Below are 63,166 nucleotides of genomic sequence, written 5' to 3' on the forward strand. Positions count from 1 at the left end.
TTTCCTGGAAGTCATTTAGAACTGCAGGGTTGACTGTTCCAGGTGCTAAAGAACTGCTATTAACACATTCTAGGTCAGCACCTTTCAGTAGGTGCTGACAGTAGGTGACAGAGTGATCATCCTTGGCACAAGCAGCCCCTCCTAGGCCACAGTGAAGCTGGGACTCAGCTCCCCACCTCTGCACTCTGGTGGGATGACCCGGGCCAACAGCCAAGCACACACACCCCTGCTCACCTCCCTTTCTCCCTCTTACTGAGGGACACAGAGGGGGAAATAGAGAAAGCCTTGATGCTGTGCAGCCACTGCTCAGCAACAGCCCAAACACTGTTAGCACTCCCCTGCTCACAAATCCAAAACACAGGACCATAAGGGCAGTTATGATGAGAATTACCCACGTCCCAGACTGACACAGCACAAGCATGAAAAACATTCTAATGGTATTTTGATAAATTCTTAACACAGGATAATTGGTGAGCATAAAACTAGATTTCTGTGGAAAGTATAAAACCTATAATACTAGCAACAACAAAAAATAAAGAAAAATAGAGAAGAATTTAAATTATGTAACCTGGACAGCAGGAAAAAATGAAAACTGCTAAACAAACTGAATCTTTGTGCAAAGAAAAAATAAAATATAGATACATACTTTAGAAACATCTTATAACCTTTAGCTCTCAGCCAGCAAGTACTCTGAAAATATACTCATTAAAATTGACATAATTCTGGGACACAACTGAAAAGCAAAACAGCCCTTCCACCATTGCTCAAATGCTGCAGCTTCCTAAGGAGAGGTCATAAAACTTCCCAACCTTAAAGAATGCTGATACTTTGCATTCTTTTCATGTAAGAAGAAAGAGGACTAGAGAGATAACAGGAGAAAAAATGTGTTAGCCTTATACCCTTGAGCTGTGATGAAATACCAGTCTACTTACATTTAATTATGTTCAGTTTATAACAAAGCATTCAGCAGAAAACATCAATAAGAATGTTGACACACTGAGACTCCTTCTAATAAGAGTGAAGAATTATAGTTGGAAATCTGGCATCTAGAATTCAACTGAAAAGGGATTTTGCTATTTAGCAATTAGTTCTCTCTGAAGTTCTCTCTGAATGAAGTACCATTTCCAAAGGAAAATTATTGGATAGATTTACAATTGAGGAATGAGTTTAGATCAGTTCAAAGATTAAAAAATCACTACATTGCTCTAGACAAAGATACATTTGGACTAAAAATATACACCACCATATATAATTTCTTGTTGTATATTACTTCATGTTCTCTGGAAGCAACATAAATAAATAATGCAGAGTGTAAAGACCAGAACTTTGCAATTGATATGTTTGCTGCAAAGTTCAGAGAAATCTTAGGTCTGAAACCAAGGCACTAAGGCACTTCCAGGAGAAGAAGTGTCTTTTAAAATAGGTCTGGCTGTATCAGAAGGATAAAGCAGAGCCAGGCAAAGCCTGTGTCAGGTATTGGTGCTGTGGGACACTGGGTACCAACTTCAGTCCTGCCTTAGGAGTGGCTGTTTGTATCTAAGTTAAAAGACATCACACTGTCAGGTACTGAAAGGTGCTGACCTTTGATGAGGTTGTGCTAATGGCAGCTCTTCAGCACCTGTAGCAGTCAAACTTACAGTCTTAAGAAGTTATTTCCTTAGCAGCAACTTACTTGTGTACATACAAAACTCCCTCTGAAGCCAACAAAGTTGCTGTGAAAGATTACAAAGAAACTGAAGATACTGAAATGAACAGAGTTTGATGTTATTTTTCATGGTATCTGACTTTGAATATGAAATATGGACAGTAAACAACCATCAGTTCTGTGCTGAACGCTTACTGCAAGGCTTGCAGTTAGCCAGGTTCTCAGTTTCCATCACAACCACAAAACCCCCACACTCTGATGTTAACTGTTTTCAGAAATAAAATGCAGAAAAAACCCCACCAAATCCAATGTGTTTGTAAACACTAAGAAATTAAATCAGCTTAACTTTTTTAATTTTCACTTTTGAACCAACATTAATTCTTTCATTTTTTTGAAAAAGCACAGCTTGCACAGGTCCAGATCAAGTAAGACAGAATAGGGATGGGAAAGAAAGGAAGAGAGGAGTGGGTAAGACCCACTTGCCGACTGCAGCATCTAATTCTCTTGAGCCTCATTTGATATGAACACCAGTAATTCCCAGGAGCAATCACAGCCCCCACCCACAATGATCCTGAGGCTGTGATAAAAGTCCAAAACTGCAAGAGGCTCTACCCATACATCTCAAATGGAGGGAAGCCTTGTTGTCTACAGAGCTAGATGAACAGGACCCACTCTATCTGGGCAGCACTAATGTGCCCATTTTCCATCATGATAAAATACACTGATCCTTCAGTAAGTCCCAGACTAATGAGATAATGGAGAGAGAACTGTGCCCCAAGGGGCCTGGCTACTGTTTTCATCTCTGCCACTAGTTCAGCCTTGGCAACTTAATTTTTTGTACTTCTGCTTACCCATTCTAAGGCAGTGGGTAATGAAAATTATGGCGTTGATGCAGAACATAGGTCTCTTTGGATAAAAAAACCTCCAAAAGATAAAATTTACTTTCTTTATTGAAGCAGACATATCACTCGCTACATTCCTTCTTTTTTTTTCCTCTTCCCCTCTCTCTTTCCTCTTTCCTCTTCCTCCTCCCCCCTTTCTACCTTTCTTCCATTGAAGCTTTAAATTGCTTTGTTAGTATCCCATATCAAAATACTTCTGTGGTAGTATCACCATAAGTAGTGTTTGCACTGCACTGCACAGTATTGGAGGAAGAATTAATATTTTGCAAGGCAAAGCCTTTTGAAACTCACAGACATTTATTCTCTTTATTTTCCTTTTAGTATATAGTGGTAAAGCTATTTTTATATATTTTATTTTCATTTAATGAAAATAAATACATTTTAGCCTAATGTAAGGATGTATTGTGATAGCAGTTTCCTTTTGGGTTTTCCTTAAAGGCAGATTTCTCATGTGAATTCAATATAAATTTTTACTTCAGGTGTATGGCAAACAGCAACCTGTTGTTGAAAGAAAAGAAACCTACAACAAATTACATCACTCTAACATGCACCATGTCTAAAACTTAACGGCTAAAATAATATTGTAGAGTGGGGAGGAGCAAATGTAAAAAGCATTGTAGCTAAGGTAACAGAGTAACAGACTGCTTTTGTGAAAAAGGCATATAGAACAATTTCTTAATTTGCTACAAGTCCCCTGAATTTGATTCATATCTCAGTAGTAATCCATCATATGGAGAAATTGCTTTTCATGCTGATTTAATATTTGATAACAGCTCAGAAGTCTGAACTTCATGACAATATAATATGAGTGGCAATATAACATTGCAATGTTTCTTTCTGAAAACATCATCATTCTACCTTTCTCATGAGGTAGACTTGCAGTATACTTTTTCTCAGAAATATTTCCATGGAAATCCAATAAAACACTAAAAAAAAAAAAAAAAAAAAAAGGAGCATTTGAGTCTTACAATTACACTGTGATTCAATTCAGAAACTTTTAACACTTAACAAATTTATGTTTGACCCAATGGGAACTTACCCTCATTTTAAAAAAGAAAAAAAACCCAACTTATATAGGTTTTCCTGTAAATCTGAATTTGTAAGTCAAGCAAGCATATAAATTCGAGTTCTTGGTCACAATAACAGTACGATTAGAGTAACAATATGGAATTAATCAGATCATCAAGATACAGAGAAACCAGCAAACACTGGAACCCAAGTGACTTTAATGAGTCAATGCAATGACAATAGGTAAAGGAAGGGTAGAAAATTATTACTAAAGCAAATTGCTCTTGTCTCAAATTTATTTGCCTGTTCTGTTACACAAACTATTTTCCAGGTCTGAGGATTATAATAAAATCATCTTTTTGGGTGTCAGACCACACAATCTCTGAACATTTCCTAACAAACCATAGTCCTAAACCCAGCAACCTTTTCTCAGTCTGTCATAGAAGTGACACAAAACTAAAATGATATTATTTGACTTTTGCTAAAAGCTTTATATATTTCCATGCAAGTAAAAAAGGAAGGAATTTTCCCAACTGGCTGTATCAGACTAAGCCCATTCTTTTAAGTAGTGGGTGGCAACACATACAAATAAAGATCTGCAAACAAAAAAAAAAAAAAACAAAGGTGAAGGACCAAATTCCTAAGTAAACTCTTTGGTTTGTTTTTTATTTTCTCAGAAATTATGGCACCCTAAAAATGCCACAAAGGATTAGAAGAACTATGTGGATAACTGATAATGTTACTAGCTGGTAAGGGGAAAAAAAAGAAAAATAAGAAGATAAAAAGAGAAAATAATTCCATTTCCCTTTGTTTTTTAATTTTTACAACAGCAAAATTTTAAAACATATTGTTGAAATAAAACAACCAAAACTTCAAAACAGCCACCTGCTTTCAGGCAAAACTATCCTGGATACATTATCAAAATCAGCTTAGTTTTCATTGACTTGATGCTTGTCTATAAATTGGGCAAAGCCCTGTTGACTGAATGAGTTTTGCCTACCCTGCAGCTAAACAGAGCAGATTATTGTACTTCCCAGGATTTACAGCATGCATGTGCATATGTGTGCTAGAAATGACAGCAGAAGTCATGCAGCAAAGCATGAGTTAGCTGCCTTGTAAATGCTCGCTGACCCTAGGTTGCACTATTACAATTTCCCCTTGACTTGAACCCAAAAATTGCTTTTCTATGTGTGTCATTATTTTCAGAAAGAACACAAAATCTTGCTGCAGGCCCCAAGTGAAAGCACCAAAACTACAGCCATCTGTTTAGTACTGGTGAGCATTTTCAAAACTGACAAAAATTGTGTCCTAATCACAGTTCAACAGACTAAAATAAGAACCTGGTATTACTGTCAAAAGTGCTGTGAATGTCTGACTGCCACTGAAATCAGCTGTTACATGTATGCTTTTGCCTACTTTCCCAACTATTCTCTTCACATTGTTGTTTCAACTTAGCCTTTGGGATTTGTAAAGGGCTTTTTCCTATTTTTGGTTGGCTTTTTTTTTTTTTTTTTTTGCCTGCACCATCACCATGAAAGACATAGCTTCTTTCTGCTTGCTATTTTAGTTAAAATTAGTAGTAGCTGGAGCGTTCTCTTTCTTCGTTGTGCTGGATAATGTCACAGAGACTTAAGATGTCTATTACCAGCTCTTACCCATGAACTGAAGAAGTATGTGGTGGAATCCTCCACAAAAATACTCATATTCTAAAACATCAAGCAGTCTTCAAAACACGTTAAAACATGAAATATTCTAAACAACATGTTTTATTTACTCTTCCCTCAGTGTGCTGCTACATTTAAGTGCCCTGTGATGCTGTCATTCACTCGTTTTCCAGTAGGAACTTGCCTTTGCTACAATCTCTGGGGAAAGTGTGTCAGCACCAGGCGTGGCTGAATTGGCAAAGGAAGTGACTCCACAGCCAACTTTTTGTAAAAACTCTGCCTGTTTCCCGATGAAATTTCCCACTGTTGCTGCCATTTGTGTGTGCTGGTACAAATAACTGCCCTGCTGGAAATGACTTCATGGCTGAAAAACCATGGCATTTCACTGGCTGTCCATAAAAACGCCTCCCTGTTTCTTGTACATTTGCATTATTGAGCAGGACATTGTTTAGCCTGGGCAAAAGGAGGCAGACCTTACTGCTCTCTACAAGCACCAGTGTAAAGAGGTTGCAGCCAGGTGGGTGCCAGTCTCTTCTCCCAGGCAACAAGGAACGGGATGAGAGAAAATGGCCTCAAGTTCTGCCAGGGGGTGTTTACATTGGATATTAGGAAAAATGTCTTCGTGGAAGGGGTTGTAAAGGATTTGAACAGATTGCCCAGGGCGAGCTATTAAACCATGTCCTCAAGTGCCATATCCACACATTTTTGAACATTTCCATGGGCAGTGCTAACTTGGTGGTTGGACTTGATGATCTTAAGGGTCTTTTCCATCCTTAATGATTCTCTGATGTTGTGATTGTTACTTATATTATGGCATTGCCCCTAGCTGGAAAAATGCATATTGCCTTGCATTTGCCAAAGAAACCATCACATCATTTCACAAAACTGAAGGACCACTTATAAACTTTACAGCATCTTCTCATTTAGGTGCTTGATTCCACAAATCTCAGTTTATTTACTTATCCATTTATTTTAATTTTGGATTTTTGTCTTCCTTTTGCTTTTCTTGCAACAATTTAAAAACAGTATCTGTAAATTAAATTCTATCCTATGGTATCATACTGACACCTATGTAATTGTTCTGCAAGCATAGAAACTCAGCATTGGCACATGCCCCTGTCTCTTGAGGAAAGCAGTAACTATGTGCACTGACAACTATAGAGAGGTCGGTCTACTATTGGTAGAGAAGGTCAGTAGAGAAGCTCCAGATATGGAAAGCAGCAAAGATCCTTCCCTCTCACTTCCACAAGCCTGATGCTCTGTGTGCTTGCTCCTGCCTGACCTACCCTCACTCCTCTGTCCCTTCTCCCTGGGGTCCTCACCCTCATCTCACTCAACCACTTGTGGCTTCTACTTCATTGTTTGAGGAACAACGTTTCTTTCCTTCTGCCATGGTATTTGCCCTGCTTCACAATTCTCGTGTTACGTCTCCATCACTAAGGCCAAGTCCTCCTGTTCCCCATTTTTTTTCTTGCTCCTTCTGCTCTAGTATGGTACGCCTTGAGATACCAGCTTCCAAAACAATGCACAGCTGTGCTTTCAGAAAATTTCAGCCATGTGTATCTGAGAAATACTCAAGGTGGATGTTGCATTACAGCTGTGAAGGTACAGCAAGCCATCATACAAATACCTGTGTTAATGGCAACATGCAAATTCCGATAACGCGTTCTTGCTGGCTGAGTAAGAACAGCCAAAGTACATCTTTGATGTAATACTTCCAGTGCATCATCAGGTACTAAAACTTTGTGCTTAAATAGGATATTATTATATTAAACTGTTTCCTAGAGAAAACCCATTTATTGCAGGCTTTTTAGTGTCTATAGCACATTTTTAAAATTTCTATAACAGCTGGTTTAGATTAAACCTGCAACGGCAACAATCTCTATCAACTTCGGTAACCAGCACAGGGAAATCCAAAGCAAACTAACCTTGTAAAAAGTGAAAATGTTTTAATTCAAATTCAGAGGACAGTAGACAAAAAAAGCATTAAAATCTTGTAATACTATTCTAGAAAAAAATTATAATCTGGATAGACTTTGACAGAGACTAGAAAGGGAATTGGAGTAATTTGTGTTAGGCTACACAGAAGGTGACAGAGCTGAAAATACAATCTGAGACTCTAACATGCTGCATGAGTAAGAAATTGAAATAACCCAGCAGCAAAATACTAGAACTTAGTTACAATATTTTTACAACATTTGCTCATTCAAGCTGCTAAGGATACTATGACACAATTATTTTTTGGACTGTTGCAAAAAGTAATAGACAAACCCAAAATGTGTATTTACACATCACCCCTATTTTTGTAGTGGCAATATACTTGTTACATAGTGCTATATATTTTTACGTCAATTTCGGTAAAACATATGATGAATTATTTCTATGTCACTTGGGAGGCAGGGAGGGCCAACTTTTAAACATCATACTCATCTTTTGGGATATTTGCTTTATTATTTCAAAGTGTACAAGAAAATCAGACTGGCCTGCACGGTTTGCACTTTGCTGCTAATAGAATCCATTCAGATACTACGCCCTGTGCCTTTCCACATGACTTGGAAAAGCTAACTCAAGTGTTTGAAAATTTTCTTAAAGCGATGTATATCGGCTCTGTAATTTCAAACAGCAGGGAAATGAGGTCTGAAGCAAAGGCAAGGTGGGCACGTAATGCCCCGAGTTATCAACAGGGTCTCCTGCACAATTCCAAAACACGGCTCGCGAAAAAAATTAACTCCACCCCAGCCAAAATTCGCACAGCGCTTTACGCCGCCTCACTCACAGGCGGTTTGGCAGAAGACAGCAGAGCGCAAGGCGCGGGCTGCCGATCAGCCGCTAATTACAAGTATTGTTTGAAGCGCACACGCAGCCACTACAAACCACGCAGCTCACTGCCCGGGCCGTTTCGCCCGGCACATTACACGCCGACAGGGCGGAGCAGGCGGCAGGAGCTGCCGCCACGCCGCGCTCCCGGCCCGGCGCAGGCCGCCCGTGGCGGGCCCGCGTCCCCGCCCGCCCGGCGCGGCACCGCCCCCCCGGCGGCCACGTTGACAGGCCGGGCGTGGGCCGCGTTCGCCGGGCGCTGGCGGGGTGCGGGTACGCGGTGCGGGAGCGGGGCCGCTGACACTGTAAAAATGTCTTCGCCTCCCAAAGAGAAAGCAGAGACGCGGGCCGGACACCCTCCTGCTGGTACGGCCGCCGGTTCCCGTCTCTCCGCTCTTTCTCTTGCCACGCCGGGGGACGGGCCGGGGGGGCCGGGGCGGCCGCGGGCCGGCGGGGCCGGGCGCCGCTTCCCCGCCAGGTCCCCTGCTGTGCGCGCCGGGGCGGAGGAGGAGGAGGAGGGCGGCCTCGGGCGGGTCCCGCCGCTGCCGGGGATGCGAGCCCGGGGGTGTGAGCCCCGGTGGGTTCGAGCCCCGGGGATGCGAGCCCCGGTGGGTTTCCTCGCTCTCCACCGCTCGGGGCGGTGCGGACGGTGCGCTGGGTCCCCGGCGGAGCCCGGGTGCCCGCGGCGCTCCCTGCCCTCCGGCTGCCTCTCCCGGTGACGGGCGATGCTCCCTGCCCTGCCTCTCCCCGAGGACAGCTCTGGTCGCGGCCAAGCCCTCATCGGGTGTGTGCAGCTGGGCACCGCCAGGCTCCCACCCGCAGGCAGACAGCGCTGTCTCCCCCGGCATCCCGCCCTGGTCTCCGCAGCCCCGCCGGGGGCTGGGGGAGGTGGGATGGGAGCGGAGCGGTCTCGGCCCCACGCAGCCTGCGGGGCTGCTCCAGCAGAGTGTGCGCTGAGTGTGAGCAGACACTGCCGACACTGTGCATCCATTTTGCCTGTGGGCGTCACGGTGCGAGCTCCTGGCCGCGATTCGGGAGCCCGGCAGGGTAGGAAACAGGTCGAGCTGCTTGAGAAGTGCCCCGCAGAGGAGCTCCATCGCCTTCCGTCGTGCTGCTGTGCGCTAGTGGGCTGTCAGGGTGGGAGCTGTGTGTCACCTCCCGAGGGACACATCTGCCAGGGTCCATAGACGGTAGCTCCTCTCTGTGCACAGGTGGGGTTCGGATCCTCACAGTATCGAAGCTGTGTTCCTTCACGTGCTGTTAGTTTTGCTTCTAACAGTTTTCTTTAAAAAGGGAACTTTGGTCCCTACATCAGCAACTTTACATATGTCATATAATGCTTCCCTGTGGAGCAGTTGGTGAGTTGTTTTTTTAAGTGTTCAATAAAAAATCCCAAGTTGGCTAGTTTTATAATAATATCAATTGATGAGATGTAAAGCTAAATTTGTGAACAGCTGTTGAACTATAATCGAATTCTGTGTTCTTTATAATGAGAACCTGAAATTCCTCTAAATAAGAGTGAGAAATAGTGGCTTTGCTTTGCATGGCAGATACAGTTCAGAAGTGCAGGTGAGTCAGTCTCTTATGGCTGAACAGTCACTCCAGTCCTGCAGCCTCCCTTTTCATGGCATTAACTCTTACCTGGCTTCTTGCTGATCTGCTTCATGGAACAAACCAGAGCATCATTTTCCAATGTTGACAGCTTTTGTTGCCCTAGCTCCTCCAGCTGGCTTGAGGTACGTGTCAGTTTCAGAGTGGAGGGATCATTAAGATTTTACGTTGGTTTAGCTCTGTCTTCCAGCTACACTGTTGATGAAACAAATACGCCTTGTAACTGTATTTTCTGCTGTTGCTCCATGTTTGAGAGTTTTGCTTCAAAACCTGTCTTTGAAACTGGTGAAAATTTTTAAAAGACCTAAAGTGAGCCTCTCTAGGCCACATGAGAAACTAGCAATGTAAAGTGTAAAAGCTGGAGTACAGTACAGGTTTCCTTTGCTGTCAGAATATTTCAGTTTGAGTCTTTTTCTTTGTAAAATGTGGGCCCACATATGAACTGAAGAACACCTTCAACTATGTGGCATTTAAGATCATTGGCATCCCTGTTTTGATTTTTTTTTCTATTTTTTTTTTTTGTGAACATGCACACAAGGTTTATCTTTGGAAGGAGGGTGATCACAGAGGCTGTCTTTGAGGCCAGAAAAAAAACTAATGCTTTACCATATCTTCAAGTCACTTTGGGAAGAGGATTTTTCTGAAAAATCCACAAGAAGTATCACGACTAGCAAGAGCATATTAACTCTAGTGGCTGAAGATAGGTTTTAATTCTCTATCTCAAGCTTGTTTAGATCCCTGAATATTAGAATGATGCAATAGATCGCTCTACAAACAAGTTTCAATAAAATGAAAGTAAGAAATTCTTAACAAAAAATAGTGCAAGTGGAATTTTATTCATAAATAACTAGGCAAATTGGTATCAAAAAAGGTGCGTATAGGGAATCTCTTTTGATAAATAGCTTAAAAACCCAGGTTTTGCTGCATACAGTTCTATAAAGAGCACTAACTGTAATTACAGATGTTTCTTACACCACTGTGTATGTTGGAATGTAAGTTAGGAAGTATTTGGGTCATCAAATTAAAGGGAAAAATTGACAAATCTGTTGTTTTTCAAATGCACTCTTGGCCCTTGCTTACTGACTGCACTGCATTGGTCTTTCACATTGGGGGAAAAAGCACTTGAAAAGACAAAGTGTAATGAAATGGAAAGAAAGCTCAGGACCTCAGTGCAGGAAGTGACTTTGACCTCTCCTCTGAAATTTAAGAGAGCCCTAACTTAATCTTGATTAAATATGTGCCTATCAGTGAGATCAAGTGTGCCCTACTCATTGTTGAGTAGGTTTGTACAGTTCCTCTGAAGACATCCGTGTAATTATGGTTTAGCTGTTCATCTAGTACATACTGTGGGGGGGGGGGGTAAAGGAAGGTGATGGTGTTAATAGTGTATTTATTAAGTTTTATGATAAGTTTGTGAAAATAGTTATGTGCTTTTTCCTACATTTTAAAAAAACAGCTCTGACACAAGATTTCTCTGAAATGAAGGTATATAATAACTCCTTTCTTTGTTGAATACTAATGTGTGCTCCCTTAATCTTGTACAATGGCATACTTTTGTTTCCCTTTTCATGCATTTTACCATTGTAATGGAATCTGTCATTACACAGTACATAAGAATAAAATTTTTGTGTTAATATTGAATACCTACTCAAGAAAAAGGAAAGCTGCTAAGACTCTTGGTTGTACATTGGATTTGTAGACATTCCTGTCCGGTTGCCATGACCAGCAGGTGATTTGGGTGTACCTGGAAGGTTTCCCTGGGAGGGACTGTCTCAGGTCTGCACCCTGAGCGAGCTGGAGCCAGGGTGTCCCTGACCTGTGGTGCTTCTCCAGGCACTTGGTACTCACTCAACTCAGTGGGGTTTGTTTCAGAATTCAGTCTCAGAAACAGAGAGGAGTCCAGCAGTGGGGGCAGGGAGGAAAAAGTAGAATGCTTCCTGACTCCAGATCAGCTTGAGTGGTAATTGATTAACATAGTTGTTTAATGCATTTCCAGAAGGAGTAGTCATGCCCTTACGAGGAACACAGGCTGACATTCACAGGACTGACAAGGTGTAGTCCTGTCTGCCTCTTGAGAGGAAGATATGTCATATGATAATTAAAATCCAAAACTTGTATTGAGTAGTGAGAGCAGATAGCTCTTCTGAGTGCTGCAAACAATCCCTTCTTTATTTCATGCTTTAGTAAAGGCTTAGAGCCACTTGGCTGTCACCACTCCAGGGAGCCGTTCCCTGTCCTCCCCTGCCCTAGCACCTGAGCCCTGCACTTGCTCCATAGCACAGGAGCTGCTTTCTTCCTAATCCTAACACAGGGTCATTGACATCATCCACTTGTGGACACTACTTTCTGAAGGTGGTTTATCAGTTGTTTAAATCCTCTGTTTGCAGCATAAAGAAATCTGAGCTCTTTTAAAGATGACTTTTAAGTTACAAAAATCACCATGGTAAGCATCTGTCAAATTACATAGTAAATGCTAGGCAAGTAAGAAATAGATGATTCTTCATAATTCCTGAGAAAATCTCACAAATTTTGAGGGGATCTTTCATTAGCATTGTGGATGTAATAATTTCTTCTTGTCACACCCTGAGGTAATGTAGTTTAGCTGATACCTTTTGAAAAAGAGGGTGAGTTCTCCTGGAAGGGTATTTATCGTCTTAAGATAAATCTCCTGAAACTGGATTGAGTATGAGCATGCTGTCTCATGGATGCCAGATATGTACAGAGTGCTATCTAATTATTTCACTTCTGGTCTCACAAATGCACATGATTATTGCAACTGCTTGCTGGTTCCTTCTGCACAGTAACCTTGGATTGCTAAATATAATTCAATTATGCACCAAAGTATTTTAAGGTATTTATTCTATATCTGATGATACTAGTTTAAAAAAAATAACATTTAAAATTCCAAGTTGTTGCATTAGTCACTATTATGCCTTTTTAGTTGTCTTGTTATTGGCTTTTAAGTCCCCACTTTTTAATTTTGCAAACAGGCAAATCTGAATATGTTAGCTGTGTTTTTTTTCCAGTGACACATAAAGAGAAAAAGAGTGGCTGATGGCCTGATGATACACAATGTGAGAGGAGAGAAATTTTAGATCTAAATTCACACTAAACCTTCAGTTAACATTTTCTCTAGTTTTCTGTTAGATGTTGAAGGACATGGAGGTGTGTGTATTGTTCAGAACTGCTGTTGGTAACCCTGGCAAGTGTTGCTGTGGAGACAGCATCTTCCACAAAAAGTAATTTGAAATAAATAAGTAAAAGGTCCTGATTGTGCAATGATGTTAAATTTAGAAATTAATTAAAATAAATAAATAATTTATAAATAAATGTAAATAAAGCATAACATTACTTTGATTAACTGAGATGTTAAAACAAGACTGCACTTGACAGAGCTCAGTGTTTACTTTCGCAAACAAACTTACATTTCTAAAGAGCTTGAGTCAAGAAAAATTAATTGGAATTTTAATTTTTGCTTCACTTCAGGCAACAAAGAAATGCAGTTTTTAAAACTGTTTTTATTTCCTTGTCCCATGTGAAACATTTCTCACCAATTAAAGTTTTATGCTGGAGAGAGAGAACACAAAATAGTTAGTGATTTGGGTTTGGAGGTTTTTTTTTTAGTGCATGATAAGAGGACACAGTTTTCATATGTTTAAAAGATATTTCTTTGAGTCTGTCTGTTGACTGCCTGTCTTTAGTTAATGACCATTATTGAATTTGAAGTTTATCATTCAAATAGCACTCAGAACTTAAAATCTATTTTTAAAAGATGGGGCCAAAGACCTTTCTTCTGGTGCAGGTCACTTTCTCCTTCTTGCTTTCCTTCACACAGGCTGTAAAATTTATGCACAGCAGTGACGTTCCCATTGCTGTCCTGGTTAGGAATTGGGAATTAGACCTGTGTCTAGGTTTCTGGGATGAGCACTGAGCAGCTGTGAGGTGCTGTGCTCCCTCTGTGGCAGGGCACAGGGGGCTGTCAGAAGCCCTGCCAGCTTCAGCTTCTCCCGAGTGCTGCTCTGGCTGTGACACCTCTGCCGAGGCTCACCACAGGCACTGAGTCAAGCGCTGTAAGCACAACCCAGCGTGTCTCTAAGTGCTTTATTGACTCCTGGCTGCTAGCATGGTTTGCTGATGTGGCTGCTGATGGCACCGTAACCCATCCAATTAAGCTGACGACATGCATCGCCTTATCCTGTCCTGTAGCATGTGTAGCAATTGTTGAAGAAAAAGAAAAGTGCACTATTGAACCAGAGAGCAGATCAAGAGCAACCTGTTGGTTGCTCTGCTTAGTAACTGCAGTGCTAAGCCTGGCTTGGTTTCTGTTTTAGATTGCACTTTGGAGTGGATAAGTGATGCACATAAGTGGATTTGCTTTCACTTCTGGTTTTGTGTTTCAGAGGGCTGCTTTCATGTTTGCATCGTTTCTAAAACTTAAGTGATGCAAGGATTTAAAAAGTTGTAAATGCTCATATGTTTTACAAAACAAAGTTCTGTTCTAAATGCAAGTTAACGGTCCTTTTAAATTTTGCTTATTACACTTTTTGAAGTGCTTCTTTGTATAAATATTGTTATTATAGGTGTGGTTTTGAACATGAAATCACAAGTTAGTTTCTTTGGTTTGTGCCTTTTGTGTAGTGTTATGCAAGCCATTGCCTCAGTTTCTTCTGACTGCTGCAAGTTAGTATGGGATGGAGGGGGAATTAGAATAGAATGGAATTTTCTAAAATGGCATTGGAAGCAGGTGATAAAAAAAGCTGCAGCTTCTCAGGATAAGCAAACATTCCATCATGTGAAAGAGAATGGCAGATGTGGTCTTGAAGTAGCTGTTCTTTAGGCTTGCCACTTTTTAACACTTTTTCAAACTGTGATTACTATTAAATTACTATGCAAAGTATCAGGAGGGAAGCAGGGTGGGTCATCTTTAAAATATTCTTCACTTAATGCTGATTTGACTGTGGTTTGTTGCTATCTATTTAATTTTCATTCCAGTGAAAGCTGGTGGGATGCGGATTGTGCAGAAACACCCACACAATTCAGATGCCAAAGAAGAAAAAGATAAGGATGACCAAGTCTGGGAAACCAGCAGGTGAGCACTTTGATTTGGTGTGCATGTACTACAGTGAATTTCCATGACCTTGAACCTTATCACCAGTTTGTTTTTCTTGTGACTAGCAGACCAAAGGTGCAGTTGTTTTTGTATCATAAAGCAGTAGCTAGTTAGATGCTCCTTCAGGAGAACTGAGGAATTTGAGAATTTTCATATTGCTGAGCCTTTTTTAAAATTATCCTGTCATGTAAGAGAATGCCAGAGGAAAAAAATGCAATAGAAGTAAAACCTCAGCTTTCCTGAAATGTCTCAGTTCAGACTGTGCAGAAGCATAGAGGCTAAACATATTTAGACACAAGTATTAGGCTGGCAGGCCATATGCAAGGTGGTCTTTCTGTGTGCTGGTTGTTTCCTTTTGGTAGGACCCTTTGGCCTCTAATCCTGTGTCTGTGAGGTGTTTGACAAGATGGTGCTTTTGAAAAAACAAGTAAAAATATTTGGTATTAATATTACCTGCTTTTGTTTTTGCATGGGAATCTATCACTTTTAGTGGTGGAGGATACTAAGACTGCAGTTCCTTAGCACTTTTAACTAGATTTATCACATTACTGCTGTTTAGAAATGAAAGCAGGGAGGTTCAATGGACTGTCATTGTTTTTCTGTACTTATAAAAGCCACCTGGTTTTGTGCTGCTTTTCTCAGCTAGCTGTTTTTCCTTCCAGCCAAGACTATATTTACCTGAAATGTTTATCTACTAACTTAGGGCATGGGTTTGTCCTTGCTATTTGCTCAAGTTAAAAAAACAAACCAAAGAACCATTCCTGTGTTTTGGTAAGTAGACTTACTAAGATGATACTTACTTTATATGTGAAATAATGGTAGTAAATAAGCATTGTGAAAATGTCTAGAAATAAACCCAAGTTTATTTACTTGAATAGGAAACACCTTTCTGAGAAGGGAAAAGTAATTTTAATTAATAAATTCAAATACAAGGCAGGAGAATTAAAATTTATGTCCTTTCTTCCTTAACCAGGTTGGTCATCTTGTAATTCTGCATTGTAGCACATAAGTTGAAAGAGTTGGTATTGCAGCCAAGTTTTGTCTAAAGTAAGAGATTGTATCTTGGGGTCAATTTAAACTTTGTGTATGGATAAATCCTTTTATTTGAGGTGTGTTGACCTTGGCTGGACAGCTAGTGTCCACCAAGCTGTTCTATTACTCCCCTACTCAGCAGGATGAGGAGAGAAAGTAAGATGAAATACTCATGTGTCAAGATAAGGACAGTTTAATAAAGCAAAAGCAAAGGCCATGCATGGAAGCAAAGGAAAATAAAATATGTATCCACTATGTCCCATCAGCAGATGATGTACATCACTTTCTGGGAAGTAGGTCTTCAGTATGTATTAGTAATTGCTCTGGAAGACAAACATAGTAATGAATTCTCCCTGCCTCCTCCTCCTTTCTCCTAGCTTTTATTGCTGAGCAGATGGTATGGAATATTCCCTTGGTCAGTTGGGGCCAGCTGTCCTGGCTGTGTCCCCTCCAAGATCTTGCCTGCAAGGTGAGAGGATAATGTTGGAGAAGCAGCTTAGGTTCTGTGGAAGTGTTGCTCAGCAGTAGCCAAAACTGGTGTGTTATAAGTTCCATGGTGTTTCTAGCTGCCAGTACAAAGCACAGCATTGTGAGGGCTGCTGTGGGGAGAATTCACCACCTCAGCCAGGCCCAGCACAGCATTACATACCTGCTTATCTTTCCTTGACATGCCAGCCTCATGCAAGGATCCTCATTAGGATCCAAATGACAAGCCTTCTTGTGCCTGTTCACAGATCTAAGCCTCTGTTACAACACAGCACCTGCTTTATTCCTTTCTTCAAACAAGATTGTTTTCCCTGTTTCACTCAAATAGTGCAGGGAAAAGTTAAATTTTAACCTTGATTTTTGTGGTTCTGTCTGCTGTAGCAGGTGCTGTGGGCACAGTAGAAACACATTTGTAGGGGTAAACAGTGGGTGCTTAGGACTTCGTGTTCACACTGTGTGTGTTTTGGAGATTGATTAGTTTGGTCATTTGGACTGAGGGACAAATCCTAGCTGACATGGGTTCAAGGTGTCTCCTTGAACTGTCTGTGCCAGTTTAGCATCACTTGCAGGGAGTCTAGGTGAGGTGCTCTGAGACCGATCCCCAGTGTGAAACAAAGCCTAGGCAGCTAGGCTGGAATGATTGGGAGAGATCACTCTTGATCTGTAGATTGTAACAAAAACAAACTATATTTTAATACTGTGAGTAAAGCTTACACTTCTAAGACAGAGGAGAAAGTTTAAAGACTTCTGGAGCTATCTTATTAACAAGTGAATAGTTAGCTGTTGCACCTCAAAATCCATTCCTTTGTCTGACTGATCAGTTGATTGTCAAAATATGCACTTTGAGTGTGCCCTTTGCTTTGGTTTTCATGTAGAGGATACATTGTTGGTTTGTATTAGTTTGTATTGGTTTGTATTGTACCTATAGTTATTCTGAGTCTGTCTTAATACTGAAAGCATTGAGCTTGAACTATGTAATTTCTTTGATCTAATCCTCTTGAGAAAGAAACCAGGAGGACATAAGGAGCATAGTTAGGTGGGAATTAATATGAATTATAAGTTTGTTTACAAGTCCAGAGAAGTTGTTTTCCTATTAGAACGGAGAGCCTTTTGTGTATGTAAGGGAAAGGGTTTAATGTGTCTGTTGTAGGCTCCTTTGGGAATACTTGCACAGTGTTTGTGGCAGTACAAGCTGTAGGTGTGAGCAAGAAGATATTTAGCCATAGACAGAATAAGTTAGTCAAAATTAAATTAGGTTTGCAGTGCCTCAGCTGCCTTTGTGCTGGAAGGTGCGGTCCCCCAGAGTTTGTGTCTGCTCCACATGATTCATGGTGCTGTTTGAAAACCCTTGCATTTCTGATATGTGTGAAGGGGGGTTTATCAGGAGATGGATTTGTCAGGAGGGGGTGAAGTGAGCATTTCTGCTTTCTCCAACACCAATATATGTACTTTTGGGGCTTAGTTAGCGGGTATTTTATGTCCCTTTAAGCAGATGTGGAAACATCTGTGGTTTTGACTTTCTACTTGTCATGGTTTTAGTCCTTGCCATTTGAAGGTGGTATTGTTGATATGATGCAATCTCTACTCCCCATTGCATTTGAAGTAAAAAGAAGCAAACAGCCCTTCAGGAAATCTCTGCCAGCTGATACAGGCAGCTGATCATGGTGTAAGAAAATAATAAAACAGAGAAGAGTAATTTGTGTGTGAAGAGGGAGGCTAGGTTGAGTCATCATCTTAATCTAATTGTAAACTTAGTTGAAGACAGATTAGTAGGACTAAATGGGAAGTAAATGGAAGCAGAAGAATTCAATCTTTCCCAGAGTTCTCTGAGAGCACATGGCCTCCCCATGGTGGCAGAAATCTGAGTTGCTCAGCAAGAAAGCTTTCAGCTTCAGTTCATAGAACTGTATGTGGCTTTGGAGACAGCTTGCAGGAAAAGACTGGGATCCGTGTTTCTAGTCTTAATGTAAACAAAGCTGACACAGGTAAACACCCCTGACATAGCTAACTGTGCTGTGGTAAAGGTGACTTTAACATTCATCAGGTAGGCCTTTGATGTTTCCATTTCTCAGTTGTTTAGCAACTTGCAACCCAGTTACTGTAACTTACTTTGCAAAGTATTTTGCTCAATTCTGTTTCCTAAAATAAAATTGTTGTGACAGCCTCCCATTTCATGAAATCGTAGGGAGACTTGTCAGGGTGGTGATTCACAATTTCTTAATATGTGGTAAGACTGTTTTACACAAATTTAAACTTTTCCTGCAGGGCAGGTCTCAGCCTTGAGTTGTTGCAGAACTAATTTTATGTGTCTGGTATAAATATGGTTTTACTTAAAAAAAGGAATGTCTGGATATGATTATACAGTGGAGAAGGCTCAATGAAAGAAGGGATGAGTTGCACAGTTAGGTTTAGGTGAACTAAAGATATATGTGGCATGCAAAGCCAGTGGCACCCCGTGGTCAGGATGTCAGTGTTAAACTGTACTGGGAGGTAGAATCATCAGCCCACATTCTCTTCAAGATGAATGATTTTGATCAACCTGTTTAGAGCTAGGATGCCAGCTGGCTGAACTTCTGTACTGATGAATTCCTGATTTTTCTTAAGTTTTTGTAATTTCATAACACTTGTGTTGGTTTGATTTTTTGGATACGGTTGCAGTTTTTATTGATTGACAGTCATACTGATTGCTGCTGGAAGGCTTTTTCTGTGATGCTAGAGAAGGGTGAAACATATAAATAGAAGTATGGTTATCAATCAAAACCATCATTTTTCAGGACTGTATGTTGTCATAGAAATAATTTAGAATAAATAGGCTACTCACAGTCCTGGGCTTGTTTTATTAAAAGCCCATTAATGCCTGTTTAACTGAGATTTGCAGTATCATGTGCATTCCTGTGCCAGCAGCTGACTCTAGGCATAATAAATACTCCTGAAAGACAGATAATTTGAATTGAGAGCTGCTTGTTCAGTTTTGTACATGACATTCATTAATTGTCACTCTGGGATCTCAAGAAAAAGAAACTATAATTATATATCAGGATCTGGACTTAAAAAAATATTTTAAGCAAATATCTGGCTTGTTTTTAACAAACAGAGTAAATTGCAAAAGCTTTTATGTCTTAAAGACTCTTGCCTTGTCTTTTCTTATATTTCTGACACAAAGTGGGTAATTACCATGATTTAATTACTCAAGATAAATGTAGTGTAGTTTCTCTATATATATGTAAATTGTATGTGTTTTGTATCTTGAGCCTACCTGGAGACTGTGAACCCAACATTATGCCTGACTTTTACTATGTGGATATTTGCCTTAGTAATATCCATTAGGTGAAAGGAAAAAAGCCAAGAAAGTAATTTAGAATGTTGACTCAAAAGCAGAATTATGCTAATGAAGCATATGGGTGTTGGTATGTTAAAAAGTACTCTCAATATTTAGTTACATGGTGAGAGAGGAGTTGTCAAAGGCCCTTGTTATCCTTCAGTGTTACTTGTTAAGTCTGAATATGCAAGTTGGGTTAAACCTGTTTTTTTCCTTTTGGAAGTGCAGTTAATCTCAAAAATTTGGCTTGGGCCATATACTTTCATTCAAGAGTAAATCTGTTTTTCCTTTCCCTCACCTTGCTCTGCTGCAATTGACCAGAAATAAGTCACAGGCATTATTTCTATTTTGTATTTGCCATTGAAGATTCTCCTGTCATTAAAATATTCCTAGTTTTTGCCTTGGCGTGACCCATGTTGATCAAACTTCTGACAGAATTAAAAAAATACAATATATATATACAATACAATGCAATATTGGTTATAGAATTAGCCATTAGAGAGGGTTTTTATGTCTGTTTACATCCTGAATATGGAAGTGTTTGAAACCATTTCCATTCTTTGTAATTTATTGTTCTGGTTGTTTTAGCTGGTGTAGAAGGCATTGAGTCGAAGTTCTGACCCTTTAGTTTGGGAATTTTTGCTCTTCAGGACAGCTAAGACCTGGGGAATGATGTGCAGTGTTCAGGTCGCTTCCACACACATTCTTTAGGAGGTAGTTTCCATGTATGAAGATGCTCCACTCCAGGTGGTTCTGATGTTGTTTGTTGTAGAATCAACAGGTGTTTAACAGAGGGAAATACTGAGAGTTCTATGTATAAACAAGCAAACAAAAAAGCCCCAAAACTTAGCAGCTTGTGAAACATGGGAACCAAACCCATATAAATGTGAACACGTAGCATTGAACTTTGATAAATACTTGGAGTGACTGACCCATTAGTGTTCCTCCCATGTACTTCACGGACATAAAGCTGAAAAAGACCTTGTTACCTGTGTTCATGCATCTGTAAAACCAAAGTGCTGGAAATGTAAGCAGGCATTGACTCAGTTTGATGAATATTTAAGGTTAAAAGAAAGACTGCTACACCTTCTGCTTAAGTTTCTGGAGAGGATGTGTGCAACTTCAGTGGGTAGAGGACTAAGTCCCCTTTCACTTCAGAGGTTCCTTGGGCTCCTGTGTCAGTGGAGGCAGCCCTGAAGGAGTGAACTGGGACTCTGTAAAAGCATGTGTCATCCTCTTCTTGGACAGAATTCAAATTTCTTCCACCATATTTCTAACAACCTCTTTTTTTACCCTCTTTTCGTGGCCTGATTCTGTTACCTCTGTGAGCTGATATGGTTGCACAAGAGTTGTGTTTATAGATTGTATTGTCACTTAACAATTGACCGTGTAAAATATGAAATTTGATTAAATGTATGGATATAATAGATATGACTGAGAGGTTTTTATACCTGTCTTTGGCCTCTTGTTACTCTGGTATGGAGCTTTGGAAGTGACTGGCTTTAAAAACGAGATGTCTGGGGGAAATGCTTTGGAAAAGCAGCGTGGCTCTGAATGCCATGCTTGTGGTTTCTGGGAAAGATGCAAATTGTAGCAAACGTTGGGTGTTAACCCATGGTCATATTAGAGTTCTGTGTGACTAACTTTTTCTTTACTTGACTAAATATGCCAAAGGTTAAAAGAAAGTTCTGCTGGAAAAAGTCTGTTAAAGAATTGCAACTATAATTTTGTAATATTATTAAGCATAGTGCAGTTAGGGAAATAACTTCCTATCTTCTCCAAAAGATCTTTGTTTCCAAAAAAGATTCTCTTCTTCGTGCTTGGGTTTTTTTAATCCCTTCTCTCTTCTTATCTTTATTATTTTGGACTTAAAATTTACTTCACGATTAAGGGAATAGCTTATTAATAGTGTTGCACTCTTCTTTACATAAGTGGCACTGCCTTCAATGCATTTTCCTACTTTATTATTCATCTTTGTGTCTCAATCTTTTGCCTAGGGTTTTATGATTAGCAGATGCTTGAGTCTGCTAAAATTTACACATATATAATTTGACTAGTCATAAAACCTGAAAACAATGTTAGCTGTGTTCATATGGTTTTTCAGGACAATACCTTCTGCAGATGACCTGTTACTTTGAGAAGTAGCAAAGTAATTGCTGTGACCTCTGTTGAACTCTATCAAAAGGCTATGCAATAACAGACTTAAATGTATGTACAGAGAATAGATTGTGCAATACTGACTTTTAAATGCAGAGCTTTTGGAAGGCAAGAAAATAGGCTGTGAATATCTCCATTTAAGAACTTAAAATATCTGTGAATGTAGGGAATGGAGGAAAAGCTAGGCAACATTATGAATGAAGCATTCTCATACAGAAAGATGAGAGCCTTCTGAAAGACTGTTTTATGCTTCCAGTATTTCTTGATGATTGAAGCAGTAAGTTGATAAATCCATCAGTGTAAGTGCCAGTTGTGACATTATATGGATAGCTCTTTTCATATTCCTGAAGTACTGTGTGCATGTGTGAAAGAGCTAAAAAAGATCTGATATTTCTCCCCCTCAAAGTGAATAGAAGATAACGCCATCCAGCTCAGTGAGAGCCAGGTTTGGTCCTGAAGAAACATATGCTGTCTTATGAAATTAGCTGGAAAGCTGAGTTGAATTGTCAGCCAAGCTGGTATAAGAAAAAAGATTTTAAAAGAATGAAAGTCTTGAATTTGGATTCCATGTGGTGAGGAAGGTGAGAACTGCTTAGTCATATATGAGAGGAAAATGGTTGGGAAGAAGTGTCTTTACAGTGTGTTTACAGGCTTAGTTAGCACAGCATTCCATGTCAGTACAGAAAAGTCATTGATCTTGAATTAATAGCTTGTGTGGTATCTTTCCTAGTTCTTTTCTCTTGATATCTTTCTCAAGTATTGGAATACATGGGAAGAAGGTGACTATGCCAATCTGAAAGCACAGGTATTATAAAGCACAAAAATTTTCAAATCCAAAAGTACAGTCAAATCCATTTCACTATGCTAACTAAGTCCAAATCTCTATTATTTAAGTGTTCAACAACACTGTGAGTATTTCTAAAGCTAAAGGTATTAAGTTCTCCTAGAAAAAGCTTGCGGAGGACCAGATGCTACTCATTTATTTAGCATCAAAACCCTGTGTTTGAAGTGAAGTCACCAAGAGCTGAAAATGAATAGGAGGTACATGGAATTGACATTGTGTGCCAAGCAGGGGATCTTCTTCCAGTAGCACCTTCCTCTCCTTTCCTCTCCTTTCTTCTGCTTCAGCTGCATCAGGCACCAAACTTTGAAGTAGCTTAATATTAAAATAAACTTTGAATTATCATTTCCTAACTGTTACTGGGCCAAACAGGAGCGATTTTATTTCACTCCCAGCTGCTCCCAGGACACTGGTACTAGAAACAAGAGATACATGGGAGATAGATAAGAACAACACTGAAAACCTTTGTTACATCGTCATCATTCGAACTATATTTAGTCTGCTGTGACAGCTCATAGACATGTTCACTGCAGTATATTGCTTTTTGGGGGAGTGTTCACTGCAGTAGGCTTGCTGCCTTCTGGTATTAGTGTAACATTTTGATGACCACATCTTGGTCGCAGACATCATGTTAAATAGATGGCCATTAGTAAAAAATACTTCAGCAACATTCACACATCTTAGTTCTGGTAGATTTCAGTTTCTCTGCCTGGGGCTGGTGCTGTGTTCAAAGGGCAGCTGGTTTTGTTGTTGCTGCTGTGTACAACCAAAGTTGTTAGTTCTTTATCCTAATAATCTTGAAATTTGAGGGGTTTTTTTGTTTGTTTGTTTTCTTTTTCCCTGGCTTGTTAGAGCTCTAATTAAATACTAGGCTAGGTGTCAGTTGTGGCTGGCTTCATCTAGCACCTACTCTGCAGTACTGAATCAAACAGTCCCTGAGATACAGATACTTTTGAGTGCTGAGTGTTTGCCCATTGCTTTCCAAACCCTTTTCTAAAGCCTTCTTTTTTACTTTGAATAAATAAATCAATTCAGAGCTCTTAATGTTACAGAAGTATCTCTTTTGAGAGTATTTGGGAATACCAAAACTGTGCAGTATCATTCAGTAAGCAAAATCTCATTATTCAGTGTGTGCATTCTTGTACACCTTGAATATTGCTAATAAGCTCGACTCCATTCTAGTACGATGCTCATTCTCCTGAGACTGCAACCTCATATGAGTGTTTAGAACATGCAGTGGTAGACTGTGTTTACTGTTTAGTGATTGTTAGGATGATCAAGAGTACTTTGCATTATGCTACTTATGAAAGCTGCTATTGCTAGATTTTTATTTTTGTTTAAATCTCTTCTTTTTCCATGCAGCTTATTAACATACGTGCTCATATGTGACGTTATTGTTGCTAATAAGATGGTTTTTTGCATGTAATGTATTAATGTTTTGACTTTGTGGAGCAATAAGGAATTAATCAACCAGTTAAAGGACAACCCCATTTGGCTTGTTTGTTAAAATGTTGCTTTTGAATTGGAGGTGATGGAATGAAACTTGAGTAAATTGAAATGAGTATTTTTCACTTTGTGCTTCTTCCTTTATTTCCAGGATCATGCTACCCAGTGATTCTAGAGGAAAAGTGCATTTAGCCATGTGTATGCTGTTTTATATCAACAGTGACACTAATAGCATTACCACAAATTCTTCCACATAAGGCTATTTAGAAGGCTTTTGACTAAATGAAATTTAGCATTCTTATTTATTGCTTTGAAAACTGCTGTAGAATTAATTTCCTGTTTACAGAGATTACACGATTCTGTATCTGCTGGTGTGTTTGAAAGATTTTATTCTTGTTCCACTTCACAATAGGAAAAAAAAGGTCAGAACAAAAAAAAGTTTGTGAGAAGTGGAGCTTTGTGTTCTGCTGTTTTCTCCAAGCAAGGCTTTCTGGCTGATAACACTGATTGGCTTGGTTCCTTCCCTGTACCGGGATGGTTTGGATTACCTCAATAGAGCTTTGAAGTTTAATATTACATTTTTCCTTCATACCTTATAAACAATCACAATTTTCTCTAAATCCTGCTGATAATGTATTATTCATTCCTTCTGCTGTTCTTCAGAAGATCTCTCTTTATAACACCTTGTTTCCTAGTTCAAGTACTTATTTTGTGTTGTGTCCTACCCCTTGAAATTATTTCTGTGTTAGTTATTCTCATCTGTTGTTTTTTCCTAAAATTACTTTTTTTTTTTTTTTTTTTACTCTGAGAAGAGTTTTAATGTTGAAAGACTTGTATACCTCTCATCCTCCTATGCAGAGCTAACAGATTAGCTGGTCTGATGATCAGGATGTGGATCTTTTATAAAAATTTTGTGTCAGACTGAGAAATAAATACATCTGCTGTTTAGGAGCTCTTTAGTTCTAACAGGAATAGATATGCAGTAGTCAAATGTTGTAAAGCCATTTATGTGTCATTTCTCTATTTGACTATTCTGTTTCTCTCTACTTTATCCCATGCTAACTGATTTAATGAGAGATCTTATTGGCATTTTTGGAAATCTCTGCATACCAAGTAGGCTAGAAGATTTTGGGAGGTTTTTTTTGCTTTGATAGTTCTGTCAGGTTTTACTACCTTTTACTGGGAAGAGAAAATTGCCAAGTTAATGCACACTGTTGCCCTCTGCCATAGGAGGAGGAAAGGGAAGATAATTGCTCACAGTTCATGCACCAGATTTTGTCATCCTTTTCACCCTTTAAAAAATTTTTGTAGCTTTTATTACATAATGGCTTTATAAGACACTGGGTGTTTCATACTTCTTCCTGCCTGTTCCCACATCTTCTAAAATAATAAATAAGTAGTAATACAATGCAGGAAAGAGGGAGTTACAACCTTGTTGTAATCTATTTCTTCTGTTCTAAAGAGTGTAGATGTCTCTGCAGGGCCAGCACAAAACTCTGCCTGTGAAGCGCTCCCCAACAGATGGTCCTTTGGGGCATCGTACAAGAATTTGTGTACAATGAGCTCAATGAACTCCCCCAGCATCTAGCAATCCAAATTGCTCCTTAGAAATTTGTTAATCATATTACTGCCATTTGACCTAGTTCCTATTTCTCTATCCCTCTTTTGACCATATGTACATTTCTTATCTTTATGATCACCTTGCTGAAAAGGCAGCATCACAGTCCAAGTAGTGTGTGCAGCAAAGAGTTTTTCTCTTTACACGTCTGGTAACTTTTTCCTGTGTCCTTCAAGTCTTATTTATTAAGAAATAGTGAATAACTGTTTGTTTTAGATTCTCCTCTTAATTGTATATTTTTCTTGAGTTCTCTTTTATCTTTTTGTTTGGGTTTTTTGAGGCATATCTAAAATTGCAGTGTGGAGGGTAAAAGCCTGCTCCAGACTTATGTGCTTAGTTCTATTTTTCTGCTGCTTTTCCTTCTCTTAATTGTTCATGTGTTCCAGTTGTCTTTTTAATTACCTTTTAGGTATTAAGCTGCTGATTTAAAAAATCATCTTCCCAGTGATTCCAGCATTTGTTATTGAGTTTAATAACTATGGTAGAGGCACAATTGTTATGTGTCATGTACGTACATTTAGGATTGTTTTTCCCAGTGTGTGTTTTCTGCATTTATTATGGTGCCATCTTTTTTCTTTCCCTTTATTGTTCTGTCAGTCCTCTGAGATTTCTTGTAACTGTTTACATTCAGGCTTTTTTTTATCCTGAATAATTCACTGACATTAGCATATATTGTCATCTGTTTAGACCTCTCTTCAAGTTACTTGCAGGATCCCACTGTTAACCTCCATCATTATGATATTTGATTTGTTCCTCGGCTCTATTTTCAGTTCGTGATTCTCGAGAGTGTCTTCTGCCATATCCCATGATAGCTCAGTTTATTTACTGAGGAGCCTTGTTTGCATTTTTTTTTTAATTCTGCACATACCAATTAGACTGAATGGTTTTTTCTTCACTTGATCATTCATTCAGATTTTAATAGCCATCCTATTAAATATTTAGCCAACAAATATAACCTCTATTTCGGGGTAATTTACAGAAACTTTACCTTAAAAAACCACTCATTCTCTCTCTAGAAAATCCTCAGCTAAAGTTTCCTAATACTGTTACATTCTCTAGGTAGCATGCAAAAATATGCAAGCAAAGGAATTAAGTAAGAGATTCATCTGCTGAATGTAAATTAGTATTCATATTACAGAAAAAAATTAAATCTTTATTTGCTTGTTTTAGTATTTCCTTTTCTAAGCTATTTTATGTACATACTTTAGAGAAACCTTGGTAAATAAATAGCTTCTGTGAGATAAGTGGCATTCATTTGTTTTTATTTGAACTTAATTATGTTACTACAAAATGTGGTGAAAAATATTGTCATCAAATAGGACAAAGCGTCTGTGCAAAGAACCTAGCAGCAAAATTTGCATCAGACATCCCCTTGGGTTTTCACAGCCTTTTTAGTGATGTTTGCTAACACTGGAGTTATTGAATCCACACAGTTGATGTTTAGTCTGCCATAATTTCAGTGAGTGCTTACAGCCGTGAGGTTCCACAGCATGTCTCACCTTTCAGTAGAGAAGGCAGTGCTGAGCCAAACTTCTGGGTAAACAGCCATGCATTAGGATTTGAATGAATAAACAGGAACTGTGTTTGTGGGAATGGTGGATGTATTACTTGATCTATGCAGCAGTAAAAGAGTTGATTGTTACCAGTGACCTTGAAAGTAAACAGAGAAATCCTCAAGTCTGCTGATGGTAAATAGCTGTTTTGCTTAGTTAAATGCCACACCAATGGTGAGGAGCTCCAGAAGTTAGTTACAGAGGCAACCTGGTACTGGCCTAATGCAGCTGTGAAATGTTTGCACTGGATTTTTAGGGACTTGAAAAATTGGAAGCACCTTCTAGGAGACATCTTAAAACTGATTCTAAATTATTCTAATAACCTGCTGTAAGTAGGATAAGTAGGTTAGAGTCTCAAGCAGGGGCGGGTCCGCCTCCATAGCCTTTACATGAGGATTGGGTCTCTGTATCCTATGTTGTGAGCACTGTGTCTGTAGGCTCTGTAGCTAATTCATGGAACAACTGAAAAGCAGCGTTGCTCTCTGGATTCACCACTGCTGTACATGCTATTATTAATACCTTTAATCTTTCAAGATTCCCTAGGCAAGAAGGGCTAGGAAAAATGTAAATCTAATTGCTCAGACATGACTCTAATACTGTTTACAGTACCTCAGGAAATATCTCCTGGCTAGATTACGAGAATTAGTTTGGAGGAGGGTGAATTCAAGGCATACATATGTTTGTTTGGTTTATTTTTTAAGATTTCATTGCCAAGAAGTGCTTCCAGGATTTCAGTTTTGGCATAACAGTGTATGAATTAGCACCTTGATTCTCCTAGGCTTTCCTTGGATTTGTATCCATTACCTTTAATATGTGGCATAAATTCAATATGAGTAATTATTTTCTGGTTTCTTCAGACTATAGTCATGGATGTAAATGTTCACTGAGCTTTTCCAGCAGATACAACAAAAGAGTGAAAAGCAAAGAGAGGAGAAGAGCCTCAATTTACACATTTTTCAGTTAGATTTTTCTTTCGTAAGATGAAGGAAGGTAAGAGTTGCAGTGTTAGTTGATGATTCATGATCTGCCAAAATAAGATTGACTAAAACAGGAGAAGAAAAAAACCCCACCTAAAAGTCATGTTTTAGCTTTTGAAATATGGAAAAGGAAGGAAATGTGAACGTTCTCAGAAAAAAAAGAATCTTACCACAAACTTGGCAGAGATTTTTGTGGAGAAATGTCCATGTTTTTCCAGATGAAAATTGAGAAAACAAGGTGGTAAATATAGATGAAAAATTTAAGTACCACATGTCAGTCTAACTAGAGCAGCCTCTGCAAACAAATTCTAGTGAGATCAGTCGATCTTTGGATGAATATCAAGATATGGATGGTTTTGATGTAAAAGTTTAATTGGATTCTGTGCATACATCTCTGATTTTTTACTTCCCTAAAGTAAACCACTGGAAGATATGAAGTATTGCTTTATGGGAGGAAGCCTGGAAAATCTTTATGCAGAGTTGAGTTACTTTAATTCAGTGTGTAGTACTTGGTGTTTATGACTTTTCATATTCAGTAAGTAACTTCTCTTCACCTACCTACCCCTGCAGGTGTGACACTTTCCATTTAGGATGAAAGTCTGTGGTCCATCTGCTGCTAGGTGTATTGAAATAATTTGTAGGAGATGTTCTTTTAGATACAATGTCCTGGAAGAGTTCACATTTGGTGGGAATGATATTAGCAGCATAAATATTGACTTCTGTGGTAGCACTCGTTAGCTGGTAATTACAGGCAAAGCAGAGATGGATCAGAACTGACATCTGTCACGTGCCCACTTAGTAGCTGGTACCAGAGACACTTCTTCAGCAGTGTTCAAAAGTAAATGTCTTTCAACTAGAGCAACAGCAACATTTCCTGAAGCAAGGGAAGTATTCTGAAAACGTGAAGCCTCTTGTATCCCTCCCTCAACAAACTAATTTTCTATTGCATTTTCAGTGGCCTTTGTAATCCACAGCTTCTTTTTTCAGAGTTTGATGCCATTCTGGAATTCCTCACCACTGGTAGGGCATGAGGGGCTGGCGAGTGGCCATGGTGCCTGGGCTGAGGGTGCCTCTGCGGATTGGGAACAAGGTCACTTGCACCCAGTGTGAACCCAGCCTGAAGCTGGAAGGTTGGTTTGACCTCGAGAAGGACCTGTCCTTCCTGTTCACTTCCATTCTTGGACCTGGTTTGGAGCTCTTTCTGATAAGGTTCACCATAAGCAAGAACCTGCTTGGTTATTTTGGTTTTGCTAATCTCCCCCAGTCTTAATCCAGGAGTTATAGATAGGGACAGGTTTTTGTGATCAAATACCACAACAACATGGGGAAAAAAATGAAAATCCCTTCAGTTGCACGGTTGTCTCTGCTTTGCCTTGCAGATTCATTTCCAAGAAACATTTTCAAGGGGTCTGGCAGTCTTGTCACTGTCTGAAATATTCATGTGGCACCTTTGCATCTTGACTAGATTCCTGTCTCTGGCATGGTGGTAAGGAGAGACAGAAGGGTGGAGGTGGGGACAGCATGCTGTCAGTGAGGTCAGACAGTAAAACATCTTCTCTGCAGTGGCTCTGCTGCTGTTGCAAGCCCTGGCCATGGGCTAACACAGTTTTGTGCTGGTTAACAGATACAGTGACTGAAGTCTAGGCTGCCGCCAGAGTGAGAAATAACCTACTTCCCCTACTTCCATCAGCTAGGAGGAGTAATCTGTTGCCTGAGGTTATCTGCACACATTTGAGCTCTGTGCTTACTTTTCAGCTTAGCTGGCTACAAGCTTGTAGTGGTTTTGGGTTTGCAGACTACACTGCCAACCCTATAACTCCAATTTGAAATAACTTATTGAGGAGGAAAGAAACTTGTGAGGTGACAGAGTTGACCACTTCTTCTCTCATGTTACTGTAGAGATGAATGATTTGCTTTGTATGAGCCCAGTTGTGAGTTGGAAACTACAAATTGTAAATTCATGATCTTGTCATAGTAAAAAAATGAAGCAGCATAAGTGTTCATTTCTGTAAGCAATCTCTGAGGGAAAAAAAAAGTTGTGAAAACTGTTGTATTGTGTTCCCACCTGTCTGTGATCATCCAAGAGAAATTGCAGGCAATTGGGAATTTGCCCTAGAGGCCACTTGAGCTGTTATCTACAACTTGGGTATCTGTTTCCTACTCTGGCTAATATATGGAAAAATTCGTCAGGGACTAAGATGCATTTTAAAGACTGCAAGCTTCAGGCCAGCTGAGGTGACACAAGATATTATTGAGGGGCTGTGCAAGGTAGTCAGGTTGCTGTTACACTCCCAGGCTCAGCAGAGGTGTGGAGGCACCAGCTTTAAAAACCTTCTCCTTTTTTTTTTACCTGCCTTTAAACATGGGATCTTTAACCCCTAGTGCAGGTGATGCTGTGTGCTCTGTCAGGGCCCACTGGGAAGCAGTATCCAGTGCACAGTTCCTTACAATATTTATGAAGTAATCTTCTGCATCTGTGGCACTGCTCTGTTGAGATCTCTGCTGGTTCTTATCGAAGTTCATTAATGTGGATTTTTGGGTTTTAAATGCAAGTCCTGCATAGTTTTGTTCTTCATTACCTGGCATGCAATAAACAGAGCTGCTGAACTTGAGTTTCCTCAACAAAACATGCTGCAAGGCTGTTGCGAGGAGGTTATGAAAATCTGTCTGACATACTCCAAGTCTCTTAAAATAAGAATCAGTTTTGCCAGATAATTTGGCATTTCCTGCCTGAGTAAGCAGAAGGACTGAGTTAAGGTTGATTGGCAGGCATGACAGGCTGGAGAGGGGAGCCAGTGTGAACACTGGAGTGCAGCATGGCCAAGTGCAAAGTCCTGCACCTAGGCTGGGACAATTGCCATCACTCCAGCTGTGTGAGCAATGGATTGAGAGCAGACCTGCAGAGAAGGACCTGTGGGGATTCTGGTGGATGAGAGGCTGAACATGTGCACATGCAGCCCAGAAGGCAAGTTGTACCTTGGTCTGCACCCACCTGGAGTATTGTGTCCAGCTCTGGGGACTCCCAGGATAAAAAGGATGTGGACCCACTGGAGTCTGTCTAGAGGAAGGCCACAAAAATGGTGAGAGGCTTGCAGCACGTCTCCTGAGGAAAGGCTGAGAGAGTTGTGGTTATTAAGCCTGTAGAAGAGCAACTTCCCAGGATACCTCTTTGTACTTTTTGATCTTCTTGTAAGATCCTTCTAAAGGGATCTTACAAGAGAGATGGGGACAGACTTTTTAATAGGACCAATTAGGACAAGGGACAAAGGTTTAAGCTGAAAGAGGGTAGTTTTAAATTAGATATTAGGAAGAAGTCCTTTACAGTGAGGGTTCTGAAGCACTGGAACAGGTTGCCCAGGGAAGTAGTGGATGCCTCATTGTTGGAAGTACTCAAAATCAAATTGGATGGGACCTTGAGCAGACTGCTTAAGGCAGCCTTAAAGATGTCCATGCCCATGGCAGAGAAAGTTCGACTAGATCATGTTTAAACAACCTTCACAACGCAAAGCATTTGGTGTTCTGTGTCTACAGGTAGTCTCTGTTGTTTTTTATTTTGGGTGGAGGGAATTTCAGACCACTGAATGGCTTATTACTATATTTTTCGAAGTTCAAGTCAAAAAAGAATGTTTAACTGAAGCACATTTGTTGTAGACATTTGATGTTATTACAAACAAGAACTATGGAAGGTTTGGAAAAAAAGAGTAGCAATGTTTATAGTCAGATTTATGTATAAACCAGTTTTGTTAAAAAATACCAGGCTCCATATGATACAGTAGAAAGGAATTTCCTTATAAGCAGATTCTGGTGCAGTTTGCTTGCTGTTGTATGTCTGACACCTCTTCCTGAGGCGAGATGAGTCTGTGAAGGAAAGGGAGCACTGACTGATACTGAATTAAAAATACCAAGTCTTCAAGGCTGATTTTCCTGGCATTTCTTTGAGTATTTCTTTTCATTTGATATGGGAAGACAGCTGTCCTTCAGTGTCCTTTGGTTTCTGGTAGCTAAACATCAAGTGTTCCATTGCGTGACTTTGGCTATTGTTCCTCAGTCCTGGAGGCACTTTGTAAACCTCAGCTGCAAAAGGGTAAGGGCATGCACGGATAGATGAAGAATTGGTCTGAGGAAAAGCAATGAAGTGTAGAGGGTATTTTGCTTATTGAATGTCAGTTCCTCAGAGGGGTTGCCATCCTTATTTAACAGGGTAATTCAGAAGTTGTCTGTTTCCTGTACATTATTAGCAGGGTCACTAGTGAATGATGGCGACACCTAAGTCTGGATTTTATGTCTGCTTCTTTAAGGAACAGAGAAAACCTTTGTTTTGTTGACCATCCAAGGGTAGCTAAGAGGTTTGCTGTATTGGCATTAAGAATTTGTGGAATGACAGGAAGAGCAGTCCCACCTAGCAGGAGGAGTATCAAGAAAGCTGTGTGCTTGATGGAAGCAGTGTTTTGAAAGAGAAGAGGTATGTGTTTTAGTTAAATTAGTGTGTGATCTGTCACCAAAGGATTGCCTGTCAGATTTAATTTGAAATGAAACTAATTGTTAGTCTGACAGCTTGATGTGCTGGGAAACGTGATAAATACATTGGTACCAAAAATCGTTTTCAGCTCTGTTATCTAACTGTTGTTTCACTTAATGAGAAAGGAAGAGCTGAAACATGCATGTTTTGAGGAACAGCTGCCTATAAGTTTTGCTTATGTAGAAATAATGCAAGATTTTGTGCTCTTTTCATCAAATGCTTTTAAAAACTGTTGTGCTCTTGTTTCATAATCTCTGCTAATTAACACAGGCATAAAAATATTGCCAGCTCTGGCAACGTTAATATGTTTATCCTGTTTTTCTTCCCTACTCAAGCATATCCGGGACAAAGAGCAATCCGAATTTGCTAAACTACTGAGATACAGAACTAAAGAATTAATTTGCATGTTTGGTCATAAGAGATTTCATGAGAATCAGTTGAACTTTAAAGAACTAATTGCAAGCTTATTTTACAGCTGGTATTAAAAGGACAGCAAGGTCACTTTCTCTGATCAAAGTGAAGACTGAAAATAACTGCCTAGCAAATCGCATAGATAAACTTGGAACCAATTGTATGAATCATCAAAGTTTTATTCTTATGACTTCAGACTGGTGTAATTAGGCATTACCTTTTGGGCAGACACAGAATGTAGTCTCTCTCAAAAATTAAAAGCAGCTTGCTGTACACTGCTGTGAGACTGGCTTTGAAATAGAAAAGGCAGTGGTTTTTCAGGAAGGTAGGATTTCAGACACAAATCTGGGCTAAGTACTGTCTTTGTAGGCAGCTGTCTTTACTGCTGCCACCAGTTTCTTTTCTTTGCTTTGTTCTAGCAGTTGTTTTGATTTTTCTGAAGAAGTCACTTAAAATTTACTGGCTCTTGCCTTGTGACAGCAGCCAAAACTGCACAACAGTACCAGGAAGATTTTTAGCAAAGCTTTCAATTTGACTCCTGAATATGTGTAAGCATTTGTTTCTTTCTTAAGGAATTTGGGGTTTTTCTCTTTTTGCAATCTGCTGGCATCTCTGGAGGGGTACTGGTTAGTGGCACCAGGGAAATGTTCTGTTTTCTGAAGTTCCTTTTTGATCCTCCAACAAGATGTAAATCAGCAAGGATCCATGCTGTGGAAATATCCAGGGACTAATATCTCCAAGTAGTAATTTATCAGAGCTAGATGATAAGGGAAAGGAATTAAAGATCCTGAGGGGATGAATATCTTTCTAGGACAAAGAAGGGAGGGTCAAGGAGTAGGAGACTCTTGGAAGAAAAGATTGCTATTGTCTGAAAAGATAAGGGAAAGGTGGTTGTCTTGAGTGTGAGAGTGACACCTGAACTATACTAGATAGGGCAGAAAACTGAGTGATAGGCTTACTGAAATTAATGAAGAGCTGTATAGAAAGAGGGAGAGGAAGGAAGAGATCAAAATAAAGATTTACTAGGAGAGCAGAAGGGATTAAACTTGAGAAACAGAAGGGAATGCAGAAAAATGTATCTGCTTCTAACACTTCTGCTCCTTCTCCTTTATGGCCAGGAACTGGACACAAGATATTAGTAGTGTCCTTACCTCATGCAGTGCTAGCCAGCAGAGAGCTCATTGCTATTATCACTTACCCTTCTGGCTTAAGCAGTTTACCTTCATCAGTGAAATGGTTAGTATGATGAAATCTGTTTTCCCACATCACTTGTTAAAGGCAAACGTGGAGATTTAGTCTTATGCAAGCTGACCATCTAATGAGCTGCACCCCTTGTGAAAGAAATCTTCAGAAAAAGAAAAGAAAAAAGGTTTCTACCTTTTCTTTACCCTGCTTCAAGAAAGATTTCAGCCTAAATAGGCTTACTAGGGTAAGCTTAAAAAAAAAGAAATCAACTTAACCTTCACTGACCTTTGTTTTGGTGTTTTCTATTAAAAGCAGTGGGGGCTGCAGAAAACCTGTCAGTTCTTTCAGACTTGAGAATTCAATAACTGTTTCAGACTTAACTTCTGTTAATTATTAGACCATCACACCAAAATGATACCAATCAGAAGCTCCATATGTGCAAGAGTTGTCTTAAAATAACAGTATGACTTTATATAAGCAAATAACCTAAGGATTGGGGTCGAATCTATTCCATCTATATATTTACTGACAGACTTTAGTTGTGTAATCAGGTCTGCAGGTTATCTTCAGAACTTGCTTTATTCCACAAAATTTATGCCATTAAGAAGCTGCTTGCCCAACTTTTTATAAAATCCACTGAATTTCCTGTGCCTTTAGTTCCTATTTATTACACTTTAAAAATCCTTTCTCACAGCTGTCTCTGAATAATTTTCTTATGGGCTTTTTGATGGTGCTTATAAGGGGTGCTTTCAGAATCAGTTTATTTTTAAAATGTTCCTCAGGTATGAGGAAGCCAAGTTTGAAGTTAAAGTGCAGAGAGTATCATTAATGGGCTGGCCAGCTTGACCCTAAGGTGCAGTCAGAATACTTAGTTTGCATATAACACTCGGTATTTTCCAGCTATAGCTCCTGTTGCCTTTATTTGCATTGGTCTTTCCTCCATTAAATTGAACATCTTAAGTTGGACACTATAAAAAAAAAGAAAAAAAGAAGAAAGTTTAATCTGTGAAAAGTTTGATTATGTGATTTTCTAAGCAGAGCTTTGGGATATTTTCTGGGAGGTGACTAGGCTCCTTTAGTTTTAGATATCTTCTTTCTTGAGCATTCCCAAGCTCTTTTGCTAGACCCTTTACAGCTGTTACAACAATTCTCATTGCTCACCAGAGGTCTGTTCTGTTTGCTGAAGAAAGATTGGATTTATGTGCGGGTAATATAAAAGAAATGAGTTGAGCACTCACTGCAATTTCTGAGTTCTGTTTATTAGTAGACAAACTGAGTAGAACCATCTAAATTCCAGTAAGTAACATCCTGTTCATACACACATTGATGCTACTTTTCTTTCAGTTTCTCAGCCCCCTTCATTTTAAACAATTTATGTATCATTACCAGAATTTCATTTTCTACTGCTTGCTTACATGCTAGATGGGAGTGTATGTTAATTGAAGATTATTTGAGATGTGTGTTAACACTAAAGGCCATGGTGAGACTGGAAATCTCTCATCCAATTGCCAAAATGGATGGGAACAGATTAAGGCAAAGAGCTGTTGATGAGATGAATAGCAAGGAAGCGATCACTTAGAACTTAATTTAGTCATTTGCACTTTTGCTAAGCTTTTGCAATTGGTCACTATTAGAAATCAATTACTAGGTGCAGATTGCCTGGTTTAAAGTTCTAAGCTTCTTACAAACCATAGCATCTGAGGACATAGTCCAGGCTCTGGACCATGAGATAGCTCAGGTTGGAGAGGGCCTTGAGAGATTTCTAGTGTAAGCTCAAAGCAGGGATAACTAAAGCTCAAACCAGAATGAATACTCATGGCTTTATTCAGCCAGCTCTGGTAAATTTCCAGAGACAGAGGCTGCACAATCCTCCCAAGCAACCTGTTCTTTTGCTCCACTGTCCTCATGGCCAGCTTTTCCATACAGAGCCTCCCTTTCTTCAGCTTACCCCTGCTATCTCATCCTGCAGCCATGCACCATTGTTTAAAGCTTGGCTCTGTCTTCTTGGTAACAAGCTTCTTTGTAGCAAGCTGCTAAGTTTTCCCAAAGCCTTTGTTCCTGCAGGTTGAACAAACCCACTTCCCTGAGCCTTTCCTCAGAGGATAAGTGGTCCAACACCCTGAGCATCCTGATGGCCCTCCCTGAGCTTACACTACTTTACTGATGTTTTGGGGGCCCAGAACTGAAGACATTATTCCAAATGTGGTCTAGTAAGCACTCAGCAGAGCAGCACAAAATAAAACCAGCTTTATAGGCTACTAGAAAATGCTGCTGACTCATGTTCAGCTTGCTGTTCACCAGGAATACAGGACAGAAATTAGTTATATTAGTTGTAAAATTTAGTCTGATCTCTTAATCACTTATCATCTATAGCCTGTATTTTGTAACTTATTACTCTTATGTCAAGTTTCTCTCCAGTTTAGCTTTAGGTGTCTTTACCTCTATTTTCACAAATCCCAATCTTTTGTCTTTTTTGTCTGTATCTGTTCCTGCCTGGCCTGTGAAGCTCATATTTTCTGCCCTTGAATCCCCTGGGATTTTCCTTTGTAACAATGTATGGTAGAGACAACAAATAGAAGCAGTGATGGCAAAGAATAGCTGGTGTTTTATGTGCTGGTTTTTGGGATATCGCTGTCTGCCAAAATTGCAGGACAGTCTCATTTGGCTCAAGTTTTGAGAAATCTTGTACAGGTTTATCTGTATTTACTTTGCTTTAGCCACGTAGAGCAGATACCTGCAAGCCAGAAATGCCTTATCTGCAAGCACAGATGGTGTATCTCATTAGACCTCCTAATAGAGCTGAAAATCTTGATGACCTCTTGGTCTTGTGAACCTTTGTATATTTGAAATATTCAGATTTCTGTTTCATGCCTGAGGATTCCTGCACATCTTGCTTTACTTGTGTCCCATCATTGGAACAATGTGTTCTTGTTATTGGGACTGTCACCTCAACACCTCATTTTTTTGCCACACGCACAAATGCCACAGAGAATGTTCTTGACAAACAAGTGGCAGTTGAGAGTCCCTGATAAGCTGTGGCATTGCCACATGTTCTTTAAGTTGCTTTCACTCTCAGTATGGCAGAGCAGCTGATCTTCCTTGAAGATAGTTTTCAAAGACTTAGGCTACTTCCCTGTTTTCCAGAGATTCTGCACTTTATGGAGTAGATATGTCTACCAGAGGGTAGACAGCCTTGTTGCTATGGAGGAAGTCAAGGTCTGGTTGGAACTGTTTCAGTTCAGCTATCAATCACACAGGAATATTTCAAGAAGTATCAGGATGAATTTTTAATAAGCTAAGAGATAATATGTTCTGACTTACATATAGGTGTTCAAGTAAGTAATTTCATGTGAGTCCCACCTCGTGACTTCTGCTATACTTCTCTTCAAGGTCTTTATTTGCATTTATCTTCCCTTAGCTGAATTGCAAGAACCAGTTGATCCCAGAAAACAACCCTTACCTAATCAGTTTGCTGGTCTTAAGGTATCCTGGGAGAAACAGAGAGGTAATTTTGCTGGGGTTTTTTTAAATTCAAAGAATAATAATATAGAACATGTGAGATTATCATCAGTCTGCTGCAACCAAACAGCTCAGCTCTCATCTCAGAGAGCACTTCTTGCCATGGATAGGGGCTCATTCTTACCGAGACATACATTATCTTGGATGAAGCTCTCATAGTTGAAATTGTATGAAGTGAGTAAAGTAATGCTTTCAAATTGCAGCACAGGAATAGCCATCTAGATATGCATGGGATTTTTTTTTATTAGATTAATACACCTGGACATATAGACAAGTAGAAAGCCTAAGCTCTAGATATCTGTATCATTGTAAAAATGGAAACAATTTTTGTTATAAGCTTTGTGTTTTCAATAGGAAAAAATTGGCCCTGTGTCTTAGAGTAAGAGAAACTTCTTACTTGAAGTTTTGATGTCAGCCTTGTTTATGAAATATGCATTTCTTTCTGGCTGTGGAATTAATCTTAGCCAAAGCAAACTTTGATGTGAAGGGTATTAGGTATTCCTTTTAAAGGGAATGTTGCAGGTTCTTGTGTCCAAGCTTGGACAGAATGGAGCAACTCAGCCCACTAAAATAAAAGGCAGTCCCTAGGATATAATTTTATTTGTTTGCCCTTGTTTATGTGTTGCAGATGCAGAATTAATTTTGAGGTGTCACTTTTATCAGTGGTTCCCTATTCTCTGCTTTCAGAACTGAATTTTTAAAGTCGTTTTACTGTGGTAACTCTGAGAGAGACTTTGCTTCCTCTGTCATGATTCTGGTCTCCCACAAAATGGGATTAAACAGCAACCAGACAACCTTTGGACAGCTTTATTTTTGGGTAAAAAGGCTAATGGAGGAAAAAAAGCAGTTTACAAGTTAATTTTCATGGGATTTGACTAAGCTGCTGCTGAGTCACAAGTTCACCAGTCTTTTGTTAAGTTTTAGTGTCTCTTAATCCACACATTTTCTGTGAAGATGAACAGTGTTGACAGCAGTCAAGCATTTTTTTCCAGCTTATCTGTGTTCTAGAAATTTTACATGAATCTTCCATTTTCAGAAGCTCAGGATTTATCTAGACTTTGTATCAGTGGTATAGTATGTTTTTAGTGTTACGTGTGCTGCTTAATTCAGATGTTTCCACATAATTCCTGAAGTTTCCATACCTCAGAAGGCTCTCAGCTGTTAGATGATTATATTAGAATGGTTGAATTGTTTTATGCAGAAGTTGACTTCATAAATGCAGGAAAGGAGGAAATCAAATTTTACTGTGCCATAGCACTACATAAAAACTATTTGGTATATAATAACTTTTAAGACTGTATCTATACCAAAATGTAATACTGCTAAAATTTACTAATCTGCTGTATTTCCTAGAGAAATGTACATGTATATGATTAATTCTAAACCATAAAATGTAAATGTGGCTATCTTGATCACTTCATGAGTTAATAGTTGTGTAATTATCTTTGGTATTTATTTCAGAATAATCACTGCATAATCGGATGTCTATGTCTCAGTTTTAAAAGTTTTGAATGCTTTATATGGAACTATATTTGAGAGTTAAAAGATTCAGCTAAATTAAAATCTTTTGAAGAGTAAAGTGTCTTATTCATAATTTTGCCTTTTCAGTCCCACCCTTACAATAGCTTTTTTGTTTTCTTGAAGCACCTAACAGAAACTCTTGAAATAATAATTGTAACATTCCCAGTGTTTACAAATACTTCAGAAAAGGCAATCAGGAAGAGCCAGGGAACTTACAGGCTGGTCAGCCTTACCTCACTTCCTGATAGAGGAGGTAATCATGGAAACTACTGTCAGGTACTTGAAGGACATGAAAGTGATGGAAAAGTCAACATTGATTCATCAAGGGGAAGTAATACTTGATAAACCTCTGCAATGAAAATGCCAGCTTGATAGATAAGGGGAGAACCTTGAATGTTTTCTCCCTGGGCTTCAGAAAGGCTTTCAAAGCTGTCTGCTTAGAGATCTCTGTAGAGAGAATATGATGAAGTATGGGCTGGGTGAGCAGAGGGAGGTCAGCTGAAAACTGCTTGAACAGCCAGGCCCAGAGAACAGGCCCGTTGAAGGAAGTCTAATTAGAGGCCAGTAATTAGCACTATACCCCTGGGGTCAGTACTGGATCTGGTCCAGCTCTTCAACATCTTCATGAATTATCTGGGTAATGGGGCAGACCGTGCCCAAAACAAGTTTGCATATGACACAAACCTGGGAGGAAGGAATGAGGATTGTGTCCAGTACTGGGATTCTCGGTACAATAGGAAGTTGGAGCTACTGAAGAGGATCAACTCAATGAAGGGCCACAAAAATTATGAAGAAATTGGTGCACCTTTGCTGTAAAGAGAGGTTGAGAGAGCCAGGGAGAGCTTTTCAATATGTATAAATACCTGCAAGGAGAGCACAAAGAAAAGGGAGACAGTGGTTTTCAGTGGTGCCTTGTGACAGGACCAAAGACAATGGGCACAAATTGAAATACAGGAGGTTCTCTCCAGACATCATTAAAAAAAGAAAAAAAGTGTTTCTTGTGAGAGTGACTGAACACTGGCACAGATTTCCCAAAGAGAGTTTTGATCCTTGGAGATAATAGAAAGCTGCCTGGACATTGTTGTGGGCAGCCTGTTCTAGATTGCCCAGCTTGAGCAGGGGCTTGGACCAGATGATTTCCAGAGGTCACTGCCAACCTCAACCCTTCTGTGGTTCTTTTGTGGAATGCTATGTAATTACAGTTAGGTAATTTGTTTTTATTAGGTTTTTTTCAGTAGTATTTGTCTTTTAGGCTGTCTAGACTAGGCTCTCTTAGTTCTCAAATCATTGAAGGCAGTTTTGGTTTATGAACTCTGTAAATGGTTAGGAATGAGTGTTTCCAAGACTCTTAGATTGAAGAAGTGATATAACCTAAGATTGATTTTCAATTTCTATCTGAAGTGTACTGGCAGACCTCTAGTAAGAGGGATCTTAGTGGAAGCACTTTTCCTTTGTGATGCTGTCTAGGAGGAGCTACCTAAGCAGCACATACTGGAGACTGGATGACCCAGTGACCCAGGAGAGCCATCTAGCATTTTCAGAGTGTGGCCTTCTACAGTCATACCCACATCTTATAAATTATCCGATGGGACAATGTCTGATGGGACAATGTGGAACCAGCTCTCTGTTGCCTCTACAGCTTTGTTGGTCCAAAGTGACCAGAGTTCTGATCAGTAGGCTGCCAGTGTCAGATGACTGCAAAAAAATTATACATTCACAATTAATTGCTCCGTGAAGGAAGAAGCTGGTGATCTTCAGAGTGAAACAGTTGCCATGGGTATTTGAACCTCCAGAGAGACAGCCTGTCCTGAGCAATGACCCAGCACATGACTGCAGTGATGGGACTGTATCTGTGGCTTGGCATCTGTTCATGGGCACTGCTAACTGAGCCTAAGCTGAAGCCAGATGAACCACTAGGGAAGATGCTGAAGTGCAGGTCCAGGAACAAGGTCACATTAGCAATGATGTTTGAGTTGTCCTCTGCTTGTATGCCTGTTGTGTGCTTAAAAGGATTATGATCTTGTGAGCTGCCAAGTTCACATTTTGCACAATACTATATTTCCTTGTCATTACAACCACATTGTTCATAGTAAAAAAGCACATGTGAGGTGGTGAACAGCCAGCTCTTTTACACTGTCCTGTTCATTTGTGTTCAAATTCTTTTCATATTTTCCCTGAGGATTATATCAGATATTTTCCTTCTGTCGTGGTTCTGTGATAGTGGTTCTACAGGCTCAGTCACACATTCTTCAAAATTCAGAAGTGATTTCTCAAGTGCAAGTACCCTACTTAGTACTCTTCATTCAATCTTCAGAGTACAGGTGTTCCTGTTTAAATCAGTCACATTTTTGAAGGCCTAAGCCCTTTGAAAAATGCAGCACATTATGATAATGAAAGTAGCCAGAGTTCAAGTTTACGAACTGCATTTGAAACTTTTGCATGATGTGCACAATAGCTGAGACGCTAAATAAGTTTCCTTAGATTTTTCCAAGGAAATAAACATCACCAAATCACACCTGCCCATTGATATGTTAATATTTTTATTTGATCTAAAACCTGATCTACCTGAAATAATTGTATGCCTTCCCGAATTTCTAAATATGCATTTGCATTGAAAATCTGCTACTGAACTCACACCTGTCAGTCTGGTTTAAGTTTTTAATTAATTTGTTCCTTAAGATTACCATACCTAAAAGAAATGGAAACAGCTGATGAAATTACTTCATGTGCCAAAAGTGACAGTGAGATAATATTTGGTGAAATAAAAAATTAAACTTTCTGAGCATTGAGTGGTTTATGAGAAAGTTATGAGGGGCTGCTTGCCAGTCTGTGAGACCTAGAGAAAGAAAGGAATTACTTCAGGCTGGACTTCTGTAATAGTGAATTGGCTTAGCTTGTGTTTTCTGGAGTGTTTCCATTCAGTGTTAGCACCCTACTGTTACTTGAAGCTCTGCAAAGCAAATGCAGGCTAAAATCAGCATGCCTTTGCCACTTCCAAGGGTGATCACAGCTCTCCCTTTGACACAATGCTAGGTAGCTGCTTTCTGTCACACAGTGTGGTTTGTGTGATGCCAGCACAGGCAGATACAGAGAGTGGGAAATTCTCCATGCATTTTTCTTCTGCTGTGGAGAGTTGTGGCCTTCCTTTCAAATGCTGAAGTAATATTTTTTTTTTAATCCATAAAAGATCGAGGATCTCCAGTGGTCTGTATGTAAACTAGGCTTCAGGAAATAGCAGAGGTACCAAAATTAACCCGTAAATGTCTGCTTGTTCATTACTGTTGATAGCTTATTGGTGATTTTCATATGAATTGCAAATCTGACTTTTGATGATCTCTCAGAAGAATGGCAGTGTTCCTCATCTTGCACAGTCTACAAAACACTTGGATCGTTTCTCCATGTCACAACAATAGAACTGGGGGAGAGGGGAGAATTGCATGCATGTGATTATGCTTAGCCCACCCACTGAGAAAAGGAGAAGAAAGACTATTTGTGCACCAGTGCTGTGTCCCTTGGTATAACAAGGTCATGGCCAAGCCCTTTGTCAGCAGGGGTTGGGAAGTCCATGGCAACATGCCTACATCGAAGCACTTCCTAGGCAGATCAGTGGCATCCTTGCATTGTCTTTTTATGGCTTTCTCTAGCCTTACTGTTGTCTGCAAAACAAGATAGCTTGTGCTTGACATGGAGCATATCCCTGGACGTCTCTCCTGCCCTGTTATCTGGGCCTGTAGTAGGAGCTTACACTTCCACTGTGTTTTAGGAAATTTTTCCTCATGCGTATTCAGCAGTGCTGCTGAAGGAGAGGATGTTCTTTTTTCCTTCCTTTTTTTTCTTCCCCTTTCCCTCTCCTTGTAGTTTTTTTTCCTATTGTACTTCTGCCTAGTACACACAAAACTCTTGAGCCTAAGAGGAATGGCCCCTCCCCTTTTTACTTCTATTCTCGGATCAAATAGTATGATTGCACCGTGCTTTTTCTAAACTCTGGATTGTGCTACTGTCCTCTCTGTGTTTCATCAGAAAGTGTGGCTGTTTTCTGCAGCAGAGCTTCACAACAAAGCTTGCTATTTTACCTTAAAGCTCCTGCACACTTTACATTCTACTTCTTTTGATGTGCTGCAATTATGAATGAGGATTGTGCTGTAAAATTCATGGACATTTCTTTACAACTGAAAGTAGCTAGAAGAGATCCCTCTGATAGGCAAAAATGAAATTAAACTTCAGTTTGCAGCTGGCCATTATGTAGCAGCAATAGCATTCCTGTCATCTGGGTGCCTAGAGTATGTCTCTATGGGCTTCTTCTGTATGAAGATTTTAAATAAATATGACAGGAGCCCAATACCCTTCTGTCAATTTTAATGTCCTAGCAGCAAGTACTCAGAGCAAGAATACACAAGAGAATCCGTCTCCTCTCTTGACAGTGCAGGTTAATAATAGGAATGCCATGTTGGTTAATACAAAATTTTTCCATAAATATGGAGGATGAAAATTAGAAAATTATTTGGCCTTTTGATAAATTAAGGACATTCACTTTACACATGCTCTTTTGGGGGGTTTTTTTGGTCACAGAACGAATGAATGGGTAGACATTTGTCATGAAAGGAGTGCGCAAACTTGTTTGTTAGTCAAAAAATTGATATGTATCAGTTTATAAAATGTGATCTCTGGAAATAATGTAAAAGGAGGATTATAGTGAATACAAGTACAAGCAGTAAATATCTCAGACATCCTTTTGGTTTCTTGTGTTCTTATTTTGAGGTTTGTTGTGTTCTTATTTGTAGCTTTTTGAGCTCACAGCTACCTGGTTGTTACCAAAAACCTGTAGTAATGCATGTGTTTGGGTTTTTTTCAGCCCCTGTCAGAGAATAGATTTTCATTGAGCCATAGCTTTTTGTGTCTGAGCAGGCTCAAATGCAGTCTGGCCTCACAACTTATTTGCACCTGCTCTGGGTAGGTGCTCTGGGAATCACACGGAGACTGAGAGGTGACAACAGACAGACACCCAAAATGCATTGTTGTTATTTCTAGCATTATTGCATTCTGCTGACCTTTGCTGTTCTGTGTTTTGCACCTCTCTTCTGAAAAAAATATTCAAATAATACCTCTACTTTTTAAAATCATGTGAATTCAGAAGAGTTCAGCTGAATCAGGCAGTGCATCATCTTACACTCCAGCCTGCAGCAAAATTTGGTAGCTACAAGTTCCAAATTCCTGATGTATTTACATGTGATTATGATTCAAGTTACAGAGATGCTTTCTCAGGAAAGCACTGACTTTTGAAATATGCTATCCAAAGTCATCACATCATAGAAAATAAACAGCTTGGTAGTTAACTTGCCACTGTTGGACAGTTAATGTGTTGCTTTTAAAAACAAATACAAAAACTACTGGTCTGGGATCAAGTCCTTGGGGGCTAAAAGGATGTTAGAGAAGGAGAGGATTATTACATCCCTTATACCCTCTGCCAAAAAAAGTACCATTGAAAAATTTCCTCTGGTTCTTGCTCCTGCAGATCTTGAGCTCCCTCTAACCACTTGCTTTTGTAATGGAAACTCAACAGGGATGCGTGTTTAGTCACCCTAGGACAACGTGTTTTCTACTGAACTCCTAAAATAGTCAGCATTCCACACTTTTAGCTCTGTGTCCCAACATATTGAGGAGTCTTAATGGTGGGAGGGGAAATAAGGAAATGTAGTGGAACCAAGAGGTAAATAATAGAAAATACTTTGTAGTAGAAATTGCTCCTATTTGCAAAATGTTTCTTCCAAATGGGAAAATTTGAAAAGAATAAGCTGTGAGTCATATCACATTATGAAAAGTTATGAAAAGTAGTGATTAAAATTTGGTTGTGTGTGTGATAGATGGTGCGGTTATTGTGACAATTGCTATTTTCACATTTTAATTATTTGAAAATCTGATTGTGGTGGTGTGTTTTCATTAATCTTCACACTGATGTACTGGGACTCTATTGAACTACATAAAAGTAAAAATTACCTGAATCATGAGAGATCTCTACATTTGCATGTTAATAGGCTTTTACAAAGCATGTCCTGCTTCATTACTAAATAAAAAGCCATTAATCAAAATGTTTCTGTGTCCAAATATACACAAGATGACAGAAACAGGTTTTTGAAGTATATAGAGGAATGGTATTGTTATTTTTGCTAATCTAACTTAAGATGATACTTAGATAAGTACACTTTTCAAAGCTGAGTAGGGTAATGATTTCTTAAGCTCCTATTATTATATTGTCACTTGTTATAATATCCAGAGTGGCCAGAGGTTCTGCCACCAGGCAGTTGTTTTGGAAAAACTGTTCTCTTGCTGAGGATGCCTTTCAGCTAGAAGAACAGAAATGTAGCTTTAGACAGTGCTGTAGCCAGAGCTGTCCCACTAGGTAGTGGATAAAGAAAAATTACTTATTACTTATTAGTGCTTATTAGTGTAGTTATTAGTGCATCTTTTCTCTTTTCTGCTGTGCTGTGTATGGAAATGACCAGTATAAAATACTAGTACAAACTCACAGCATTAAGTGCCACTAGTACTGCTGCAGCTTAATAAATGCAAACTCAGCTGAGACTGTGCATGTATGTTTTATTTTCATTCCTCAGAGAGGCTGATCTGTTTATCCCATAGAAGCAAAATGAAGAAGCAAAGCTACATGAGCATCACAAACAGAAGAAATATAGTCTAACCCTGCTCTGTATGATAGAAGGTGGTGCTGCCAGGTAATGCTGTCAACTGCCATCCTACACTTGTTATGGTGCTTCTTTAAGGAAATGAACTGCTTTTGCTGTTATTAAAGCAATTAAAAGCCATTCAAACAAATAGAACATCAGGAAATGGCAGATCTAAGAGATTGAACTAGAAAAGTAGCAGTCATTCTTGTTTGATTAACAGAAAAATCACTAGTGGTATTGACATTCAGGAGTTTGTAGTTGCTTTAAGGTTTCTACATCCCATTGAAATGAATGGGTGCTACTTTAATACTATCTTCAGATTTAACAGCACATTGATCTGTTACCCATTTGAATTGTCATGGCTTCTATTATCACTTTACAAAGCTAGACATTTATTTCACACAGAGTGAAAGCTTAGTGTCTAAGAACTCCTCTTGACATCCTTCAGATTACAATGCTTTGAATCCCATTGCTATTGATTTCCTCAAGGTTATTTTCTGTGTATTTTCATGGCACCAAGTCCCTGTCCCACTGACAGCAGAAGTTTTGGAGATGATTGTAGTAATATCTGATACTGACCTTCCAGATTAAACCCTTAATATTAATATAGAAGAAACAGCCTGTTCTGATAGTGTTCAGGTGACTGGATGTTCCTAGATGGAAAATGACGCTGCCTTTCCAGCTGCCACCTCTCAGCACAGGTGTAGTAGTGGTAGTAGAGGAATCAAGGGGTTGCTTCCTCTCAGGTCAATGGAGGTCAGCTTCTCTGTGGAGAAATTATATTTCACCAAGTTCATTTAAACAAGGATGCATCCATGCCTGAATCCCTTTGAGACAACTTTGTTCCTTGTCTTGTGTCGCAGTAAAATCCTATCTGGGCTAAGTGTATTAGGGACTAGGGGGTTTCTTGCTATTAAAAGTAAGCTGTTAAGTTAAAAACATTTCTTAATTCCATCTTCTGTTGCTCCTATGTGAGCTCTGAATATATAATTGCATACTTAAAGAATATTTTTTGTGTCTGGATGACATGATTTATGGCTCCACTTGCCACTGGAGAATAGGGAAAACTGTGTCGATAACTTCAACAGAGTTTGAACCTAAAGCAAGTTTTTGGCCAAGAACAGTCAGTTTATGCAGTCTTCTGGGATCTGATACTACCAGAGTATCTTCATGACCTTCCAGAAACATCCCTCATCATGTTCAGAGCTTCCCCAGGAGGGACCCATTGAAATGGTCAAGTACAATGGTCCCTTGTGCTGTGGGCAGAGACATTTGCTTTGGAAGGCTTCACATAACAGTAGGGTGTGACTGTAGAATGGAAACCTTTCAGAATGCACAGTGTAAAATTGGGTTGAGAATGCTCCTCACAACAGTTGCATGGCTGTGGAAGGTGTTGTAGTATTTATGCATGTACAGATGCCTGCGTATTTTGACTTCATGTCTAGAGTGGTTTTGGGGATAATAAAAAATGATACTGCAATTGCTCAAAGCAGTAGGAGAGTGAAAGGTGCACATCTAATGATTAATACTGTGAAACATTGGAAAGCAAGATTCAGGTTATGAACTCTTAACAGGAAAGGTTGAGGATTTTTGGGCAGCTGCTGTGTCACTCTGAGACAAACACAGCTTCACTTGGGCAGAAATGGTAAGATTTTCACCTTCTCAGCTTCTACCTTCTTGTTTTTCTCATTGCACTGACATCCTGTATTCCTAGCACAGCATCAAGCTGTTCTTCCAGTTGCATTCCATCCTTCATCTGCTGAGAGATGGAGGAATTACAACAGTCCCACACCTAGCTCCTGTGTCTCTGTGAGATGCAGTGCAGGCCTATGGTCATGATATTTCAGCATGGAAGTGCATTACTGTCATGGGAACATGCATAGATAGGGATGCATTTCAGCACCTGATAAACACATGGAAGTTTTGGTCTTCTTTCCCTTTTGAGCCACTGTCGTTCATAATTTTGCAAATGCTTCAAGTCTACCATATTTCGTTCCTTATTTTAGAGTTTCCTTTGCATTGCATTGCCATTTAAGCACTACTTACTTTATGTCAGTCTTCATACCTCTCTTTTTTCCACAGTGAAGTAGTTACAGATTAGTAATTGGGCTAATGCTGCAGTTGCTGTAAGTGAAAAGTTGGTCATTGGTGTTCACTAGCAGCTAATGGAGAGAGTGCACTAACAGGGTGGAACCTTTATAAATCAACCAGCAGCTGGAGAATTGCAGACTATTTCTAAATCCTCTGAGTCTATGGAAAAGGTGAAATACTTAAATCTTCATTTTATGATCAGAAGGCAGCATGAAAGAGAAATTTATTCTCTGATAGCAATATCATGTACAACAATATAGATAAGAGATGGTGGATCTCTTTCTTAAATGATTTCCTTTTGTGGGTTATACACAAGCTAAAACCAAAGATGAATGAGAGGCTGGTGAGATTAATCAGGCCATATGCTGCAGTGCCTTAATAGTGAATATAAGAATAATGAATGTCAATCAGTTGCTATTAAATGTAATGGCCAGTCATTTACCACCTCATTAAAAGATCAGGACACCCGATTTGCTTGTATGTGAATAGCAAAACAAATAGTAATTAGAATTTTCTGATAATGCTTTGTGTTCTCTGGGGGTGTATCAGGGCACAGCCTAAGACACACAGACAAGAAAATTGTATCCCAAAGTAATGTCTGTGAGGTATGCATAAGAATTTTGCATTTATTTGTGTATATACTGTGTTTCGTCAAGATTTTTCATCAAGGGGAAGTAGTGCTTTTTACTTGTTTTAGTATTTGCTGCAGCACCTGCATGTTTTTGAGGTTGTTCCCTATTTCATCTACAGCAGACTCTGAGGTTCAACAGTGCCATCCTGTGGATGATCCTTAGATCTGAAAGCTCTGGCAGATAAATGACCTCAACACAATAAATTATCATAGAATATCAGATACTGTACGTCCCCATGCAATCAGCAAAAACATTTCCCTCTGGTAGTCAGTCAGACTAATTATTATTTTTCTTTCCAGAAAACTAATAACCTAAATGTATTATAACCAATGGGAAATTATTTCAAGTAAGCTGATGAGCAGGGTGCTTGTTAGTTTTATTCTGTTGCTGAGAATTGTGATTTTAATCATCTCAGTGTGGTTTTAATCATCTTGGAATTTGTTTTTGCAGACAATGCCAAAATCAAAGGCAACTCTGTAAATTCAAATAAGCACCCCTGTAATGACATATCTGGGCGTCTTTAGAGAAGCATTAGATGCAAACTAAAACTAGTTAGCATCCATGTTTAATAACCAGAAAATATAAATTCTCAAAGAGCCTTGAAGATTAAACAGGATGATATGAACAACTGGGCATGATACTTTCAATTGCAGAAATAGAATGGCAGGATTAAAGTATGAAGACTTGTTGTCTGAAAAGGAAATTCTGCTCAGAATACTTGGGGAACCTTCTGTTCATGGAGTGAGTATCATGCCAGGAAAACAAACCACAAAACTTGTTCTCATTAGGGAGCAGTTGGGGGATCAGTGGGTAACTGCAGATCGTAGTATTTCATACATGGTTTTCATTTTGCCTGCCTAAGCTAATTGTGAGGAAACTGAGTGGTGTTTATTTGGAAATGAGCAGGAAAATAAAGGGCAAGCTGATCAGTGGAAGGTTCTGCTCACTTTTCAAATCCCTGCTGTTTTGGGTGCTAGAGAGGCAAGGGTATGGTGTCTGTGTGCTGCCTTTCCTGAAGGGTCAGACAGCGGGGTGCAGCTCCAGGTTCTGTGCTGTAATCTCTTTGGTTTGCAGGAATTTTTCCTTTGCTTTATCCATGGCTGTCCCAGAAATTGCTCCTTTGCTTTCCACAGCTATAGGCCATCTGTGAGTCACAGTACATGCCACTGGATGGTTTGATTAAAACAAGGAAACACCAAGTCACAAACTCCAGTGTTATTCTTGGATAGTTAAAAATGATGATGTAATCAGTGGTTCCAAAGTCTTTGAAAAACACGTATTTATAGATTCCATATATCTGTTTGCCAGGCGTGCTTAAAAGTGCAGAAGGTAATTACCAGTGATAAGACAAACCATTAATTCCTGCAAACATGAAAAGATTAATATGAATAATTCCCATTCTTTAATCATAAATAAGAATCATTCCAACTAGAAGATTAGTTTAACACAGTTTTAATGATTTAACTTTCATCTTAACATATTTTGACAAAAAAAATCATCCAGTCTAACAAGTCTTGCATCTATTAGTTTTGTCCTTTTTTAAGTAGGCTAACCTATTCTGAATGTTGGCGTAGTAGAAATTTTGAGATTAATGCCTTATTTTCAGGAGGTTCTAAATTTAATTCTATTTTAAAGGTATTTGCTAGTAATAATTTTACATGTAGTCTTCTGCAAGTATCACTTTCTACTTAAACTGTAAAGAAGGTAAATGAGAGCAATATTACCTACTCCTTAGTATATTGTGTGCTAATAGTTCTTAGCTCTCTCCTTATGTGGGTTCTTTGTGCTCTCTCAGCTATTTTTTCCATCTATATTTTTTTGCTCTAGTTTTTCACTTATGGTGTTCCTGACCCAAATAGCATATTTTAATTGAGGTATACTGTGGGGTACTATTTTTACTATTGCATTTTCTAGTTCCCTCTTTGTCTTGGTATGTTATTTTGATTTTTCTGATCACCAGTGTAAATGGGTGTCTGGTTACAGTGAGACCCTTTTCCCATTTTATGAGCTTCTATGTTCGTGTGGACAGCAACAATGCTTATGTATGGGGATGTTTCCTGGTTTTTTTCAACTGGAATGGAGGACTGGAGCAGTGCTCACAGTCTTTCCTTCAGACTGGATTTGCTGTTCAAATTGCTGCTGGAAGCCAGCATTAGATCCAATCCATCCCATCAGGTAGGGGATGCAGCAGGCAATTTGGTGCTCCAAACACCATAGTGGCTGCAGGTGTTCATCCCCCCATGGCAATGCTTTGTTCTGCATTTGGGACCACTCTGAATCAGCTGTGAATTTGTGTCATCTCTGTGTGCACACATGCACAGTCTCTGCACATAATAAATACTCATCTGCCCTGTGTATGTTCTGTGGCCTCTAGGAGATCTCATAGTAACTCCTGTGTTACTGTGTTTGTCTTTACAGTATTTCTGTCATACTTCAGTTCTATCAATTCCTCTAAGTTGAAGGCATAAGATTTGGTATTATTAATGCCTTGTTTCATCTAGTTAATGATCTTTTCAAGTTATTTCATCTTCTTTGTGATTTACCTTCCATGTCAGATAAAAATCTTATTTAAGCTAAGTATTATGAAATAATAGAAATCTTTATTCTATTTGAACAGTCAGGATAAATGAATCCAGTAGAGAATCTGATGTTAAACAGGTGCAGCATTGCACATGTAAAATCAGGGTAAGTTCTCTGAATGCTTAATCTTAACAGATGTGTTCTTTTTCTCCATATGTTATAAAAAAATAAGGATTTGCTCTGAAAGTATTGACACAAACACTAACTAGTTTTGGCAAACACAAGACTGTGTTCCTTACATAGTATCAGCTGTGGCTATTAATTAACTTTAAATAAATGTGTGCATTAAATAGCTGCAAAGCACATATATGCATAAACGAAATCAGTTTTTCTCAAAAAATATTTTTTTTTGTTTTCTTGTTTACTGATGCCTAGACTAAGGAATGCTGCATCTTCAAAACAACATCTGTCAAACCGATTTTCATCAGATTAAGTATATCCTCAGAACAACCATCACAGCTTACAAAATACTGGAAATGTAGGTTGTGCTTTGCATAAAACACCAATAGAATTTAAAGCACTTAAAAGTGTTTTACAGATGTAGCAATGATAGCCTGTGCCTGTTCTCCATTTTTGTTTCTATTTTCAGGAGGTTCTTGGGAAAGATAATGAGTGATGTTGCAACACTGCAATCCCAGTAGATGTCTCAGAGTGCAATTACAGAGTTATGGTCCTGGCAGCTAATCTGGGTGCACAAAAGCCCACAGTTTGGGAGTCTGGCAGTAGAGATTGAATTTATTATGACAAAGTTCATCTGTGGAAAGATTTTTCTCATTAGGAATGAAATTAAAGCATGAATCACTCACTGATTATCCAGGCCTTTCTCTGATCTGTTGAATTCTTCATTAGTATAGATGTGTGATTATTTATGCTCTGGCCTGGTTCTGGTTCTATAGATCATCAAAGATAATGAATAACATTAATTCTTAAAAGATTTCTTCTGAAACAATGTAATCTGGTAAAAATGTAAGGAAAGCCAGTGTCTTGACATAGGACATAAATACCGTCCCACTCAATCATTCTCATTTCTGGCCAGCTTTCTGTCTGCTTCCCTGCTACAGGATAATTAATACATGGGAATGAGCTTCCTACTGGGTTGGTGTTTCATCCATGGGAGTAAAGCATTCTGCCTTTGTAAGGAGTTAGAGGTGAAGCCTCATTACCGTGTGCACCTGCAGCTGATTATGGAAACTTGGGGCAGCCAGAAAACAAATGCCAGGATTTCTGCAAGGTCTTTGTGGATGGAGGGTAGAGGCACTTGAGCTGCAAACTATGTCAGCATTCCTGTTAGTTCTTCTATTTAAAAGCTGGAAATCTGGTATGAAGCAGGAAGAGTCCAATCAGAAACCCATGGAGATGACAAACCAGGGGGAAAGTCACGGAGAAAACTGTCCAGCTGCATCTGGGAGTAGATACCTTTTGCAACTCTGATTTCCAGTTAAGTTGTTCCCTGTGTGTCAGCATTATCCTAGAATGTGCCACATGAACCCCAAGTGAGGTGTTTTGGTGCCTACCACACACCTGTGGGAGAGCCCTAATCAGTGTCCTGTTTCCAAGGGAGTGTAACTAGGCAGTCACAGAGCCCATTGCATCCAAACAAGCTGAGTATGTTCTGTCCTGAGAGCATTCAACATAAATGCTTTGTGTCTGAAAAATGCAGTTTTTACTAGGAAAATGGTACTGCTGACTTTGGTTTTCCTTATAAATATGTGCTAGCTGTTTCTGAAGTTCTACCTGAAGCATAAACCTCAGACTGGATTTTAGCTTACCTGAAAATGGCAGTGATCTTTAGAGGATCTTCAGCCTTATTCCTGAGACAAAAAGAACATACCATTAAATCAAAATAAGTACGGACATCTGCCAAAAATTCTAACTCTATCCAGCTCTATCATGTATTTAACATGAGACTTAACACTTGCAAGTTCAGGTCCTTTGAATATTAATAGCATGACATTTCAACAGAAGACCAGGGTTTCTGAGAAGATTTTTGCAATTTGCAGTGGTAAAAGATGTGTTTGGAATGACATTATGCAAGAGATTCCTTCTGGTTGTAATTTTTGGCCAAAGCCATGGAGCATTGCACTTGTTTTTAAAACAAGAGTTATGAACCACACAGCAGGTAATACAGTGTGATAGCTGGTGAACAGCTCGTGGCACATTCAGCAAATACAGGCTCTGTTGGGGAAATGTTGATTTGAATTTCATGCATCATCCAAGCATAATGAACATTGAAAGGTCATGTTAAGAATATTCTAAAAATCCATTTGATTTGACTTTTTCACTATCCAGTATTGTTAATAATATAATGTCAAGCAAAAAACAGTTTCTCTGAGTGTGACTAAAGCCGGATTCCATGTATAGTTGAAGAATAAATTGCCATACTCTTTTTTTTTTTCCATTTACTGTTCATTTCCTTTATAATGTCATGGCATAAGTGTGTGAAACGTACCCTGAGCCACTGCAGTACATCTGTATTTTCTCAGTCAGAGTTATTTCTTTGAGTTTGTTACTCAGCATCCAGTCTCATGCAGACTGTAACCTACTAATTGGCTGAGTACAATTAGAATGAGATGGAAGTGTTTTGCTATTGATCTTTGCTTGCTGTTAGTTTGTACTGACAGCAAATTGAACTGAAAAGGTCTAATACAGGTATCAAAATGTTATTTCTCATTGCAGGAACTATCACTGTTATTCTTCCATGGAAGTATTTTAGAGCAGAACTCTCTTCCTTTCTCCTTTTTTTTCCAATCTTGTCTTTCTCTTTCTCACTTCAAAAAATTCTAGGAGGGATGCTGAGCCTTGTTAAGTAACCAGGCTGCTCAGAGACTGAGTAGCAATACCTTCAACAGGGCTCAGGCAATATTTATGACTTCATTATATCAAGTGTAATACTGTGCTGCTTGTTATCTTAACTTTACACAACATCATGCTAATAAATTTTTACAAGCTGTGTAGTTGTAAAGAGCATCATAGTAATCACTATCATTCCTCTAATAATGCATTTGATTTGTGTGTGCTTTGTGGTGTTCCAGCCTCACGAGCTGTAACCTCTCAGGGTGGAGCCCTTCCTGTGGCCCAGGTTAATGAACCACCTGCTCTGTGTCCTCAGTTACAGATATTTGCAGGGGGAGGGCCCCTTCACCTCCCCACTCTGCTTCCCTTTGCAGTGCCTCAGGTTACATGGTTTTCTTGCAGGAGAATTACCTCTCCTTGGAGATTTTCTGGAGCTGCAGGTCTCAACCCTTCTGCCGACTCCATGCAGATGTGTGGTTTTACTTGCCACAGAGGCACTGAGATTGCTGTAATTCAGACACTGGCAATGCCAGCAGGGCAGGCAGTTGGACGTGGCTGTGTGTGGCCCCCAAGTAGAGGTGGTCACTTCAGGAGATCAGTGCCCAGGGAAAATGGATGGCTCGTGCTGACCAGGCTTCAGAGATCTCCGGCTGTGGAGAGTCCACTCCTGTTGGTGTGGATGGAGAGTCTGCAGATGAGAAACCAGGAAATGCTTTGATTTATGCTTTTTAATATTTGTTTGATTGCAGATACATTTCTTTTTCTTATCGTAGAGTAGACTACCTGATGGAAAATCTGTGATTTAAAGTACAGAGTGTTGCTCTTTCTGAGACTCAGAATCCTCATTCATTCGATCGACAGAAATTTATTTTATTCTCTAACACAGCAGTGACTTTAGTCCAGATGCAGTTTTCATTGTGCAATACAAATACACTAAGCCTAAAGTACTGCTGGCAGTTTATGTATAAAATTTGAGGATTAAGAAACCAATGCAAACAAAGACTCAGCTTTAAGAAGCAGTATTGTTGGACTGGCCTCTTACTGCTGTCACAATCAGTGTGAAGTAATAGCAGCCAAAACCTACATGTCTGGTTTTGGCTGCAGTAAGTACTACTAAGACAGTACTCATTTGAAGAGGGAATTTATCTTGTCTGTTTGAAGCATTAATCAGTTTCCAAAAATGCCATCTTTTTTTTGCATTGTGTATGTGATCTCCTTTTCATTTTTACCTTCTAAATAACTGGTGAAAATAATCCCTCTTATTTTTTTCAGCCCACCGAAGCCAGCAGTGTTCATCTCCGGTGTCATTGCTAGGGTAAGATTATCAGTAAATTTCTCTCAGTTGTAGCAAAATTACTGTAAGCTTTTCAGAATTACCACCAATCAGAGCAAAATTAATCTCTTTCATCCCCTTTCTCTTTTGTGAGAAGAGGCTTTGTGTTTTCTCTATTCATGTAGGAAGCCCTTTGAGCATTCTTTCTGGGTTTGTGTGAAATTGAAATTATTCATTAAAATTATTTCCACCGTTTTTCTTTGAATTTTAGCACTTAAAGTTTATTGGATCATCTTTTTATATCTAAGCTAGATATTACTGCATTCATTTCCTTTGGAAGCAGCTGCATATTAAACAGCTGCTGTAGCTTCATCTGTGATGAGGAGCTCCTGCCTGTAAGGATACATGCTTGAAGATAGTGTGTGTCAGCTGCCATATGTGCCTTGAGGTACTTTATTATGGGATACTGTGTGTAACTGGAAGAAGTGAAGCTTGCATAAGAAAAATTTTGAAGTTGCCTAAAAGAATAAAAATATAGAATGTGTACAGGGGTAACTGCAATACTGTTCTCCATCTGATTTTCAACTGGAAAGTACACTTTGAAGATTCCTTAAACTTTTCCTTCTGTGTTCTTCAAACAGGGTGATAAGGACTTCCCTCCAGCTGCGGCTCAGGTGGCGCATCAGAAGCCACATCCTTCTGTGGAGAAGCTTCCTCACCCACAGCACGTCAAGCAGCAGATCCACCAGCCTCGCAAATGAGCTCCTCTCAGGATGTCTGCTGAGCTGCTCTCTGAGAATAAGTTTTCAAGAGAAGACAAAAACCCTTTAGCATTCACCCTGTCAAATCTGTAAAATTGACATCTAAAATAATATGCTGTTTCTTTTACTTTAATTCTCAAGGGTTAATAAGAATGAAGACATTGTTCAGTTTTTATCCCAGATGGAAAATTTGGTATTGAGTATTTGCTGATCAGGGGTGCTTTTTTATAAGGTTTTCTTATTGCCAGAATAAAAGCTTTAGAACGAATAATATGATTAATGAGCTTTGTAATTTTAGTTGTGGACTCAAAATAGCAGATAGTTGATGTAGTTTTTATAAGCCAGTAAGGAAGAACATTCATTTTGTACTGGCACCTTCACTGTCTGGAGGGAGTTTTTTGGGTGTGTTGAGACAGAAGTCAGCAGTTGTCTTGATTATGTAGAACCCTTGCAGCCTTCAGTATCCTACAGTGTTACACCCCAGTGCCCTCTGGATTCAACCAGGGAGATGATGAAAGGGCCCCCATACATTCTTGAGTGGGCAGAGATCCAGCTGAATCTTCTTTACACCCCTTTGCTCTTGCACAATCTTGCTGAGATTTTTCTCTCTGGTGGTTTTTGGGTATGAAGAGGAGTGAGAAATCAGAATACAAGAACACTGCTGCTATAGGCAAGTCATTTGCAATCTCATGGATCTCACTGGGGACTTTATTTTTGAGGGATTTCTCATTCCAATAACAAGCTGAAGGAGTTCATGACCCTCCAAATTGAACATAAAATAAGTTGGTGAAAAAATCTGTTCACTTTAATTTAGAATTTGAGGTCACCTTTTGAAATTAGAAGATACCATTATTACATTTGTTTATGATCCAATCTCTTTTGCACATCATATTTTTTCCTAGTCTTCTTATTCTGAAGGACAGTAGTGATATGAGGGAGTAAAAAAGAAAGTTATTTCCAAATAGAGCAATTGTTTTATTTTTATCACATAATTAAATCATTTGATTTCCCAGTTCACTTAGCTCTATCATTTTACTTTTCTTTTCACATCTGTAAAAACCAGGAAAAAAATTGTATGCATTCTACTTATTTTAAAGTGTCCTTCTATTTTTAACTGACTAGAAATACCATATAGCCTTTGGTACCCTCCAGGTTTCTAAAGTTTCTAATGATGTCCAAAAAGTGGGAGCTAATGCTGCAGCCATTCACCTGGCAAATCAGTGAAATTTTAGGGTCACTTGGGGCTTTACCAGTTCATTTATCGTTAAAAAACAGTGAAGAAATTTTTTAAATTATTAATTTTTTAAAAATTCTGCAGATTTAATGATTATTTCATGAGTAGCTGATTTAAAACAACAGCAACAAAATAATGGGAAATATGTCCCATTTCACAAGTGGAATAACTCACTTCATGTGGGTTCAGGGGACCTGACATTTCCATCTCTTCACAGGCTTGAAATGGAAATGATGTTTTGCAAATTACATGCATGGACATTTATTCTAAACCTAAGGAAGGATGTACAATCTATATATGCAGTCCTTATTTTTGATTTGATTAGAAACCATACTTGCCTTAAGGAACGAGTGTTGTTTGTAAGAATTATTCTGTATTAGAATATGTGTAACTTTTCAAAGCTGCTTTCTGTTTCTGATGTCAGTGCAGGGAGGCCTTGTTTGCAGCTGCTTATGAGTGTACAAGTGGTTCACACCTGGGCAACTCATTCATAAGGGTGGCAGTGTTGAGCCTCTTGGGATCTCTGCAGGAGATGATTTGCTGCCAGGAATGTTTGCAGACTCAGGACAGGAGGAGGTTGGTGGTGCAGCTGTAGCTGTCCCTGTGCTGTGTCAGCAATGGAGCAGATCATCACAGTCACTTCTGGTACCTGCTGGCCTGAGGGAGAACTGGAAGTTTAGGCATGGCTTCATTGACCAAAGGGAAGGGTCTTTCAGGATGAGCTGGATCACTCTTGGCTTCACTGACTGCAATGGAAAACTAAACCTCAGTGTGGAGGCACACAGTGAGGTGGGGCTGGGTACCTCTGCTCCACGTCTTGTAATAGGCAGAAATGGTTTTGAAAGCCACACTCCATCTCCATTCTGACAGTAAAATTTAGGAGCACAGATGCTTTCAAATTGCAAACTACTGCTCCTGGCTATTAATGCAATATATACACCATATATAGAGAATACCTGATTTTTGTCTTTGATTGCTTAAATAGATATGTAAGTTTGTTCAATGAAGTATGGCTCTTAAGGTAGCTTTAGTGGATTTTAGAGTGCAGAAATTCATACATGATTAGAAAATGTCTCTGTATGAAAGCATATTATATATTGCTGGGACGTATCCATGTTTATACACAGATGTCCTTACCAAAGCATTATCTTGTCCAAAATAGTCATAACTGGTGAACTGGATTTCTTACTGATGGTTATTGATACTCTTAAAATATGTTGCAATAGCATATAAGCCTCGAAGATGTTCAGATGTTACCTTGAAATGACTGCAAAAGAAATTTTCTGTAATTGTCAATGTGGCAATAATGCAACAATAAAGCATGAAGTTGTATATTGGGCTCCTTTTCCTCTGTAAGTGCAATGTAAATCAGCAGGGTGCAGCTTTGTGGGATTTATGGGATTTTATTACAGACTGCTGCATGACTAATCAACATTTTATAGATAGTGAAATTTATTGTGAAGTTTTATGACACAGTGGATGAGCTGTTTTGAATAGTCCAGTCTCATGTGAAATAAAAAGTAGATGCTGCCAGCTAGAATGGGAGTGCTGTTTTCCACTATGAAATTGGAGATGCTCGCTCAGCCCCTGTGAAGTCAGAGAATCTAACCCTGGTAACAAACCAGGACGGTAAAGGAAATTAAATGGAACATTTTCCATTGCTTTGCAAGTTCTAGTCTTTCAGAAAAAGCAAGTATTGTAAACAGAAGAGGTGGCAAACTTTTCATAAAGCTGCAGTTAACATCACACAATGCATGCTGCAACCTAAGTGATTTGCTGAAGAATGTGCAAAAATTGCCACAGTGTTTCTGGGACCTTTCTAATACTTCGGGCATCCCATATTCAGTATATGTGTAATGTGTATATAATACAGCAAATGTGTGTGATACAGTGCACAAGTGTCACCTGCTGCCATGGGACTGTTGCAGTGTTACATCCTTAGACTCTGCACTCACATGATCATAGAATTGTTTAGGTTGGAGAAGACCCTTAAAGTCATGGAGTTCAAGCATTAACCCAGCACTGCCAAGTCCACCACTAAACCATGTCCCTAAAATCCATATCCATGCATTTTTTAAATACTTCCAGGAGTGATGACTTAACTGCTTCCCTGGGCAGCCTGTTCTAAAGCTTGACATCTATCTTGGTGAAGAAAGTTTTCCTCATACCCGATTTAAAGCTCTCCTGACACAGCTTGAGGCCATCTCCTCTTATGTTGTCACTTGTTACCTCGGAGAAGAGACCAACCCTGCCTTGCTACAACCCCCTTTCAGGTAGTTATAATGAGAAATAGGATGCTCTCTCAGCCTCCTTTTCATGCTACATTATTCAAAAGATATCTTCTTTCATTAAAACTTTGGGAAAATACATGTACATGATGTCAGGCATGCTGTTGATGGGCTGTCCACTGTTACACCAAATTCCATGGCATTGTAATCAGCAGTATTGCAGATGTTAGTAGTAATTAGAAATTATTTACTTTATGTCAGCTATATGATCTACCCTTTTGTCACTAAATGCCTTGAAATAGAAGTTTTGCATTTTTTTCCACAGTAGTGTGATCATTGTATGCTCCTGGCTATCTAATGAAAATACTCACAGCAGTTTTCCATACGAAAGTGAAGGGAATGAACAGACATATGTTTTTATCCCTTTGGAATAACTTTATTCTGAACACTCACCATCTTCATGGGGGAGGGGGGGCATGGGCTTTATAAGCCACTTGTGTCCCCTTCGGATTTGGGTGTATTAAGTTTAAAATGAGATTTAAGTCTAGGCTAATGCCTTAAGATGCTGGATTAATAGACATAATTGCATTTTAGAAAATGTGGGAATGTCAGTATGGGTACAGTTACTTTTACAACAGTGGGATATGTTGCTGGTCAGAGGCTGCAATGATGTAAAGAATTAAGAAGACAAATCTGTTTTAAGTTCTTTGCACACAAACCTCCCACAAGATAAAGACATTTAAATCTAACTGTTACAGCTAATGTTATCTGCTCTATAAGGATACAGAGGGATGCAGATAATAGTGAGGGGGTGGCTCAAGAAGAAACTGAGTCAAGTCTGCAACAGTAAATCTTGGGATTTCTTTTCTTGGGTGAAGTAAATCTGCATTGTAGCTGTAACCTTTGGTAAGTGCTGTGCATGACTGTATTATATAAAATTAGTAAAGGTTGTTTCTCAGGAAGGTGGAGGTTCATATTTTGCTTGTCCCTATGTTTTTGGGTCTCCTTCCAGAATGTGTGTTTATTGATTTTCTTCTTCCTCCATCAGAGAAAAGATTGCAGCTCAGTATACTATTTCTTGAATCATAAAATGGAAGCACTAGCATTTTCAGATATGAGGCCTGAGAGGAGAGGTGGAGTGCATTGTATTTGACAAAGCACTCTGTGAACAAAGAAGTAATTTCTATTGCAATGACTGTTTTCCTTTCCTTTGCAATGCTGATCAGAGGTGAGAAAAAGAGTATGATACCTCTTTCTGAGAATGTAATTTGTTACTATTTGGAGCTGACAGGCATGCATGGTTGCTGATGATTTTTTGCAAAACACAGAATGCTGTCAATGACAAAACTGAAATGAAGGGTACTAAAGCTATGGCAAGCATGGATCTTGCAAGTGACCTTGGAAGAAACCCTGTAACATATTCTCTGATGTCCAGTTTACATTGGAGGTATTTTTGAAAATGTGAGTGTCTGCTATTCTATAGGTCACTTTTAGCTTTAGAAAAAGAAAAGCATTAGTAATCCACAGTGATTTTAAGGATTATGAAAATTGGTTAGCTGCTAATGACATTGCAGCTTGCATTAGTGAGGGAACATGTCATGTTACCTTCAGTGTAGTCTCACATTGTCCTGACTAAAGCTGGTTCAGCATGATAGTTTTTATTCTCCTTTCTGGCAGAGAAGCAAGTGGCAGGTTATGAAGGAGTGTAAAATGAGTTGTTAAGAGCCATGTGTGGTGGCTGTCTCAGGTGTCAATGGGTATCTGATACCATGTTAAGATGGATAGTAACATCACTTTGTTACACAGAGGAGCGAGTGAAGTGGGGAGCACAGCAGTGAAATTACAGTTTCCAGATCACAGCATGCTCTGAGTTGGAAATGACTCACAAGGATCCAGTGAGTCCAGCTCTTGAGTGAATGGTCCATATGGGGATTGGACCCGCAACCCTGCTGTGATTAGCACTGTGCTCTGGCCAACTGAGTTAATCTCAGGGTCACAGTGGAACCCACTTGTCTTCTCTCTCAAACCAGAAGCAGCTTCTGAAATAGAGAAGAGTGGATTTAGTTAAAATGAAAAGCAAAAGCTATCCACTTATTTCTATATGCTGATAGTGGCTGAAATGACAAATATCTTGTCATGTTTCACATGTGACAGAAACCAAGTGTTCAGTGCCTTTTGGAGTAAAATTGCGCCAAGTGTGCCAGTGTTTGGGTCTCAAGGAAAAGAGCCATCACCTTTTTCCTTGTTTTATGCTTACTTGTGAACCTAATGTATATGACTGAAAACTGCTTGGTATTAAAAAAAAAAAAAAAAACCACAAAAAAACCCACCTTGTTTCTAAGCCTTATTTCTAAGATGAAGTGTGCACCTCATCTTAAGTTGCATTTAATTTTTCAAATTATAGCTCTGATAAAGATAAGGGTCTTCTGGTTTTGTCTCTTGAAGACCAGCAGACTGGAGCACGTGCCAGTGGAGTGTTGCACACTTCATTTTACTTTCTGGTGTATTTAAATCAGCAGTGAAGAGGAGCTGTGATTAGAGATGTAAAGCCTTAAATATTAAAAGTAGAACAGTAAATGGATCAGCACAGAAGTGGATTCAGTTGTGCTCTATAAAGCTGTTGTTAGAAGATGATAAGAGAAAAGAAGCAGAGCTGTCATATTGTTTCAGAACTGCACACTGGCCATTTCTTATGCTGCTCAGTGACCTCAATTTTCCCTGCCTAATTACATACTGAGAGGACAATTCTTTGATTCATAAATCTACGTGTTCTTGAATCTTTTTGCATGGAAGAGGCCTTTAGATGAAGGAAATCTGCAAATGCAAATACATTTTAATAAATTCTGGTTCTTCTAGCCTAAAAGGTTAAGCATAAAGAAATATGCATTATCTGTCTTCACTGCAAAAGGCAGCATGTATGTGCATATAGGATGGAGAACTAAGATACTCTAGTTGAACTGAGACCTAATTAGTGTTCATGTGTGTGTGTGTGTATATGTCCCTACAATGAGAAAATAGTCAGTTTCAAAAAATAGAATGTAAGATTTTATTCATCCAAGAGATGATAAGCAATGGGAGATCAGATTCTTTGGAACACAGAGTTTGGCTGAAAGTATTTAACATCCTTTTTTGCAGGTAGCTAGTGTTGCATCTGAGTTGCTAATAAAAAAGACCCACATCAGAAGCTAATTCCTTACCTAATTCCTTCCCTCTGGACAAGAGATAATGAATAGCAAGAATTCTTTTAGGGCCTGATTTATTACCCAGAACATAATAAACATTAGCCTGCTGCTGATGTGACAGTTGTGACAGCTGGAGGGATTTGGAATGAAAGGCTGAAGCCTTAAATAAGCCTGTCATCTGAGCTTGTTATGAGGGTCTTGGTTAAACACTCAGACTGCTTTTTGTGGCCCCAAAGAGCTCCTACAGCATCCACACTGGAAACTTCACAGCATTATAACTGTGCTTGGCATGCTGATGGCTGGTTCACCACTGGCAAAGTAAATATTTATAGAAAGTATAGAGCTTGATCCAACTGTTTATCATGACCCAC

General features: G+C 39.2%; 1 protein-coding gene across 1 annotated transcript; it reads left to right on the top strand.

Moving 5' to 3' along the window:
• The first annotated feature begins 8,223 nt into the window (after nucleotides 1-8,223).
• DAP (death associated protein) lies at nucleotides 8,224-58,717 on the top strand. The gene is made up of 4 exons (XM_079301186.1): nucleotides 8,224-8,402; nucleotides 14,640-14,736; nucleotides 55,390-55,432; nucleotides 56,032-58,717. The coding sequence occupies exons 1-4, from the start codon at nucleotides 8,348-8,350 to the stop codon at nucleotides 56,149-56,151; spliced, it is 315 nt and encodes a 104-aa protein (XP_079157312.1). The 5' UTR covers nucleotides 8,224-8,347; the 3' UTR covers nucleotides 56,152-58,717.
• Nucleotides 58,718-63,166: the final 4,449 nt, after the last annotated feature.

Source organism: Erithacus rubecula (assembly GCF_903797595.1).
Source record: "Erithacus rubecula genome assembly, chromosome: 3".
In the NCBI taxonomy this organism is placed as follows: Eukaryota; Metazoa; Chordata; class Aves; order Passeriformes; family Muscicapidae; genus Erithacus; species Erithacus rubecula.

Bases quoted from the DNA above. Each gene is read 5' to 3' on its own strand.
- DAP (XM_079301186.1), top strand. From the start codon at position 8,348: ATGTCTTCGCCTCCCAAAGAGAAAGCAGAGACGCGGGCCGGACACCCT. The intron at 14,737-55,389 runs GTGAGCACTTTG...TATTTTTTTCAG, and splicing joins CAAGTCTGGGAAACCAGCAG to CCCACCGAAGCCAGCAGTGT. The intron at 55,433-56,031 runs GTAAGATTATCA...TTCTTCAAACAG, and splicing joins TCTCCGGTGTCATTGCTAGG to GGTGATAAGGACTTCCCTCC.